Raw genomic sequence first — 71,254 nt, forward strand, 5'->3', positions numbered from 1 at the left:
TCCCTGCCAAAGCCAAGAAATCCAAACTCCTAAGACTTGTGGCCAACCAGTTTTCCCTCGAACCTGAATAGTTAGAGACAGGGTTGGAGTTAGACTCAGACAGGGTAACTGTAGCAAAAATACAATTCGAACAGAGGAAATTCAAATTGGAATTCCAGAGAGGAGAAGGAAAAAGAGAGAGAAAGAGAGAGAAGAGAAAGAAAGAGAAGAGAATGAAAAAGTGAGAGGAGAGAGAAAGAGAGACAGGAAAGAGAGTGAAATAACTTTCCAGGAGGAGCAGGAGGAAAGGACATTGCACAGGCTTGAGTTAGCTAGGGAGCGACAGAGCAACCCCAGTGAAAGCATGGCCAACATGGAGGCTACAATTAACTCAGGGCTGTGTGCTGAGATTTGAAAATTTTCCCAATTGATCCGTTCAATGAGGGAGACATGGAAACATTTTTTGTAACTTTTGAAAAGCTTGCAAAGCAGTTAAAATGGCCGGCCAAGAGCTGGACCCTCCTGCTACAAAGCAAGCTAACAGGAAAAGCCCATGAGGTTTATTCCCTGTTGCCAGATGAAAGTTCATCAAATTATGGGCAATATGAGCTAAAACCGGAAGCCTATAGCCAAAAATTCCGAACCCTCCGGAAACAAGCTGATCAAACCTGAAGTTTGAAAGAAGTAAGCAGGTGGCTTTTGACCAGTAGTTGAGGGCTCTTAAAGTGCAGTCCACGTATGAAAACCTCAGAGAGGTGATTCTTCTCGAGGAATTTAAAAACTCTCTCCCACTCTTGATAAAGACCCATGTAAAGGAAAAAAAAGTACATAGAGAGAGGCAAGCTGCAATTCTGGCTAATGAGTTCGCTCTCATTTACAAGTCGGTTCCCCAGGGGAAAACCTTACTAGTCACCCCCACAAATCCGAAAAGGATAAGAGGTGGGAGGGTGATGGGAACCTAAACAGTCCTGGGAGAGAGAGAAAAATCGGGCACACAGGGTGCCCTCCTCAAGCCAAAAGAGATAGTGCTGAAAGCAGGAGGGAGACCCAAAGACCTGTGAGCTTCCATTGTAATAAGGCAGGTGACCTCAGAGCTGACTGCTGGAAAATACGGGGAAAGCCTGTAGGGTTAATCTGGGCATGCCCGGCCAGTGCAGGAGAAGGGACCCTGATGGAAAGCACAGCAGCAGGTAATGATCTGGCGGTGGCGAAGGTGGTAGCCTCCCCAGTAGTGGTAGAGAGACTGAAGGAGGTCAGAGAGACAGGGCAGTGGCAGGAGACGGTCCCCTGTATTTCCCCTGAATGTGTAGTGACTCGGGCCATGGCCAAACCAGCTCCTTCAGACGAGGCTGAACTGACACTACAGATAGATGACCAGGCTGTTTGGTTGTCTGAAACTTTCTTTGGGAAGTTAGAGGATCCAGAGAATGGGTTAAATGAATCTTTCCTACTTGAGGCTCAGCGAGCCGACCCAGTATTGAGAGTTAGCACAGGCTGCCTAAACTGAAATTGAAGCAGATGGAGTCCCTGACTGCTCCTATGTAAAGGAAGAGGTGCTGATAAGGAAGTGGAGCTCTCCTCACAGACCTGAGAACAAAGAGTGGACAGTGATTCACCAATTAGTGGTGCCGCTGAGGTACCGAAAAATCAAAGCCGGCATAAGACAGCAGTTTGACTGGCCAAAACTCCACAAAGATGTGGCGGAGTTCTGTAGGAGTTGTCACATGTGCCAAGTGGGTGAGGCGGTGGTGTAGTGGTATTGTCACTGGACTAGTAACCCAGGGTATTGCTCTGGGACAGAAGGTGGAATTTGAATTCAATTAATAAATCTGGAATTTAAAAAAAAAGCTAGTCTAATGTTGGCCATGAAACCATTGTCGATTGTTTTAAAAACCCATCTGGTTCACTAATGTCCTTTAGGGAAGGAAATCTGCTGTCCTTACCTGGTCTGGCCTACATATGACTCCAGACCCACAGCAATGTGGTTGACTTTTACATGCCCTCTGAAATGGCCTAGCAAGTCACTCAGTTAGGGCATTTAGGGATGGGCAATAAATGCTGGCCTGGCCAGCGACGCCCACATCCGTGAATGAATAAAAAAAAAGTTGAAGCGAAGCCCCAACCTGCAGTAAAATCTGCACCCCTAATTCCTGTACCACCTTTTAGGGATCCCTCCAGCAGAGGGCTGGTGAATTGTGATGGACCCCTGCCGAGAACAAAAGGGGATAGACAAGCACAGGTCTGGTAGAGAGTTAGGGAGGTAAAGGATGAACAGGACAGTAGGGACAGATTAAAAGAGGTCCGGGAGGATTCCCAAATGAAAACCCTTACTGTCCGGTCAGCCAACTGGAAAATGTTGGAAAAGTTAGACACCACACCCTCCTACGTAAACGCAGACAAAAGGTGCACCCTACCAGGGCTGCTAGCAGCATTTACAAAAACCTGCAGAAATAAAGGAAGTCCCCAAAAGGGCAGAGAAACAGTGAGGGCAATGCCTCACCTAGTCGAATCTGGACAAATACCTGTGAGCAGAAATGCCTCAGAGGACATGGGGGAGATTAGCAAAGGGATCCTCCCCACAGTCAGGAGAAAAGGGGGAAATGCCCTAAAATGAGTAACCGTTGTATGACTCACCAGAGCACTGACAGTGAGGTCAGACTGGATCCACCCACTGCAGTCTCCCACGATCACAGTTCAAGCCCAGAGCTGATTAAATCCAACAATCTTACTTCAGACCCCAACCAGAACAAAGGTCCAGAGGAAACCTCAGGGACCTCACTCACAGGGGCTTAAAATCCACTCATCACCCAATTTCTCTAAGGAGAGAAATTAGCAAGGTACTGGAGCCCAAACAGTTAGAACCACATGTTGCAGAAACAGCAGCTATGGGGTTAAAGCTTGTGCACAAAGAAGAACTCACCCGAGACAATTTTGGAGATTTGCAGACACCAAGCTCCTCAGCAATCACATGTTTATTGAAATGCTCATCTCCAGGTTATTGCAAATTGATACTAAAGAAACTTTAAACCCATTGGACAACACCTAACCATCTCAGATCCACCTCCAGGGAAAAGAGCAGTTTAAATCAGCACTACTGCAGAGAAAAGACATGCTGTAACAATTTTTGTAAGATTTCTGAGTGGATGAGAATGAATGAAAAATGCATGTGTATTTTCCTGTGTTTTCTCTTTTTAACTTATAATGAAATGCTCTTCATTGTCGCATTTCATTCGGCATGGTACGGAGGTGTGACGGAAAATCCACACGCCAAATGGAAAAATATCAATTTTGTTGTATGAAATTTTGCCTGAGACCGTTTACTGGTCATTATTACGAATCACTTATTAAAAGCAGAACAGAACAGCTAAAGATGGTCATGCACAATTTGCATATCAGAAGCCAAAGGCTGGCTGGGAGACAGAGGTGATTGCCCAGTCTACCCAGAACAATGGGGGTGCTCTCTGATTTTTTTAATATTCACTCATGGGATGTGGGCGTCTCTGGCTAGGCTTGCATTTATTGCCCATTCCTAATTGCCCTTGAGAGGTTGGTGGTGAGCTGCCTTCTTGAACCGCTGCAGTCCATGTGAGGTAGGTATACCCACAGTGCTGTTAGGAAGGGAGTTCCAGGATTCTGACCCAGCGACAGTGAAGGAACGGCGATATAGTTCCAAGTCAGGATAGTGTGTGACTCGGAGGGGAACTTGCAGGTGGTGGTGTTCCCATGCATTTACTGCTCTTGTCCTTCTATTTGGCAGGGGTCACGGGTTTGGAAGGTGCTGACTAAGGAGCCTTGGTGTGTTGCTGCAGTGCATCTTGTAGATGGTACACACTGCTGCCACTTAACTAGAATGGTTTTGTCAATGTTGCTTGTTAAAAGCCAACAACACCTATTGACTTTGAAGGAGCCAAACCCTGCTTCTTCCCCCCCTCACCAAGTATGTTTACACAGCTTCAGAAAATAACTTTTTGAATTTCAAAAAACCTTCCAGAAATTTCTGTTTCAAAAATAGAGGTGGTCACCGCCTGTGTGACTATACTTACCTGAGCACTGGAGCGGCGGCAGGCGGGTCTGGGAGTAATCGCATCCTGAGCGGGACCTGAAAAGGAGAGAGCGGGACTCGAGGCCTCTACTTACCTGAGGACCAGAGCAGCGGCAGGCTCTGTCTCTCTCTCTCTCTCTCTGTGCCAGCACGTGCTGAGATTCAAAAGAGGAAAAAAAGACTTACAGTGACATCACGGGAAATCTGTCAGGTGATTGGTTGTGTAAGTAACAGCTGTTAGTGCCTGTAAATAGCTTTAAAAAAGGGGAAAGTTCTTTTTTTTTGAAAAAAACCTCAAACCCTACTGTATAAGTGATAAGGTTAGTACTACTAAAGTGTGTTTTTATTAAACTAGTGTAATTTATTAAGGACTTTAGGTTGTAGTGGGTAGTGTTTGGAGTAGAACAAGTCCCCTAGTGTAATTAGTATTTATTAAAGGGAGTAACTAAGTAATATAAAGGTTGGTCATGGCAGGAGAGCTTGCACCCGTGATACGCTCTTCCTACGCTTTGTAGGAAATCAGGGACTCTTCCAGTGTCCCTGACGATCATGTGTGCAGGAAGTGTGTCCACCTGCAGCTACTGGCTGCCCGCAATATGGAGCTGGAGCTGCAGGTGGCTTCACTGTGGCGCATCCACAATGCTGAGATCATCATGGATAGCACATTTGGCGAGGTAGTCAGACCGTAGGCAAATGCTGCAAAGACAGGAAGGGAATCGATGAACACCAGGTAGAGTAGAGGAAGGCAGGTAGTGCAGGAGTCCCCTGTAGCTGTCCCCCTCTCTAACAAATATACCGCTTTGGATATTGTTGTGGGAGATGGCTCAGGGGAAAGCAGCAAGAGCCAAGTTCATGGCACCAGGGGTGGCTCTGCTGCACAGGAGGGGATGAAGAGAGGCATGGCTATAGTGATAGGGGATTCAATCGTAAGGGGAACAGACAGGCATTTCTGCAGCTACAAACGTGACTCCAGGATGGTATGTTGCCTCCCTGGTGCTAGGGTCAAGGATGTCACGGAGTCTGAAGGGAGAGGGTGAACAGTCAGAGGTCGTGGTACACATTGGTACCAATGACATAAGCAGAAAGAGGGATGAGGTCCTGCAACAAGAATTTAGGGAGCTAGGTAGCAGATTAAAAAGAGGTCTTCAAAGGTCGTAATCTCTGGATTACTCCTGCTGCCACGTGCTAGTAAGTATAGGAATAGGAGGATAGAGCAAATGAATGCGTGGCTGAAGACATGGTGCATGAGGGAGGGCTTTAGTTTCATGGATCACTGGGTCTGTTTCTGGCGAAGGTGGGACCTGTACAAGTTTAACGGGTTGCACCTGAACCGGAACGGGACCAACATCCTTGCTGGGAGGTTTGCTAGTGCTGTTGGGGGGGTTTAAACTAATTTGGCAGGGGGATGGGTACAGAGTGGAGGTACAGTAGGGGGTGATGCACAGACAAATATAGAAGAGAAACTGAGTCAGTCTGGAAGGCAGAGCAAATGCAGACCTGTTAAGGCACAAGCGAATAATGCAAGGCTGATTGCATCTATTTTAACGCAAGGAGTCTTACAAGTAAGGCAGATAAATTGAGGGCGTTATTAACACATGGGAATATGATATTATTGCTATCACAGAGACATGGTTGAGGGAAGGGCAGGACTGGCAGCTCAATATTCCAGGGTATAGAATCTTTAGGCGTTATTGGGGAGAGTGTAAAAGAGGAGTGGCATTGCACTGTTTATTCAAGGATTCTAATACTGCAGGAAGGAGGGATGATATCTTAGAACGTTCCTCAATGAGGCTGTATGGGTAGAACTTAAAAACAAAAAGGGGGCAATCACTTGGCTGGGAGTGTACTACAGGCCTCCAAACAGTCAGGGAGAGATAGAGGAGCAGATATGTGACAAATCTCAGAGAGGTGTAAAAATAATAGGGTAATAATAGTAGGGGATTTCAACTTCCCCAATATCAACTGGGATAGTCTTAGTGCAAAAGGCTTAAAGGGGGCAGAATTCTTAAAATGCATAAAGGCGAGCTTTTTGAGCCAGCACGTAGAAAGTCCTACAACAGAAGGGGCAGTACTGGACCTAATCCTGGGGAATGAAGCTGGACAAGTGGCAGAAGTGTCAGTGGGGGAGCATTTCAGGGATAGTGACCATAACGCTGTAAGATTTAAGGTAGTTATAGAAAATGACAAAGAGGGACCGGAAATAAAAGTACTGAATTGGGGGAAGGCCAATCTCAATATGATAAAACAGGATCTGGCCAGAGTGGACTGGGAGCAGCTACCTGTAGGAAAGTCTACATCAGACCAATGGGAGTCATTCAAAAAGGAAACAGTGAGAGTTCAGGGCCAACATGTTCCCGTAAAGGTGAAGGGTAGGACCAACAAGTCCAGGGAACCCTGGATGTCAAGGGATATGAAGGACTGGATAAGCAAAAAAAGAGGCTTATGGCAGATACAAAGCACTGAAAACAGTGGAGGCCCTAAAGGAGTATAGAAAATGTAAGGGGGTATTAAAAAAGTAATTAGGAGAGTGAAGAGGGGACATGAAAAAACACTGGCGGGCAACATAAAGGAAAATCCCAAGGCGTTTTATAAGTATATTAAGGGCAAGAGGATAACCATGGAAAGAGGAGGGCCCATTAGGGACCAGAGAGGCAGTCTGTGTGTGGAGCTGGAGGACATAGGTGATGTTTTAAATTATTACTTTTCATCTGTGTTCACTATGGAGAAGGACGATGTAGATGTAGAGATCAGGGAGGGGGACTGTGATATACTTGAGCATATTAACATTGAAAGGGAGGAAGTATTAGCTGTCTTAGCGTGCTTAAAAGTGGATAAATCCCCAGACCCAGATGAGATGTATTCCAGGCTGTTATGTGAGGCAAGGCAGCAGATAGCAGGGGCTCTGACACAAATTTTCAAATCCTCTCTGGCCACAGGAGAGGTACCAGAGGACTGGAGGACAGCGAATGTAGTACCATTATTCAAGAAGAGTAGCAGGGATAAACCAGGCCAGTGAGTCTAACATCAGTAGTAGGGAAACTATTGGGAAAAATTCTGAGGGACAGGATTAATCTCCACTTGGAGAGGCAGGGATTAATCAGGGATAGTCAGCATGGCTTTGTCGGGGGAGATCATGTTTAACAAACTTGATTGAATTTTTTGAGGAGGTGACTAGATGTGTAGATGAGGGTAAGGCAGTTGATGTAGTCCACATGGACGTCAGTTAGGCTTTTGATAAGGTCCCGCATGGGAGATTGGTCAAGAATGTAAGAGCCCATGGGATCCAGGGCAATTTGGCAAATTGGATCCAAAATTGCTTAGTGGCAGGAGGCAGAGAGTGATGATCAAGGGTTGTTTTTGCGAGTGGAAGCCTGTGACCAGTGGTGTACCACAGGGATCGGTTCTGGCTGTGTGTACTGTACATCAATGATTTAGGAGAATATAGGAGGTCTGATCAGTAAGTTCGCAGATGACACGAAACTTGGTGGTGTCGTAAATAGTGAGGAGGAAAGCCTTAGATTACAGGACGATATAGATGGGCTGGTAAAATGGACGGAGCAGTGGCAAATGGAATTTAATCCTGAGAAGTGGGAGGTGATGCATTTTGGGAGGACTAACAGGCAAGGGAATATACAATGGATGGTAGGACGCTAGGAAGGACAAAGCGTCAGAGCAACCTTGGTGTACTTGTTCATAGATCACTGAAGGCAGCAGCACAGGTACATAAGGTGGTTAGGAAGGCATATGGGATACTTGCCTTTATAAGCCGAGGCATAGAATATAAGAGCAGGGAGGTTATGATGGAGCTGTATAAAATGCTAGTTAGGCCACAGCTGGAGTACTGTGTACAGTTCTGGTCACCACACTATAGGAAGGATGTGATTGCACTGGAGAGGGTGCAGAGGAGATTCACCAGGATGTTGCCTGGGCTGGAGCATTTCAGCTATGAAGAGAGACTGGATAGGCTAGGGTTGTTTTCCTTAGAGCAGAGAAGGCTGAGGGGGGACATGATTGTGGTATACAAAATTATGAGGGGCATTGATAGGATAGATAGGAAGAAACTTTTTTCCTTAGCAGAGGGATCAATAAGCAGGGGGCATAGATTTAAGGTAAGGGGTAGGAGGTTTAGAGGGGATTTGAGGAAAGTTTTTTTCACCCAGAGGGTGGTTGGAATCTGGAACACACTACCTGAAGGGATGGTAGAGGCAGGAACCCCCACAACATTTAAGAAGTATTTAGATGTGCACTTGAAATGCCATGGCATACAGGCTATGAGCCAAGTGCTGGAAAATGGGATTAGAATAGATAGGTGCTTGATGGCCAGCACAGACACGATGGGCCAAAGGGCCTGTTTCTGTGCTGTATAACTCTATGAGAGTTTGTGATTTGTGCCTCAGCAGAAAGACAGTAACTGTACTTCAAGGAAGAAAGCACCTCTCTCTCTCTCTCCAGCAAAGTCCCAGGGAAGCCTCAGCAGCAGCTAATAAGCCTCAAGACTACAGATCCTTACAGACAACAACCAGGGGACATTGATAAAGCCCCTCTCAGCCTTTCGGAACCAGAGAAGCAAGCCCAAATTGTGCACGTGGCTCAGCAAGGACTTCACAACTTCAATTTCACCTAAGGACACTGGGACTACACTTCCGTATTTAAATTCCACTTTTATTAAGGACTCTACTCAAACCTCCCAACTCTATTTTTCCCCTCTGTGTCTATTTGTGTGTGTATGCCTCTCATATGAATGTGAGCGTGGTTGCGTCGTGTATTTTAGTAATTTTAACCGGTTTAGAGTGATAAGGTTAATAAACTTACATCTTTCTTGTTTAAACTCAAGAAAACCTGTCTGATTGGTTCATTTACAATTATAATTAGAGGAGCAGGAGCAACTACTCACTGAGTTGGTAAGTTAAATCACTGTGTTAAAGAGAAGGGGTGAAAGGGGAGCCTGCGACCCCTTCCTCATCTGGTTGTAACACCAGTGACACCCACATCCCAAGAATGAATGAGCAATAAAAAAACAGATTAGTTGCAAGGAGATATTGAGTAATTTCAGGTTTGGGAGAAGGGAATATAATGAAAATTAAATTTTCCTCATCCCCAACCTCAGTGATTGCATCTATTCTATAACTTGCTATAACTTCCCAAGTGCTTGTGTCTTCAAAGTATTATTAGGGTTAGCTCTATTGGAATTAATAGAATGGCATCAGATTAATGTGATGGGACTATCACTACAGGGACAATAGGGAATGGCCAGATCAATGGGATTAAGGAGACCATCTCTTCCCAGATTAATGGACTGTGTTGACTGAACTATATAAAAAGACCAATCGAACAGGAAGAGTGGGACAGGGCTGCTTTGATTGGGATTATTGGGCATGGACAGCTCAGTAGAATTAATGAGATGAAGACATTTTTATTAGGATTAATGATAAAATAGCGGGACGTGTACGATAGTGAAATGAGTTATGGCATTGGAATAGACATGCAGAGTCATGAGTTCAAATCTCACCAGGGCAAGTTGTGAAACAAAATTTTAAAAGAACTAGTAATGTATGGGCTGGCACCAGGAATTATTACCAGGAAGACTGCTGGATTGTTGTAAAAATTTAACTGGTTCACTAATGTTCTCAGGGAAAGGAACCTTCCACCCCTACCTGGTCTGGCCTACACGTGACTCTAGCCTCACAATATGTGGTTGACTCTTAATGCCCTAGTGCAACTAAGAATGGACAATAAATAGTACCTTGCCAGCATCACATATCCAAAGAAAAAATATATTAAAAACATAATGAATGGGAAAGGGCTGGCTCTACCTTGTGTCAATTTTGGCTCAGTGGTAGCACTCTCACCTCTGAGTTAGAAGGTTCAAGTCCAATCCCAGCACTTGAGCACACATCTAGGCCGGCACGCCAATGTAGAAATGGGGAGCGCTGCACTCTCAGAGGTGCTGCACTTTTGGATCAGACATTAAAATGTGGCCCTCTCTGAATGTAAAAGATCCCACAGGTCTATTTGAAGCAGGGCAGGGGAGTTCTCCAAATGTCCTAGTCAAGTGTCCCTTAATCAACATCAATAAAAAATGACATATGGTCATAGGAACATAGGAGCATGAGTAGGCCATTCAGCCCATCGAGCCTGCTCCACCATTCAATACGATCATGGCTGATCATCCACTTCAGTGCCTTTTTCCCACACTATTATCATATCCCTTTATGTCATTGGTATTTAGAAATCTGTCAATCTCTATTTTAAACATACTCAATGACTGAGCTTCCACAGCCCTCTGGGGTAGAGAATTCCAAAGATTCACACCCCTCTGAGTAAAGAAATTTCTCCTCATCTCTGTCCTAAGTGGCCTCCCTCTTATTTTGAGATTGTATCCCCTGGTTCTAGATTCCCCAACCAGGGGAAACATCTTACCTGCATCTCCCCAGTCTATCCCTTTAGGTATTTTGTAGGTTTCAATGAGATCACCTCTCATTCTTCAAAATTCTAGAGAATACAGGCCGTTTCCCCAATCTCTCTTCATAGAACAGTCCTGCCATCCCGGGAACCAGTCTGGTGAACCTTTGTTGCACTTTCTCATTTATCTCACTACTTTGTTTAACCTTGTTGAGAGAATATTGGCTGCTGTGTCTCTACGTCAAATGCACATCATTGAATATAAAGCACTTTGGGACATCTGAAGTTGTGAAAGACGCTATATGAAAATACAAGTCTTTCTCCCCTGCCTCGAATTTATTGGACAGACCCAACTCAACAAGATTAACAGTTCTATGGGATGTTTTCAATGGGATTAATAGGGCCTGACTACATTAATGGCCTTAATGAGAAACAATGGTTCTGCCAAGATTATGGGAAAAAATCTGGTTTATGAGTGAAGACTGGATTAATGGGTCAGGAGATACTTACAGAGAATACACAGCAGATCAATGAAGATATGTAAAGAGAAAAATAAAGTTATGTTCCGAAGAAGGGTCACTGACCCGAAACGTTAACTCTGCTTCTCTTTCCACAGATGCTGCCAGACCTGCTGGGTGATTCCAGCATTTCTTGTTTTTGTTTCAAATTTCCAGCATCCACAGTATTTTGCTTTTATTTTAATAAAGTTATGATATTTTTCAGTGTGTACGCTTCCTTTCAAAAGTGTGAAGTGATAATATTGGGAATGAAATTCACATGATGAACATGGAGAATGACAGATTGCAAACCAAATTAAACTTGGAAACCACCATGACCTCTCATTCAGACTTGGACATACATTCCCACTCCTTCATGGCTGCTGGGCCATATAATGGAATTCCCTACCAACATTATTGTGGGAGCAACAACAGCAAGGGGATTATAATGGTTCAGGGAGGTTACCATCACTTTCTCAGGGTGAACAGGGATGCAGCCTTCATCAGGTCACCCAAATCCTGGGACGCAATTAAAAGACAGCAGTGACTAAGGGCAAAGGGCAGACCGACTTTATTTATTTATTTAGAGATACAGCACTGAAACAGGCCCTTCGGCCCACCGAGTCTGTGCCGACCAACAACCACCCATTTATACTAACCCTACAGTAATCCCATATTCCCTCTCACCTACCTACACTAGGGGCAGTTGACTCTTCCGCCGTTGACACTGTGCAATTTAAGGTTTGGACTTGCATTTATAATAGCGCCTTTCACGACCTCAGGATGTCCCAAAGCACTTTACAGCCAAAGAAATGCTTTTGCAAGTGTCCTCACGGTTGTGATGTAGAAAATCCAGCAGCCAATCTGTGCACAGCAAGATCCCACAAACAGCTATGACCTGATAATTTGCTTTTGTGAGATTAATTAATGGATATATATTGGAGAGAACTCCCCTACTGTTCAATATAGTGACATGGGATCTTTTACATCCAGTTGAGAGGGGCCTCGGTTTAATGTCTCATCCGACAGGTTAGAGTTTGATGTTTCTAATCACTATTCCCAGCGCCCCTGTCACTGGACGCGCCCATTTATAACAATATCGACGGGCACCGATCAAAACAGGAATTATTAAAATCTATTGAGTGGACCGGGCTGTGTCTGGTACCTGTTAACGAGCTCCGAAGAATAGCTGGGTAGGCCTGAGGCCGGCCTGCCTGCAGTCGCCATGGTTACAGTCACCTGGCCCAGCGGCGCGAGCCGGTCTGTCTGTTTAAATCGGAACGGAAAAGGCGCCCGGAGCCGGACGGTGGGGGGAGGAATGTAGTCGGAGCGGGCCGGGCCGGGCCGGCGGGGGGAGGAATGTAGTCGGAGCGGGCCGGGCCGGGCCGGGCCGGCGGGGGGAGGAATGTAGTCGGAGCGGGCCGGGCCGGCGGGGGGAGGAATGTAGTCGGAGCGGGCCGGGCCGGGCCGGCGGGGGGAGGAATGTAGTCGGAGCGGGCCGGGCCGGGCCGGGCCGGGCCGGCGGGGGGAGGAATGTAGTCGGAGCGGGCCGGGCCGGGCCGGGTCGGGCCGGGCCGGCGGGGGGAGGAATGTAGTCGGAGCGGGCCGGGCCGGGCCGGCGGGGGGAGGAATGTAGTCGGAGCGGGCCGGGCCGGGCCGGGCCGGCGGGGGGAGGAATGTAGTCGGAGCGGGCCGGGCCGGGCCGGCGGGGGGAGGAATGTAGTCGGAGCGGGCCGGGCCGGGCCGGGTCGGGCCGGGCCGGCGGGGGGAGGAATGTAGTCGGAGCGGGCCGGGCCGGGCCGGGCCGGCGGGGGGAGGAATGTAGTCGGAGCGGGCCGGCGTGGGGAGGCTGTCGGAGCGGGCCGGGCCGGGCCGGCGGGGGGAGGCTGTCGGAGCGGGCCGGGCCGGGCCGGGCCGGCGGGGGGAGGCTGCCGGAGCTGCTTCGGGTTTGCTGACACGAAGTTGTGCTTATGCCGGGCCTCTACTGTCTGGTTGTTGAGTGGTAGCTTTACTTTCAATTTTCATTAAGATCTGGATGCTCTCTTTCGGTGGAAGCCAGGTGGTGGGTTTGTTGAAATGGGGGTCGTGGAGTGTTTTTGGGGGGGGGGGGGTGAAATGGGGGTCGTGGAGTGTTTTGGGGGGGTGAAATGGGGGTCGTGGAGTGTTTGAGGGGGGGGTGGGGTGAAATGGGGGTCGTGGAGTGTTTTTGGGGGGGTGAAATGGGGGTCGTGGAGTGTTTTGGGGGGGTGAAATGGGGGTCGTGGAGTGTTTGAGGGGGGGTGGGGTGAAATGGGGGTCGTGGAGTGTTTTTGGGGGGGGTGAAATGGGGGTCGTGGAGTGTTTGAGGGGGGGTGGGGTGAAATGGGGGTCGTGGAGTGTTTTTGGGGGGGGGTGAAATGGGGGTCGTGGAGTGTTTTGGGGGGTGAAATGGGGGTCGTGGAGTGTTTTTGGGGGGGTGAAATGGGGGTCGTGGAGTGTTTTTGGGGGGGTGAAATGGGGTCGTGGAGTGTTTTGGGGGGGTGAAATGAGGGTCGTGGAGTGTTTTTGGGGGGGGTGAAATGGGGGTCGTGGAGTGTTTTGGGGGGGTGGGGTGGGGTGAAATGGGGTCGTGGAGTGTTTTGGGGGTTGGGGTGAAATGGGGGTCGTGGAGTGTTTTGGGGGGTGGGGTGAAATGGGGGTCGTGGAGTGTTGAGGGTGGGAGTATAGTTTGGGGAAGGTGTGAGATTTGAAAATATTGGGACTGAACGAGTAGGAGATAATGTGTTTGAGTCTTAGTCTTAACCTAATGACAAATGGAGCAGTGGATGGGAGGGAGAGTGTATGGGATGAGTTTCACTGGAATGCCAAGTAAAACAAAAAGACTTGCATTTATATAGTGCCTTTCAGGGCCTCGGGCTGTCCTAAAGTGCTTTGCAGCACTTGTAGTGTAATCACTGTTGAAATGTAGCAGCCAATTTGTGCACAAAAGCTCCCATAAACAGCAATGTGATAATTGCCAGATTATCTGTTTTTTGTGATATTGGCCGGTATACTAGGAAGAACTCCCCTGCTCTTCTCAGAAATAATGCCATCAGGAGAAATCTCTTTACTCAGTGGGTTGTGAATCTTTGGAATTCACTACCCAGAGGGTTGTGGAAGCTCAGTCATTGAGTATGTTTAATGCAGAGATTGACCGATTTCTAAATACATAAGGGGATATGAGGATAGCATAGGAAAAAGGCATTGAAGTGGAAGATCACCCATGATTGTGTTGAATGGTGTGGCAGGCTCAATGGGCTGAATGACCTACTCCTGCTGCTATGTTACTATGCCCACCTAAGAGGACTGATGGGGCTTTGGTTTAATATCTCATAAGAAATAGGAGCAAGAGGAGGCCATTTAGCCCCTCGAGTCTGCTCTGCCATTCAGTAGTATCATGGCTGATCTGAATGTTGCCTTGACACCACTTTGCTGCCTGTGTACCCCATCCCACCCCATCGGCCTTTTACTCCCTTGTCAATCAAAAGTCTTAACTCAGCCTTGAATATATTCAATGACTTGGCCTCCACTGATCTCTGGAGAAGAAGGCCACTTGAAGGAAATAAACTTTCAGGGCTACAGGGTTAGAGTGAAGGGGTGGGACTGACTGGATAGCTCTGTGCACAGTCGGTATGGACTTGATGGGCTGAATGGCCCCTTGTGCTGTAAATGACTTTGACTCTTATGACTGTTGGAGAATTCCAAAAATTAACAACCCTCAGAAGAAATTCCACCTTGTCTGTCTTAAAAGGGAGACCCCTTATTTTGAAACTGTGCCCCCTAGTTCTAGATTCCCCCCACAAAAGGCAACATCCTTTTAGCATCTACCCTGTCATGCTCCCTCAGAATCTCATATGTTTCAATAAGAGCACCTCTCGTCTAAAAATCCAGTGAGTATAGGCCCAACCTGTTTCATGCAGACGACGGCACCTCCAACAGTGCAACACCCCCTCAGTACTGTACTGGAGTGTCAGTCTTGATTTTTGTGCTCGAGTCCTGGAGTGGAACTTGAACCCACAACCTTCTGACTCTAGTGAGAGTGTTACCACACGAACCATGGCTGACACAGTGATGATAGAATAGTGTTGGAAAAGATTGTGACTGTTGCAGGCTGGGAGTAAGTGAAGAGTTTATTCTTGTATCCTTCCAGGAACCTAAGAAGAGCCTCACCAGATGTTGAATATTCAAGATATGAATGTTTGGGCTTAATATAGAGAGGATTTCACTAATGTTGCATTTATTTAGAACCAAATAAGTTTTCAGCACAGAGGGAGGCCATTTGGCCCAGTTTCCTTTCTTTCCTGGGGCTAATCCAGGCCTTGCTCTCTTCAAAGCTGTGTTTCTCCTACAACTTGAAATATTTACCTAATTAACCCTTAAAAGATCCAGTGGTCTCTACCTCAATCATTCCCTGTGACAAAGTATTCTGTGCTTTAATAGCCATCTTTTGAACAGTTTCCCTTAATCTCTCTCTTAGCTTTTAGTTCTAAATTGACTCTTTTTGTTACTAACTCTCCAACCAAAGGCAGTAACTTTCCTGATTCACTCTTGTACATATAAGATTCTGAGGGGTCTTGACAGGGTGGATATGGAAAGGATGTTTCCTCTTGTGGCAGAATCTAGAACTAGGGGTCACTATTTAAAAATAAGGGGTTGCCCACTTAAGACATGAGAATTTTTTTCTCTGAGGGTCATGAGTCTTTGGAACTTTCTTCCTCAAAAGTTAGTGGAAGTAACTACGAAGTAGATAGATTCTTGATAAGCAAGGGGATGAATAGTTATTGGGGGTAGGCGGGAATGTGGAAATTGAGGTTACAATCCGATCAGCCATGATCGTATTGAATGGCAGAGCAGGCTCGAGAGGCTGAGTGGCCTACTCCTGCTCTTAATTTGTTTATCAAAAACCCTTTATTATTCTATAAACCTCAATTTACATCTCTCCTAGCTTTTTTTAATATCTGAAATCTTGTTATGAATGTTCACCCCCTGCATCATCCTGGTAAATATATATTGTATGCTTTCCATGGCTTCACAGCCCTTTCTATAATGGGGTGACTAAAACCTTCTACAGTTCTCCAATTATGGCTGAACCACTTACCTTGTACTGTATACCCCTACACATAAAACCCCCCAAATGGTGGCTTTTAAATGGTTTTGTCTACCTGCACTTTCAGGAAATGGTATATTTGAACCCCTGGTTCTTTGCTAATCTGTCCATTCCTTGCTTTTCCTCCAAAAATGTATTACGTCATGCTTCTCCATATTAAATTATATTTGCCAATCCTTCAATTTCACTAACCTGTTGATGTCTTCCTGAAGTCTTGCATCCCTTCTTTCTAATTGCAAATCCCTCTATTTTTGTATTGTCAGCAAATTTTGGCAAGAGTTCCTTTTGCTCAACTTTTTATGTAAACAGAAGTGGACCCAGCACTGACCCTTGGATCATACCACTTCTAACACATCTCCAGTCTGAACAATACTTGTGAACCCCCAGCCCTTTGTTTCCCACCTATTTGCCAAATTGCTATATCTGTTTCAGCACCTTATTGCATTGAAATGTTTCCAAGTGTTTCACTGTTGACTATCATGCAGACAAAAGCAGCAGTCATTCTGTTGTAGCAGCAACACAGCACGATTATTTCCTCCAAGCATTGTGTTTGGCTATGATACCCTCTAAAATTGAACATTTGTGCACTCCCTGTCAGATTTACCAAGGTATCAACATGCTCAGCACCTGTGGAACAGTACCCCAACAAGACTTGGAGAGTAGGAAGAAGTAGACGAGGCTCTGAAAGGATCTGAACATGGATGAGAATGTTAGATTTGTGCCATTGGTGGACCTATATAGGCCTGCGAGCATGGGGTATGATGGAAATCACACCTGCCAAATGGAAACATATTCTTTTTTGTCATATAAGACACTACTTGAACCTTTTTTTACTGGACATTGCACAAAACTTGTTTTAAAAAAAACAGCTGAACAGCTGAAAACATGGTTGCATATTTGTATTCTGAGAGACTGTTGAATAGAGAGACAATGGGAGTGTACACTAATTCAATTAACAAGATTGGTCTGGGCAATAGTGATAATCAACTACCTTTGTGTAAGAGCCAGAAATCCAGTCCCCACCTAGTGTGTCTGGAAAGCTTTGAAATCAACAACCCTCCCCGAAGCTGCTGTTTCACCTACCTGCTGGTCACATTGGGGTCTTTGTGAATTGTACCACACGGAAAGGGCAGACTGCAATTTGAAGAGAAATGAGAGGAAGGTCTCCCTCCCGCAAAGTCCCAGGAAAGCCACAGTGGCAGATTCTAAGCTTCAAGACTAAGACAAAGCATCTTCAGCCTTCTGGTACCAAAGAAGCAAGCTTGATGAAATTGTGCACTGGGCCCCAGCAAGAACTCCATGATCTTAACTTCAATTGAGGATGTTGTCACCCAGTAACTGAATTCCATTTATTACAAACCCGCCCCTTCCCAATTCTTTCTCTGCCTCTGTATCTATTTGTGTGTGTCTTTTCTCGGATGCATGATAATGTGGTTGCGTCGCGTATTTTAGTAAATTTAACCGGGTTAGAGTAATACGGCTAATAAACTTGCATCTTTCTTTCTTAAACCTAAGAAAACCTGTCTGGTCCAATTGCAATTGCCATTAGAGTGCAGTGAGCAAAGGACTCACTGAGGCGGTAAGCTTAAATCACTGTTTTAAAAGATAAACCCTGTTACGGCTAAACCAGGAAAGGGGCAAGAGGGAAGCCTGAGATCCCTTCCTCACCCGGTTGTAACAGGGGTGATGGGTGAACAGGACTTGGGCTGAGCAACTTGGAGCCCTCTCCCATGTGCTGGACTCATGAATATTTGTACATTGAAAGAAAACCCATTTCTACATTGACTATTGTTATGACCAAGGCAGGAGGAGTGCACTGTTTATTCTAGTTCCACTTCTCCACGGGTTACAATGTACATTTAAATTTGTTCCCACTTACCGATACAGTTAATCATAGACTCTATTTTTATCCCAGAATAAAACACACCAACCAGGTTTCTTTAATAAACAAAATATCAGTTTATTATAAAGAAAGTCTTGACCAGTAATGAAGTGAAGCATAAACACATAGATTGAAATATTAAAGTTCCCTTTTTATCATAACCCCTCATGCTCGCATACATATGCCGGTTAACCACAAAAATAACGGGATTTGCTGTTTAGAGCTCTATTACAAAAAAAAGACCAAAAAACCACTTGGGTTAAATACTTGCTAATTCTTGAAGAAAGGGAAGACATGGGTAGATGCCCTTTGTTTTGGTTTGGTGTCCCAAATGGGTATACAGCTGTCACTGGGATCTTCTTAGAACAGTTCTTTTTAGGTGACGTTTAAGATCAGTTTGGGTTCCAGGAAATGCAGCAACAGAGGTTTCAGACCCAGGCCTTGCAGGAGGAATGCAGCCACAGTTTCAGTTGCAGCCGCAGTTTCAGCCTGCTGCTTACACTTGCATTGCAGCTCCTCGAGAGATGGAGCACTGGCAGGCTTTTTCCAAACTGCTGGAACAGACTGAGTTGGTGTGGTTTGTTCTTCTTGGCAAGTTTTCTCCAACTGTCTTTTTCAAACCTCTGTTCATATTCCAACTAACTGCCCAAAGCAAAACTGTAAATAATGTCACAAGAGACAAGCCTCCTGACCTCTATAAATCTTGACCTGCCACTTCTCTGTAAACATCTTCCCCAAATCAAAAACATCCCCTCCTGTGTAATTATCCACAGACAGGTGCCTTCCATTAATTGTTTGTTTTCAAGCTCAGTCCAAAAAACCTTCTGGTGACCTCCCTTAAAAAACACACACAAAGTTCCAGCATCTATGAAATCTTTTTAGTTTTGGAACACACATTTATTTTATTTATTTATTAAGAGATACAGCACTGAAACAGGCCCTTCGGCCCACTGAGTCTGTGCCGACCAGCAACCATCCATTTATACTAATCCTATATTAATCCCATATTCTCTACCACATCCCCACCATTCTCCTACCTACACTAGGGGCAATTTTTAATGGCCAATTTACCTATCAACCTGCAAGTCTTTGGAGGTGGGAGGAAACCGGAGCACCTGGTGGAAACCCACGCAGACACAGGGAGAACTTGCAAACTCCGCACAGACAGTACCCAGAACTGAACCCGGGTCGCTGGAGCTGTGAGGCTGCGGTGCTAACCACTGTGCCGCCCATAATCGAAGCACTCTTAACACTATCTACACTGGATTAAGTGTCCAAGTATTGTCCAGAAACAAAATTCTAACATGCAGGTATATACACACTGATTTTATTCTGTGGTGAACAAACTATGCTTATCGTTAAGGGCCTGTTTTCTACCGAATGACAAATGAACTTCAATAAAAGTAAGTGCAAGGTAGGAAGAGTAAGGAGGCTACATACATGTTGGAAAACAGCTGTCTGAATGGAGTTAGAGGAACGGAAGGATCTGGGGATACAGGGGCACAGATCACTAAAAGTAGTGTTGCAGGAAAAATAAGATGGTTATTAACAAATCCAAAAGGGAATTCGGGAGAAACTTTCTTTACCCAGAGTGGTGTGAATGTGGAACTCGCTATCACGGGGAGTAGTTGGGGCAACTAACATAGATGCATTTAAGGGAAAGCTAAATAAACACAAGGGAGAAAGTTGTGGCGGGTTATTGTAGTATATGGATCATTTTGAAATACTGCCCTCTCTGTTGGGAGGTTATATCGAAAAATGGGTGAGACAACACAGCCAATTAAGTAGAGACTGAGTTATTTCCAAACCAAACAACAGTAATGCTGATAGTTGAAGAGGGGTGAGAGGAGGCTCGTGTGGAACCTAAACACCAGCATGAATCAATTGGGCAGAATGGCCTGTTTCTGTTCTGTTAATACTATATAAACGTTTTTTGTTATTTGTTATGGCAGTGATTTCTTCCTGAGCTGCATTTAAACTGTTTGCTCTAGGAACTGCTGTCACAGTGAACCTGCAGATATTACTGCCAGCTGTTTGCTCTGCAATGGCAAGACACATGCTGTCGTCATGTGAAAAGTGATAACCAATTGGTGCCTTGTGGAAGATCTTTCAAACCCTCCGATCTACTTGTGTGGCAGCCTTGGGTATTTTGCACCTTGAATGTAAATAATGAACTGATTGCTGTTAAATAACGAAACTAAAATTGCTTTTTTTTATTTTACTGTTGGGACCTGCGGACAGAGAAGAATGCTACCACAGGCTGGAGAGTTTCACTTTTTATGGGAGATTTGTTCGGGTGGAATTGAGGAAGGAACTTCATTGCGAACATTTGGCAGGTACACACAGGTGCATGATTAGCATGGGGTCTATAACTGGGTAGTGGGACAGAGGTGACCTTTGGGTTACTGTTGCGAGGGTCAACTTCTTGGGACTGTTGTATCTTCTACTGATGTCAGAAGGCATACACTGTCTTTTATCTGCCTTTGTTTTTGGCGTTGCTGTTTCTCTCCCCACCCCCTCCCACACCCCTTCCTCTTGGGTTGGAGAAAATGTGGAAGGAAGCTACTATCTGGCATTTTTTGTGGTAGGTGCAGGATACTGGTGGGGTGAAAGAGATTTGGATTGGAGCACAGATGAAGGATTTTACTCTGCCATTTTCATCAATATGGCATAATTTTTATGTAAATACAGAAATCTCATTCTGCCCCTCTCCCGCTTTTCAAAAAAAAATCTTTCTCTGTCTCTGTCTGCCCAACCCTTAACATTTTTGTCTGTCTTTAATTTGTCAATGGCAGCTGTGGAACACTGGTCATGGTAGAGAACTGTCTATAATTAGAGAGTAGGGTTAAGATTGGATCTGTTGGTGGCTTTTGGTGGGCGGAGGGAGATGGCCAGCTGGTGGACAGATGCTGCCTTTGGTTACGGGTGGGGATATTGACCTGATTGTGCAGAGCACTGGGTGTGGGAATAAATGAAGCCGGGACTGTAGTCTGACACCATGGGGCAGATCTCTATCATACTGGTTTTGTTCCCTAGTAACAAAACGTCTTCGTGCAGCCACTTTGTGAATCGAAATTCCCAGGGTGCTCATTAGAGAAATAGAAAGATAGCTGCTCATTACTGCCTAATCCTTATAGGGGAGTGGATTTTAGCTCATTGCTAACTCCTTCAAGTGGTTTGAAAATGTGGATCTTTTCAGTAATTGTTGCTAATTCTAGTTAGGGATTCTACTTCTAATGTATCAAAACATTGGTGCCTGACTGGTTTCTGTTTATAGGGAAAGGCCAAGTGAAAGATCATAGGTGTAAATACAAATCATTTGGCTCATCTAGCTCATCCTTCCATTGGAACCTATAATGCTGCAGCCCTTCCACCACCACCCCCCAAGTCTCCTGTGTGTTGAATACTCCCATATTTTGACCTCCACTGCCCTACTATACTTAGTCATTGAGTATGTTCAAGACAGAGATCGATAGATTTGTCGATATGAAAGATATCAAGGGATCTGGGAGTAATGCGAGAAAATGGCATTGAGGTAGAAGATCAGCCATGATCTAGTTGAATGTCGGAGTCGGCTCGAGTGGCCAAATGCCCTACTCCTCCTATTTATGTTCCTCGACCATTCCATGTGTTAACCGGTCTGTAGAAAAAGCATTTCTTGACCTCGGTCCTGAAATGTTACTTGATTGCTTGTCTCCTTGTCCTGCAGTCATGTTACAGTCAGATTGCGAAATGTTAATCTGAAAATATTTCCATTAAGTATCTTGTACATCTGTATATTAATTTGCATTTAAGGGGAAGCTTGGTGCATACATAAGGGAAAAGAGAATGGAGGGATATGTGAGTAGGATGGAAGGAGGTAGTTAGGATGGGAGGAGGCTCAAGTGGGATATCAACATGAGCGTAGACCATTTGGGTTGTTTCTGTGCTGTAGATTCTATGTATTTTTGTGATGTTAAGTTTTCTTTCGGTATTTCTTTCTCTAATCTGTTTGGTGTAGCTGAGTTGCCTATTGGTCCCTTGGGAAATATGGCATTTCACAGTGTAGGAAAGATAAGCTGATAAGAGGTCCTGCTTTTTCCATGATAAACTGCTTTGCGAGACAAATGTGGAAACTGAAAACCTAGCGGGAGGAAACCTCTTAAAACTGGTAAATTCCTCAAACCGAGCACAGGATAACAGACCAGAATTTCAGACCTGCCTCCCTAGAATATCACACTGCTGCTCTGGACATTGCCACCTCCATTTAAAATGTTTTCTTTTATAGGTTAACTGCTTATGATGTCAGGATCTCCCAGGCAATTCTCTCTGTCCATCGCAAATCGATTGATTACCAATTTCGGGTCTGCACTTCGCTGGTGGAACCATTTGAAGCTCGCATTGGGTCAGAATATATGGTACTTGGAGAAATGGAAACCACATCAGGTAGAATGGAGAGGCTTTAAGAACAATAGATGATAGCACATGCCCCAACTCCATCTCTCATGCAGTTCCATGTTTGAATCCCTTCAGTCTGGTTTCCACACCTCCCATGGCATCAAAACTAGCACTTTTTAAGACACTTCTTAAAACCTACCTCTTCAACCAGCATTTCTGGTTACCTGTCCTCATATTTACTTAAGTGGCTCGGTGTCACATTTTGTTTGATAATCGCTCCTGCGAAGTACTTTAGTACAATTTATTCGAGGTGCTATGTAAATGTAAGTTGTTGACAGAAATTCAGGGAGCTAGGGTGGAAGCTTAGAGGGAGAACAAACAGAGTTGTTATCTCTGGGTTGTTGCCCATGCCACGTGATAGCGAAGCGAGGAATAGGGAGAGAGAGGAGTTGAACACGTGGCTGCAGGGATGGTGCAGGAGGGAGGGTTTTGGTTTCCTGGATAATTGGGGCTCTTTCTGGGGTAGGTGGGACCTCTACAAACAGGATGGTCTTCACCTGAACCAGAGGGGTACCAATATCCTGGGGGGGAGATTTGCTAGTGCTCTTCGGGGGGGTTTAAACTAATTCAGTAGGGGAATGGGAACCTAAAATGTAGTGCCAGTGTACAGGATGTTGAGAGTAGTGAGGTCAGGGATAAGGTTACAAGGACGCAAGAGGGCACTGGCAAGCAAGAACCTGGTTTAAAGTGTGTCTACTTCAACGCCAGGAGCATCCGGAATAAGGTGGGTGAGCTTGCAGCATGGGTTGGTACCTGGGATCTCGATGTAGTGGCCATTTCGGAGACATGGGTAGAGCAGGGGCAGGAATGGATGTTGCAGGTTCCGGGATTTAGATATTTCAGTAAGAACAGAGAAGATGGTAAAAGAGGGGGGGATGTGGCATTGTTAATCAAGGAGAGTATTACAGTGACAGAAAGGACGTTTGAGGACTCGTCTACGGAGGTAGTATGGGCCGAGGTTAGAAACAGGAGAGGTGAGGTCACCCTGTTGGGAGTCTTTTATAGACCTCCAAATAGTTCCAGAGATGTAGAGGAAAGGATAGCGAAGATGATTATCGACAGGGGCGAGAGTAACAGGGTAGTTGTTATGGGGGACTTTAACTTTCCAAATATCGACTGGAAATACTATAGTTCGAGTACTTTAGATGGGTCAGTTTTTGTCCAGTGTGTGCAGGAGGGTTTTCTGACACAGTATGTAGACAGGCCAACCAGGGGCGATGCCACATTGGATTTGGTACTGGGTAATGAACCCGGCCAGGTGCTAGATTTAGATGTAGGTGAGCACTTTGGTGATAGTGATCACAATTCGGTTAGGTTTACCTTAGCGATGGGCAGGGACAGGTATATACCGCAGGGCAAAAATTATAGCTGGGGGAAAGGAAATTATGATGCGATTAGGCAAGATTTAGGATGCGTAGGATGGGGAAGGAAACTGCAGGGGATGGGAACAATCGAAATGTGGAGCTTATTCAAGGAGCAGCTACTGCGTGTCCTTGATAAGTATGTACCTGTGAGGCAGGGAGGAAGTTGTCGAGCGAGGGAGCCGTGGTTTACTAAAGAAGTTGAAGCGCTTGTCAAGAGGAAGAAGAAGGCTTATGTTAGGATGAGACGTGAAGGCTCAGTTAGGGCACTTGAGAGTTACAAGCTAGCCAGGAAGGATCTAAAGGGAGAGCTAAGAAGAGCAAGGAGAGGACACGAGAAGTCATTGGCGGATAGGATCAGGGAAAACCCTAAGGCTTTCTATAGGTATATCAGGAATAAAAGAATGACTAGAGTTAGATTAAGGCCAATCAAGGATAGTAGTGGGAAGTTGTGTGCGGAATCAGAGGAGGTAGGAGAAGTGTTAAATGAATATTTTGCGTCAGTATTTACAGTAGAGAAAGAAAATGTTGTCGAGGAGAATACTGAGATTCAGGCTACTAGGCTAGATGGGATTGAGGTTCACAAGGAGGAGGTGTTATCAATTTTGGAAAGTGTGAAAATAGATAAGTCCCCTGGGCCAGATGGGATTTATCCTAGGATTCTCTGGGAAGCTAGGGAGGAGATTGCAGAGCCTTTGTCCTTGATCTTTATGTCGTCATTGTCGACAGGAATAGTGCCGGAAGACTGGAGGATAGCAAATGTTGTCCCCTTGTTCAAAAAGGGGAGTAGAGACAGCCCTGGTAATTATAGACCTGTGAGCCTTACTTCGGTTGTGGGTAAAATGTTGGAAAAGGTTATAAGAGACAGGATTTATAATCATCTTGAAAAGAATAAGTTAATTAGCGATAGTCAGCACGGTTTTGTGATGGGTAGGTCGTGCCTCACAAACCTTATTGAGTTTTTCGAAAAGGTGACCAAACAGGTGGATGAGGGTAAAGCAGTGGATGTGGTGTATATGGATTTCAGTAAGGCGTTTGATAAGGTTCCCCACAGTAGGCTATTGCAGAAAATACGGAAGTATGGGGTTGAAGGTGATTTAGAGCTTTGGATCAGAAATTGGCTAGCTGAAAGAAGACAGAGGGTGGTGGTTGATGGCAAATGTTCATCCTGGAGTTTAGTTACTAGTGGTGTACCGCAAGGATCTGTTTTGGGGCCACTGCTGTTTGTCATTTTTATAAATGACCTGGAAGAGGGTGTAGAAGGGTGGGTTAGTAAATTTGCGGATGACACTAAGGTCGGTGGAGTTGTGGATAGTGCCGAAGGATGTTGTAGGGTACAGAGGGACATAGATAGGCTGCAGAGCTGGGCTGAGAGATGGCAAATGGAGTTTAATGCGGAAAAGTGCGAGGTGATTCACTTTGGAAGGAGTAACAGGAACGCAGAGTACTGGGCTAACGGGAAGATTCTTGGTAGTGTAGATGAACAGAGAGGTCTTGGTGTCCAGGTGCATAAATCCCTGAAGGTTGCTACCCAGGTTAATAGGGCTGTTAAGAAGGCATATGGTGTGTTAGCTTTTATTAGTAGGGGGATCGAGTTTCGGAGCCACGAGGTCATGCTGCAGCTGTACAAAACTCTGGTGAGACCGCACCTGGAGTATTGCGTGCAGTTCTGGTCACCGCATTATAGGAAGGATGTGGAAGCTACGGAAAGGGTGCAGAGGAGATTTACTAGGATGTTGCCTGGTATGGAGGGAAGGTCTTACGAGGAAAGGCTGAGGGACTTGGGGTTGTTTTCGTTAGAGAGAAGGAGGAGGAGAGGTGACTTAATAGAGACATATAAGATAATCAGAGGGTTAGATAGGGTGGATAGTGAGAGTCTTTTTCCTCGGATGGTGATGGCAAGCACGAGGGGACATAGCTTTCAGTTGAGGGGTGATAGATATGGAACAGATGTCAGAGGTAGTTTCTTTACTCAGAGAGTAGTAGGGGCGTGGAACGCCCTGCCTGCAACAGTAGTAGACTCGCCAACTTTAAGGGCATTTAAGTGGTCATTGGATAGACATATGGATGAAAATGGAATAGTGTAGGTCAGATGGTTTCACAGGTCGGCGCAACATCGAGGGCCGAAGGGCCTGTACTGCGCTGTAATGTTCTAATTCTAATTCTAGTACCACCTTCCAAGTGTATGCCAATGCCAAAACCTCCACTATCACTCTCAACTTTTCCATGCTCTGGGTGGTTATCCGATATTCACTTGGATGTGTATTAACTTCCTCCAGCTAAACATTGACAAGACTGATGCCATCTCCTTGAGTTCCCACCACAGACTATTCTGTATTGTCCTCAATCCCAGCTCTCAACAGAAAGCAATCCAAATAATACCTCAGACAAGACTAAAAGTGGCTTGAATAAAAGTGTTGGAGCTAGTGGCGGAGGAAGAGAGGGGATGCCCTGGTTTGAGAAGATATTAAGCCAGTGGGATGGGTGCACAAAAGATCCACCAAGATGGAACCATGGATGGAACCATGGATGAAAGACTTTAGTTACAAGGAAAGGCTCGAGAAATGACCACTCTTTCACTAAGACAGAAGGTTAAAGGTGGTGTGATACTTGTGTTGACAATTATGAAGGATTTTAATGAGATAAGTAGGGGGAAAACTATTTTCCTCAGTTGTTGAGTCGATAACTGGATATCGATTTAAGATCACCAAAAGGGTGAAGGGAGAGGTTGGGGGACATTTATCTTTCAAATAAGATTGTTGGAACAGGTGGTGGAAGCAGAATACATATTGGCTTTTAAAGGGGAGTGAAAAAACAAAAGTTTGAAATGATATGAGGAAATAGGACAATGGGGATGGTTTCTTCAGAGAGCTGGCACAGACAGAGTGGGCTGTATGGCCTCCTGTGCTATAAAATTCAATGATTAAGTTGTGCTTCAGTCAAGAAGAAAGACAAACAAGATACCTGCACTGTAGGCTCAGGGCCAGCAGAGGTCAGCACTTGATCCAGTTTTTTATTCTGTGTATATAAATGATTTGGACTTGGGTAGAGAGCACAGTCTTAACATTTGTTGACAGTACAAGTTGCAGGTATGGAAGACAGTGAGGAGGACTAAAATTCTTCGGGAAGGCCTTGGCTGTTTAATGGGATGAGCAAAGTAGGGGTAGATATAATTTAGTGTGGAGCTGCACCCATCTGAGTGGAGAATATTTCAGCAGACTCCTGACTTCTACCTTGTAGATGGTAGAATGGGTTTGGGGAGTGGGGAGGTGAGCCACTCACTAGAGAATATCCAGCCTCTGACCTGCTCTCGCTAACACGGTATTTATATGGCAGATTTAGTTCAGTTTCTGGTCAAATGTGACACCAGCCCATGATTTTTGGTGGGGTTTCAATGCTGGTAATGTCAAGGAGAGGTGGTTATGCTCTGTTGGTGATGGTCATTGCCTGACAATACTGTGGCACAAATGTTGCTTGACATTTATCAGTCCAAGCCTGCATGTTGTCCAGGTCTTGGTGTATGTGGGCATGGACTGCTTCATTATCTGAGGAGTTGTGAATGGAGCTAACACGGCAATCATCAGCAAGAAGCAGCCCCACTTCTAACCTTTATGATGGAGGGAAGTTCATTAATGTAGCAGCTGAAGATAGTTGGGCCTCATCCCTGGTGCCATTCTAGTAAGTCTGTGCATGCTCTGCAAGGCTTTGATGATCTTGAAGTGTGATACTCAGAATTGGACGCACTACTACAGCTGAGGTCTAACCGCTGTTTTATAAAGGCTTGGGGTAAGTTCCTTGCTTTTGTACCCTCTCCCTCTATTTATAAAGCTAAGGATCCCATATATTTTTAACAGCCTTATCAACCTGTCCTGCCACTTTCAAAGTTTTGTGTATACAAACTCCCAGGTCCCACTGTTTCTGCACCCCCTTTAAATTGTACCATTTAGTTTATTTTGTGTCTCCTCATTCTTTCTTCCAAAGTGCATTACTTAACAGTTGTGTTGGATATCCTCTGCCATGTGTCTGCCCATTTCACCAGTCTGTCTATGCGCTCCTGATGTCTGCTATTATCCTCCACACTGTTTACTAAATTTCAGAGTTTTAAGTCATCTGCAAACTTTGAAATTGTGTCCTGCTTTTTGTGGACAGGACATACCTGAACAATTTTCCATGTTGTCAAGTAGATGCTAGTGTTCTAGCTGTACTGAAACAGCTTAGCTAAAGGTATGACTGTAAAAATTCCAGTCTTTTTCTTTATTTAGCTTTGATGTAATTTCATCAGATTTATGTAGTTTGTCTAATTTCAGTTACATGAAATGTTATCCTCTTTATTGCCACAAGGCTAGAATATCCATTCTCTCCATTATTGATGTGTAGTTACATTGGAAACACTATCAATCCCCATAAGTTTAAGAGTAAGGGGCGAAGAACATAAGATTTGCTTCTAATCAGATCACTGTTATCCTTCCTACTTCTGATGAGAATTCAGGATTATGGATAGATTTCTGGATGCAAAATTTAACAAGGAAAAGCTGGAGACCCTTCCATTAAAAGGGTTGGTGCTTGTACAAGTAAATCTGTGGAATATTCTTGGTCTACTTGGGCACAATCATTGTTCCAAATCTATATTACTAGAGATTAGCATGGCCAAGTTATTGTCTTGTATTATATAGGACGTTTTCATAGGGTCAGTAAATTGGGGAAGTTATGGCATGATGGGTTGGAGCAGCACTCCTGTTTTTGTTCCATTTTCCTTTCTGTTTCCACAATTTTGTTGGACTAATTTGGGGTGTAGTAGGGGCTCACTAAAATACGTGTGCTGCTTGTTCTTTGATTTTCCTTTTGGGCTGGGAGTCAACTTGTGTTGCTATCGTTGATTTTGGATTTTAAAAATGTTGTTATTGAGTCACTGGATGGGATCAGGAGTCAGCCACTTAACCCCTCAAGCCTGTTCCACAATTCAGTGAGATCATGGCTGATCTGTGTCCTAACTCCATGTACCAGCTTTTGCCCCATATGCCTTAATGCCTTCAGGTTAACAATCTATCAATCTCAGATTTAAAATTAACAGTTGATCAGTTGCCGTATGTGAAAGATAGTTCCAAATTTCTGCCACCCTTTATGAGAAGTGTTTCCTGACTTCACTCCTGAGAGTTTTTAAGCTTGTCCCCTAGTCCTAAACTCCCCAGTTCTGGCTGTTTTCTTCCCATTTTTCTCCCAGGGGCAGAGAGGCCACAACTGTAGCACCCTGAATGAGGTGAGCCAGCTCATCATGACTTCAAAATATTCACTCAATTTGCATCATTTGGTCTCCTGTACACATGCTGCACTTGTTCTGATTGACTAGATATTAACTCAGTTGTACTGTGCTGCATTTTCAGGCAACATTCCTGTGATTCAGGCCCGATTACTAATGGAAGCGGATGGGGTTAACTTGCCACTACTGGAGCGTGCTGTACAAGAGCAGAGAAAATATTTCCAACAAAGGGATGGAAGGGGTACCCTTGAAACTGAGGTGGCAAATAAAAGGGATGTGTAAACACACACTCAAACTCTCCATCTGACTTGCAGCTGCCTCTTGGGTGTGGCAGCTGTTTGCATTTACTGTGAAAACTGACCTGTCTGCCTGCTCTGTTCTGGGCTGATGCTGAACATCTAAATCTGATCCCTGTACACCATTGCCCACTTCGCATTGAAACTCCAACAATTTTGCTGTTTGAAGATGTTTGGTAAGTTCAGGTGAAAGTAACAGTTGCCTTTGTGTTTAATTAGAGTTGCAGTACTTCAATTTCTGGAATGCTTTTTAGAATAATTGTGTACTTTCAGGATACCTTGTAAACTTTCAATTATAACACTCAGTTCAGCAATGCACCCTGCATCAATGAAAGAAGGGAGCTTCAATTGCTGGCATAAATATCAATACTTTTTCAGTGTACTCATTTTCTGTTTATAGTGTGCAGGATTGAAGCCTGGAAGATTTTTTTTTATTGCTATCTTTATGGAATAAATCCTGAAAATGTAAAAGGTTGCGGGTTTAATTTAATCTGATGCAAGGGTTGTACTAAGCACCAAGTCATCCTGCTTTGAGAAAAATGGAATAGGTACTCTCGGGGATTGTGCTGAGACTGGGTCCCATTAATCTATACCCACCAGTTCACTAAAATGCCTTGTGATCGTAAGAACAACTCTGTGGGTTACCTATATACACCACTGCTGTATTGTGCTCCCTGTGAGTAACCTCTGTACAGCCCCTGCTATATGCTGTGGACAATTTCTATGATGAGTCCCCACAGTATCCTGTGGATAATGCCTTGCAATACTAGCTGTACACTAGATTAGGTGTGGGTAATACTGCTGTTCTAGAGCGTTACTAATCAATGCTTCTCTCCCGCCCTCTCGATGTAAATCTGTCTTGCTGATGTTAGATAGGTAACATTGTTATTGTATCCGAGGAACTCCAGATCTGGGGTGCTGTAGACTGCTTTTCAGCTACTGCGGTTTCTTTACAACAAAACATAATTTAACCAGAAATGAGGATTACATCACTCTTATACAGGCAGAAATTCTTCCTTGGCTTTTGGTGGGATTTGTTTCTGTACAGCTCCAGAGTTGCCCTTTAATCATTAGCCAACTGAGCTGCAATTTATTTTGTCATCCAGGCACACGTTCACTGTGTTTAAAGACTGTTCTTTATGGTGAATGATTCTGAGGACTTTCAGGACCGTAGGACTTGTATGTTCTGTTTGAACACGTCCCTGGGTTGTGTTAGGAACCAACTAAGGCATCTACCGTCTAATTGAGCAGCAAATGCCTAAATTCATGGTTGCAAGTTGGTGTGGGTGACGTGTGACGCAGAAGTCATTCCAGCACTCCTCATTCATGATACGGAATTGGAAATTCATGGTGCCCCTTGGGGTTATCTGTGGGGGTTTCTATGTTCAATTTTGAAGCATGCACAAAAGAGCTAGGAACCAGCAGCAACTTGTCCAGTTTTTTTAAATTTTAAATCGCTGCTAACTTCTGGACTGTTAGACAGAAATCAAGGTCGGGTGCAAATCTGCTTCTCTTATTATTGTTCAGTGCAGTAAAGCTTTAAAGAAATAAATAAGCCTTGAATTTCTAATAATGGAGGGAAAATGGGCTGACCCATTGCACTGGTTTGCTGAACTTGTATGGATTATTAGTATAGGAAAAGCTTGACCTATAGCACATAGCTGTGGATTGAGACTCCTGGAAAGGACAGTAGTCAGCTGTAGCCTTGGCCCTCCCTATCTAACATCCTCTAGCCCTACAAGCTATTGAGATCTCTGCATTCCTCCAATTCTGTTCTTTTGCTCATCCCCGATTTTAATTACTCCACCTTTGGCACCCATGCCTTCAGCTGCCTAGGCCCTAAGCTCTGGAATTCCCTCCCTAAACCCCTCCGACTCTTTAGATCCATCTCCCTTCCTTTAAGATGCTCTTTAACCCCCAACTCTTTGACTGAGCTTTTGGTCACCTGCCCCAATATCGCTTCACGTGGCTTGTTGTCAAATTTTGTGTGCCTTCACAGGAGCATAATCAATCATGTGGCTGAAACAGTGTGCTCACTTGGTCTCGCCTCTGAGGCAGAAGGTTGTGGGTTCAAATCCCACTCCAGAGATTTGAGCACAAAAATCTAGGCTGACAATCCATTGTAGTACTGGGAGTGCTGCACTGTTGGAGGTGCCTTCTTTTGGATGTGATGTTAAACTGAGACCTGGTCTGTGTGCTCAGGGTGGATCTAAAAGAATCCATTGTACTATTTTGAAGAAGAGCAGAGCAACTATACTTGGTGACCTGGCCAACATGTATCCTTTGGTCAGCATCGCAACAGGCCAATTAGCTTAACATCTGTCATAGGGAAAATGTTAGAAGCCATATTAAAGACATTATAGTAGGGCACTTAGAAAAATTCAAGGTAATCAGGCAGAGTCGACATGGTTTTGTGAAAGGGAAATCATGGTTAACCGATTTTATTGGAGTTCTTTGAAGAAGTAATATGTGCTGTGGATAAAGGGGAACCGGTGGATGTACTGTACTAGATTTCCAGAAGGCATTTGAAAAGGTGCTGCATCAAAGATTATTATGGAAAATAAAAGCTCATGGTGCAAGGGTAACATTTTGGCATGGATAGAAGATTGGCTAGCTAACAGGAAACAGAGTAGGCATAAATGGGTCATTTTCTGGTTGGCAAAATGTGACGAGTTGTGCCACAGGGATCAGTGCTGAGGCCTCAACTTTTTAAAGTTTATATAAATGACTTGGATGAAGGGACCAAAGATATGGTTGCTAAGCTTGCTGATGACACAAAGATAGGTAGGAAAGTAAGTTGTGGAGAGGACATAAGGAGGCTACAAAGGGATATAGAAAGGTTAAGTGAGTGGGCAAAGATTTGGCAAATGGAGTATAATGTGTGAAAATGTGAAATTGTCCATTTTGGCAAGAAGAATAAATAAAGCATATTATCTAAATGGTGAGAGGTTGCAGAGCTCTGAGATGCAGAGGGATCTGGGTGTCCTAGTGCATGAATGGCAACAGGTTAGTATTCAGGTACAGCAAGTAATTAGGAAAGCTAATAGAATGTTATTGTTTATTGCAAGGGGAATTGAATATAAAAGTAGGGAGGTTATGCTTCAGTTATACAGGGCATTGGTGAGACCACATCTGGAGTACTATGTACAGTATTGGTCTCCTTATTTAAGGAAGGATGTAAATGTGTTGGATGCAGTTCAGAGAAGCTTTACCAGACGAATACCTGGAATGGGCGGGTTGTCTTGTGAGAAAAGGTTGTACAGACTAGGCTTGTATCTGCTGGAGTTTAGAGTAAGAGGTGACTTGATTGAAACATATAAGATCCTGAGGGCTCTTGACAGGGTGGATGTGGAAAGGGTGTTTCCTCTTGTGGGAGATTCTAGAACTAGGGGTTACTATTTAAAAATAAGGGGGTCACCCATTTAAGACAGATGAGGAGAAATATTTTGAGTCTTTGGAATGCTCTTCCTCAAAGATGGTGGAAGCAGAGTCTTTGAATATTATTAAGGCAGAGGTAGATAGATTCTTGATAAGCAAGGGGGTGAAAGATTATTGGGGGTAGGCGGGAATGTGAAGTTGAGGTTACAATCAGATCAGCCATGATCTTGTTGAATGGCAGAGCAAGCTGGAGGGGCCGAGTGGCCTCCTGCAGTTACTAATTCGTATGTACGATCATTATCACACTGTTTGTGGGAGCTTACTGTGTGCAAATTGGCTGCTGCATTTCTTACAATACAACAATAACTGCACTTCAAAAGTGCTTCATTGGTTGTAAAGACCTTTGAGATGTCCTGAGGTGGTGAAGGGGCTACATAGATGCAAGTTGTTATAATAAAGGCGATGTGTTAATGGGGATATGAAATGGAGTAATCAATCACACTGGACAGTGAGGAGTTGGAGGCCCTGCACCAAAGCCAAGTGCCTGAACAAGGCAGATATTCAACAGGGTGCCATCTGCCTGGTGAAACAGATGAGTAAGGCTGGCTTCCTCACGTGCCCAGACACTTTGAGAGGGGAACTGTATGCGTACTTTCTGGTATAGTAATAAATGCAGGCTGGTCACTTAAGTGTTCATTCCCTCTTTCTGTACTAAAAAGTTCAATCGGCCCATCATGCCTGTACTGGCTCTTTGAGAGTCCAAATAGTCCTATTCCCCTTTTCTCCATATCCCTACAATTTTTTTCTGCTTCACTTATCCAATTCCCTTTTGAACATTATTATTGAATCTGCTTCCACTGCCCCCTCATTGTGCATTCTAAATCACAACAACTTGCTGCATTTTTTTAAAACTTGCATATATTCCCCCTAGCTTTTTTCCAATTATCTTTAAATCTGTATCCTCTGGTAACGAACCACCGGAAATTGTTTCTCCTTGTTTACTCGATCAAAACCCCTCATCATTTTGAACACATCTATCAAATCACTTCATCTTCTCAGTTCTAAGGAGAACAAGCCCACTAAAGTAACTGAAGTCCCTCATCCTTGGAACAATTCTTGTAATTTTCCTCTGCACCCTCTGTAAGGCCTTGACATCTTTCCTAAAGTGTGGTGCCCAAAATTGAACACAATACTCCAACTTTGGCTTAACCAGTGATTTATAATGGTTTAGCCTGATTGTTCTTGGCACTTGCTTTTGGTGACCCCCTCGTGAACCTTTGAATCTGAAGCTTTTTTTATTTGGATGTGGGCATCACTGGCAAGGCTGGCATTTATTTCCCATTCTTAGTTGCCCTGAGAAAGTGGTGGTGGGCCGCCTTCTTGAGCAGCTGCTGATGGTGTGATCAGTAGAGGATTTGAGAATAGTGTGACCTCTTGCATCTGTTTAGAGAAAAACATCAGTTTGCCAGATACATTAAGGACAAAAATCTCTCATCATCCTGAAGGTTAGCCTGGATCCTGCCCCTGCCCAATAATTTGTTGATTATGTTTTAATAAAATCCTGAGGCCATTATTTGAACACAAGTGCATTAAGGAACAGCTGCACCGTGATCCCACTGTGCATGAGCAGAGTGTGTGTGTGGCTAATTCAGTTTCTCTGAGTGCTTCTGAGGGGCTGAGTGTCAGGTTAATAAATGTGCTCTCTTCATAAATCAATTAAAATAGTTTCTTGTTTTTATAAGGCTCATTTATATTTATTGTCCCTAAGGCACATTAAACATTTCACTTTCAACTAGGTCTGTTTACTAGGTTCGGGGTGGGTAGGGAAAGGACAGGTTTTTTTTTACAGAATACATGGATTTTAAACTAGTTTTTCGGTCTAACATAAGGCAGGAGAAAGATGGAGTGCGTGTCATGTAGAGAAGAGAAATAAAGCAAAATTGGATCCTATTTTTCCTTTCCCGAAAAGCTTTGATTTTATACCTAGTGAAATGATTTGGAGTGCTGGATTTGAAATGTGAGTATTTTGAAAATTCATTTGTAGAAGTACACAACATTAGTTTCCACATGTACACTGACTCCATCCAGCTCTGCCTCACCACCAAAGCCCTCAAGTCCTCCATTGTCTCTCTAAATTATCAGACGGTTTGTATGACATCTTGCACTGGATGAGCAGTAATTTGCTCCCAATAGATATTGGGAAGTCTAAATCCATTGTTTTTTGGTCCCTGCTACAAACTGCTTCCCCAGCTACTGACACACTCGGGCAACTGAACTGTCTGGGGCTGAACCAGATTGTTCATAACCTTTATTTCATTACTGACCCCGAGATGAGTTTCCACCCACATATCCGCACCTTCACTAAGGCTGCATATTTCCACCTTCGTAACATTGCCCGACTCCGTCCCTGCTTCAGCTCATCTGCTGAAACCCTCATCCATGGATTTGTTATCTCTAGACTTGATTATTCCAACACACTCCTGCCAGCCTCCTACCCTCGGTAAACTTGAGGTCATCCAAAACTGCTGTCCGTGTCCTTACTCGCAACAAGTCCCATTTACCGTTTGTGGAAATGCTGGCACAGTGGTAATGTTACTAGACTAGTAATCCAGAGGCCGGCACTAATGCTTTGGAGATGAGTTCAAATCCCACCCACTGCAGCTGGTGGGATTTAAACACAATTAATTAATAAATGTGGAATAAAAAGCTAGTCTCGGTAATGGTGATCATGAAATTACCAGATTGTTGTTTAAAAACCCATCTGGTTCATTAATTTCCTTTAGGGGAAGGAAATCTGCCGTCCTTCCCTGTTCTAGCCGACATGTAACTCCAGACCCACAGAAATGTGGTTGACCCTCACTGCCCTCTAAAATGGCCCAGTAAGCCACTCGTTTGTAGTAGAGATGGGCAACAATTGCAGGCCTTGCCAGTGATGCTCATATCCCACGAATGAATGAAAAAAAAATTACTCCTGTGTTCGCTGACTTACATTGGCTTCTGGTTAAGCAGTGCTATGATTTTAAAATTCTCATGCTTGTTTTCAAATCTCTACGTGATCGTGCTCCTCCCCTATCTCCAATTTCCTCCAGCCCCGTAACGCTTCGAGATATCTGCGCTTATCTAATTCTGGTTTCTTGGGGCCATTAAAATCGAGAATGCTCATCATTGGTCATGTCTTCTGCTGCCTAGCTCCTACGCGCTATAAATCCCTCCTTAAACCTTTCTCTGTCTCTGTGGGTCTCTCTGTAAGATGCTCCTTAAAATCAACGTCTATGACCAAGCTTTTGGCCATCTGCTCTAATATTTCCTTATGTGGCTGGGTCTCAAATTTTATTTTGTAACGTTCATGTGAAGTGCCTTGGGAAGGTCTATTACGTTAAAAGTGCTATAATACAACGTGTTGTTGAAGTAAAGAAACAGTCACAGGATATACCTTCTGCGTTTTAACAATTTCAGATCATAACCACTGTCCTATTTTTTTCGGACAGCGGGTGCTGGTAATGGTTCTGTTGCCATTTAAACCTCCCCAAAACCAATCTTTTTGTTTCTTTACTTGTCCCCTTGCTACCTTTTCATGTCTTGCAACATTATCCCTTTTGTCATTTAATCATTCCTGTCTTCCACCATATCAGACTTTCTCCTTTGTTCCTTCCTCCTCTCCCTCCCCTTCCCCTGCAGCTGTACCTGTTTTTAATTTTTTTTTTAAAAAGTTAAATCTGACTTATTCCAGTTTTGACAAAACATCATTGACCTGAAATGTTTACTCTTGTTTCTCTCTCCACAGATGGTGCCTAACCTGTTGATTTGTTACTAGCATTTTCTCTCATTTCAGATTTCCAGCATCTGCAGTATTTGCTTGTGTATCCATATTCTTTCAAAGCTGCTTGTGCAGCTAACAACACACTTATCCAGTATAAGTTCAGGCCTTTGTTAATTCATATGCATCAATCAGTGAGGGTGGCAGGTCAGGTTGCGAGAGAGTTAAGGAGCACACAGCATCCTAGGCTTTATTATTAGGGGCATAGAGTAGGAACATAAGAGCAGGAGTGGGCCATTCAGCCATTCAATTAGATCATGGCTGATCATCTACCTCAACGCCACTTTCCTGCACTATCCCCATATTCCTTGATGTCATTAATATCCAGATATCTGTCGATTTCTGTCTTGAACATGCTCAATGATTGAGCTTCCACAGCCTTCTGGGGTAGAGAATTCCAAAGATTCACCAACTTCTGAGTAAAGAAATTCCTCCTCACCTCTGTCTTAAATGGGAGATGCCTTATTCTGAAACTTCCTTCTAGTTCTAGATTCCCCATAAGGGGAAACATCCTCTCAGCATCTACTCTGTCAAACCTCCTCAAACTCTCATATGTTTCAATAAGATCACATCTCATTCTTCTAAACTCCAATGAGTATGGGCCCAACCTGCGCAACCTTCCGTCATAAGACAACCCCTTCATCCCAGGAGTCAACCTAGTGAACCTTCTCTGAACTGCCTTCACAGCAAGTATATCCCTCCTTATGTAAGGAGACCAAAACTGTATGCAATACTCTGGGTGCCGTCTCACCAATGCCCTGTACAACTGTAGCAAGACGTCCCTACTTTCAGATTCCACCTCCCTTGCAATAAAGGCCAACATTTCATTTTTCTTCCTAGTTGCTTGCTGTACCTGTATGCTACCTTTTTGTATGAGGACACCTGGATCCGTCTGTACCACAGCATTCTGTAATATCTCGTGTAGGGCCCTACCAAATTTGCGAATGTACAAAATGCATCATGGACTCTGAAATCTCAGGTCCTCCATGAAATCAGCCATTTTGTGAACTTTGCGTATTTTATTCATTGACATAAAGCTCACCTCGCTGATTGCTGGGCATGTTGCAAACATTGCACGTTTTAGTGATTGATACAAGGTTGGCCTCGTTGGTAGATGAGGGAGGGCTCCTGGTGCAGTTTTGATAGAAACAGTCTCAAGTATTAGCAGGCAAGTGAGAATGCCAGAATGAGCAAATCAAAAACCACCACAAACATTACTGCAGCACAGAGTGAAAGAATTTGGAAGCCTAATTCTGCATGCTGATGGTGGAATACCGTTTTGGACAAGTGACAACGTTTGGTTGAATTAAGCAGGGCGGGCAATGGTTCAGTGCCACTTAGAGTCCAAAAGCAATCACAGCAGAAGGAGAGCATCAGACACCATACTGCTGGAAAATGAACGCACAAAAGTAAAGCAATGAATTCAGCTTTGTTTTTTAAGCAGTTGACAGAGAGCTTAGTTGTCATTTGGTTACAATGGAACTGTGGATGCTTTTGCAAGCGCCAACATACCATTGAAAAAATGCGATTACCAAAGCTGCGGGTAGTCAACATAATGTGCAAAATGCTGTTTGTTTGTCAATTGCAAATAAACTACGACAGGAGTACCTACCGAAGGTTTTCTGCTACACATTGAGATGAAATCTCAGATTAACGCGTGTGAGTCTTTTGCCATTTGTGATGAGTCCACCGATGAGCACAACAGCTATGTGCTGCATGTTTTGTTTGATTTAATGTCTGGTAAGGCCAAAGATGTACAGTCAGGAAAGCTAACAACAGTGCTCACAGACTGCGTCCACTTAAAAGCTGTTAATTACACCAGTTTCCCAAACGATAATCAAAACCATTTCAAAGTGGGCGGCACAGTGGCGCAGTGGTTAGCACCGCAGCCTCACAGCTCCAGCGACCCACGTTCAGTTCTGGGTACTGCCTGTGCGGAGTTTGCAAGTTCTCCCTGTGACCGCGTGGGTTTCCGCCGGGTGCTCCGGTTTCCTCCCACAGCCAAAGACTTGCAGGTTAATAGGTAAATTGGCCATTGTAAATTAACCCTAGTGTGGGTAGGTGGTAGGGAATATGGGGTTAATGTAGGATTAGTATAAAATGAGTGGTTGTTGGTCAGCACAGACTTGGTGGGCTGAAGGGCCTATTTCAGTTCTGTATCTCTAAATAAATAAAAATAAATTAAAAAAAATACAGTGCAGATTTCAACAAAGCATCTGCCTTCATTAGTGACAATGCAACTTAGATGACATAATCTTTCAAATCTGTGCTCCGATGTGTTAAGAAAACGCTAGATAACAAATGAGAAATATTAATTCATCATTTGGAAACTTGCATTAGACTTTTAATGGAGAGAGTCCTACATTTAACTTCAAAAAAGCAAACTGGCAGCCAAGATGGCAACTGCAATTTGCATCTGAAACACCTTTGCAACCGGAACCAGAAGTCTGAGAAGCCCTGGACCCAGAACAATGGCTTGCTGTAAGTAGTTAAATAACCTAAGATTGATACATTAGCTTGGCAGTCAAGGCAATCCTGACGCATTGACTTTGAAAGAGCAAACCTTTCCGGGTGTAAATACTGGCATCCTGGGGCCTGTGGAGCCAATTCTGAACCTTGTATCTCATTAGAAGGTTCCAGAGAATTCCCTGAAGCAACCATGTGACCATCTCCCCAGGCATTTGTAAAACTGGGAGTTTTGATGCACACAAAGAGATAAGCAATAACTGAGACTGCAGCAGCAGAGAAGGCTGTGTGCTGCCTTTTCTTTCTCTCTCTCGCTCCCCCTCTTCCCCCCCCCCCACCCCCCTTTGTGGTCAAATAAGAGGAAGGGCAAGAGGGGCAACTGTGACCCCCTCCTCACCTGGCCGTAGCAAAGGTGTAATGCCTAATGCTGTCCATATTACATTAATACACATATAATGTCTCTTGTCAGTGAGCTGTGGAAAAGCAAATTTGGTAAAGTCAACAAACTTGTCAGCTACATTTAAAAAGATCTTCAAACACTTCCCATAGCTGCAAGCTTTGAGACAGGCAACACATTGCAAATGCATTTGAAATAGCTGAAATTGGGGAACAAAATTTCTCCCTTCCTCCAGAGCCAGTAATCCCACATTGGAATTCTTGGTTTTGTCATGCAACGCATATGAAATACTGCTTGGACTTCGTCTCAGAAGAGCTCGCACTAACACCAAAAACACAGGTTTTAACAGACATTGTAACCATTCCAAACAATGCTCAAATTAATGAGGAGGTACACTTTGTTGCCAAGAGTGCTACATGACAGTTGGACTTAATCACTTGATTTGAATTTCGACACTTCACAATCCACAAAGCTTACAATAAAGTAATGGATGTACTGTTCTGGGCTGACACTGAATTAAATGTCTGTGCTCCACAGGTGTTTTCTTGCATAGCAAAAAAGCTGGGGTTAGATCTAGTGTATATTAAACACGTCAACCCTGTCTCAGGCAGGCTGCTAACAGTGTTTACAACTAGCCTCATTTTACATAAAAACACCTTTGAATGCAGCTTCTTGCTGCATTGATTTGCAAAATGAGTATTTGATTCTTGTCGCCAGCTGAGTCTGTTTGCACAAAGCTTGTGTTTGAGTTTTTATTGCTCAGAGAATGACAACCCATAATTTATTCCAAATGTATAAAGATGACACTGTATTTACAATGCTGAACAGGTAAAAATAATTTTTAAGTGGTCACTTTCTCATTTAATAATTAGCTGACTACAGCAATTTTACTGTTTAGTCTCAAAATACATCAGTTTCACTTTTACTGACCTAGACAAGCTCAGCATTAAAATAATTTTTTTAAAAATCCATGTTTTCTGTTTTATTGTCTGATTTTAAAGGACAGAATTTCTTTGAAATGAGAATGGTGGGACAGTGACTGCCACTACCTCATTTGATAATGACTGTGTGGAGGAGACAGACAAATCAAGATGCCTGCTCTCTGCTGATTTTTCTGATCTCTGTTAGGGTGTTGCCTGTGGTTCAATGGGTAGCACACTCTATCCTCTCGAATCCACTTGACATGTAATCTGTTGATATTAACACACTCGTGTCAGTACTAAAGGAGTTCTGCATTGTTGAAGGTGCTGTCTTTCAGATGGGATGTTAAACTGTGAGGCCCTGTCTGCCCACTCATGTAGACAGAAAAGATCCAATAGCACGATTTGAAGAGCAGGGGAATTCCCCCTGTAGGCCCAGGGCCAATATTTCTCCCTCAACCAACATCACTAAAATAAAAAGTTTATCTTGTTGCTCTTTGGGACCTTGCTGTGTGTAAATTGGCTGCCATGTTTCATACATTACAACAGGGACTACAGTTCAAAGATACTTCATTAAATGTAAAGCACTTTAGGAGGTACTGAGGACGTGATCGGTGCTATATAAGTGTAAGACTTACTTTTATAGAGGTGCTATACTGACCTCAGTGCCCTTGGGGGCAGGGAGAAATCAGTTGGGGTGCCTGCTGCTGACTGCTATTGACTGATTCCTGGAATGTGCATGTGTGTGGATGCTGACTGACGATGAAATTGAACTTGACTTTGAACACCTTGCATTTGAAACATAGCCAATTGAACGAGGCATCGGAAGCAGACTAACATCCAGGGAACTACCTAATAAGTGTGAGAACCTTCAGGACAGTGAGGAAGGGGAAAAATATAGGCTATCCTTCCAAATCTAAACATTGGGTCTATTCCTTGACTCATTGTTGGAAGCTACTAATTCAGTTCTTTTGCATGTTACTCCCATGCTGAGTGTGCAGTGGCCATGAACTTCCCAGCAGACTTTTAAAATATTTTTTATTTTTGAGCTTCTACCTAAAATAAGCCGGGAGCATGATAAGAGATGATGTATTTGGCAGTTTCTAGTGCACTGATGCACATTGCCAGGGAGGCTGTGAGTAGCATGCACAAGTTATCTCTGGTTTAAGCTTGAGTGTGTCAGCGACTTAGCATTAGGGGAAGGCGGGCATATGCCAATCATTTGCTTGGAGGATAGTTGGATGGCCCATGTGTATGGGGGCAGTGTCCACATCCCACTACATCTACCACTTCCAACCTGACGTACCACCATGTTTTCTCCTGAAATAAACTCTCCCCTATGTCACTTACAGTGGCTGTTTCAAACTCCCAATTCTTCAGCGGCCTTTTGCCCAACATTCGTTGTAATACTTCTTCCTGACTCCATTTCTAGTTTAGTTTTGGAAAGAGATACAGCACTGAAACAGGGAGGGGGTGCTGTGTGAATGTGTGTGAGGGGGTGCTGTGTGAATGTGTGTTTTGGGGGAGGGGGGCTGTGTGAATGTGTGTGTTGGGGGTGGGGTGCTGTGTGAATGTGTGTGTTGGGGGTGGGGGGCTGTGTGAATGTGTGTGTTGGGGGTGGGGGGCTGTGTGAATGTGTGTTTGGGGGGAGGGGTGCTGTGTGAATGTGTGTGTTGGGGGTGGGGGGCTGTGTGAATGTGTGTGTTGGGGGTGGGGTGCTGTGTGAATGTGTGTGTTGGGGGAGGGGGGCTGTGTGAATGTGTGTTTGGGGGGAGGGGGTGCTGTGTGAATGTGTGTGTTGGGGGTGGGGGGCTGTGTGAATGTGTGTGTTGGGGGTGGGGGGCTGTGTGAATGTGTGTGTTGGGGGTGGGGGGCTGTGTGAATGTGTGTGTTGGGGGTGGGGGGCTGTGTGAATGTGTGTGTTGGGGGTGGGGGGCTGTGTGAATGTGTGTGTTGGGGGTGGGGGGCTGAGTGAATGTGTGTGTTGGGGGTGGGGGGCTGTGTGAATGTGTGTGTTGGGGGTGGGGGGCTGTGTGAATGTGTGTGTTGGGGGTGGGGGGCTGTGTGAATGTGTGTTTGGGGGGAGGGGGTGCTGTGTGAATGTGTGTGTTGGGGGTGGGGGGCTGTGTGAATGTGTGTGTTGGGGGTGGGGGGCTGTGTGAATGTGTGTGTTGGGGGTGGGGGGCTGTGTGAATGTGTGTGTTGGGGGTGGGGGGCTGTGTGAATGTGTGTGTTGGGGGTGGGGGGCTGTGTGAATGTGTGGGCAGTGTGTGTATTATTAACACACACATTTTGAGATCGGCATTTCTTTGTTTCTAAATATATTGGCACTGATTGCTCAAATGTAAAAGCTGACTGTTTTTATGAGACTGCCTATAAAATCCATTTCTTACAGCAGAAATCCCACATTTATCACATTGCTTTACCTACAGTAAACGTGCTGAGGAGTGTGGCAATCATCATCGTCCTATTGGTGCAAAGCACATTCTATTAAAATAGCTCCCTTAATCCTGGGCTGCCTGCATTCAGTTAAAAATAGTAAGATGTAAATCTCCTGTTGTGTACCCATTTTCGGCTAAGAGCTGGGTTATGTAGCTCCAGTATGTGGACAGAATGGTGAGGGAATCATTAGTCGATGCGCTGCAAAGGCCCAAGGACATTTGTCATCAGAGAATTCTATTTTGTGTGGTGAAGCACAGAGTTATATTACACGCAGTCTCTCCTGCTTTTACCACTCATGATGAGGTTGCTGACTCGATGGTGTCAGACTTCATTTCTGCTGCCAACAATCTGGTTAAAGTGTTTTCTTAGACTTAGAACTCTGGGAGTTGAGGCATTCATTAATTGAATATGAAATGGAGGCTTGTTTGAGTCTTGCCTGAATCAGTTGACATATTCTAGATTAATGAAAGTGCCTCAATGCCAGGCCTTGACCGTTCATTCACTTTTCTGTGGAAACAGGTGGGCCAATTACTTTTCATGGCCCTTTGTTCAGATAGTTAACACATGGAAAAACAGAAAGAACAAGAGTTCCAGAAGGCATTCGATAAGATGCCACAAGAGATTATTGCACAAGATAGGAGCTCACGGTATTGGGGGTAATGTATTAGCGTGGATTGAGGATTGGTTAACTCACAGAAGACAGAGAGTCGGGATTAATGGGTCTTTTTCAGGTTGGAAAGACGTAACTAGTGGAGTGACACAAAGATCAGTCCTAGGGCCTCAATTATTTACTATCTATATTAATGACTTGGAAGAGGGGGCAGAGTGTAAAATATATCCAAATTTGCTGACGATACAAAAATAGGTGGGAGGGCATGTTGTGATGAGGACAGAAGGAATCTGCAATGGGATATTGGTTGAGTGAGTGGGCAAAAACTTGTCAGATGGAGTTTAATGTAGGAAAGTGTGAGGTCATGCACTTTGGTAGGAAGAATCAAAAGGCAGACTATTATTTAAATGGAGAGAGACTTCAAAAACGTGCAGCACAGAGGAATCTGGGTGTTCTTGTGCATGAAACACAAAAACTTAGCATGCAGGTGCAGCAAGTAATTAAGAAGGCGAATAGAATTTTGGCCTTTATTGCTAGGGGGTTGGAGTTTAAAAAGAGGGAAGTCTTGTTACAAATGTACAGGATGTTGGTGAGGTAGCACCTGGAGTACTCTGTACAGTTTTGGTCCCCATATTTAAGAAAGGATATATTGGCATTGGAGGCAGTTCAAAAGAAATTCACTAGGCTGAAGATGAAGGAGTTGACTTATCAAGAACGGCTAAACAGGTTAGGCCTTTATTCATCAGAGTTTAGAAGAATGAGGGGTGATCTATTGAAACGTACAAGATTCTGAGGGGAGTTGACGGTAGATGTTGAGAAGATGTTTCCACTAGTGGGGGGAATCTCGAACTGGGGACATAGTTACAGAATAAGGGGACACTCATTTAAAACTGCGATGTGTCGGAATTTCTTCTCTCAGAGGGTAATGAATGTCTGGAATTCACTACCCTAGAGAGTTGTGGAGGCTAGATCACTGAAAGTATTTAAAGAGGAGGTAGATAGATTTTTGAAATATTGGGGAGTTGAGGGCTATGAGGAGCTGGCACGAAAGAGAGTTGAGGTCTGGGGCAGATCAGCCATGATCTTACTGAATGGCGGGGCATGTTTGAGGGGCCGAATGGCCTACTCCTGTACCTATTTCTTATGTTCTTATGTGATGGAGACAAAGGCAGAGCTGGCTCATGATCTCGTGGGCGAATCTACTTTCTTAGTGTGTAGAGAATATAATCAACTGAGAAAGTCCCAGGTTTGCTTCATATATTCCTCTGAGCTATGGACGTCCAATCTCTCTACACCTCCATCCCCTACCAGGATGGTCTGAGGACTCTGCCCTCTTCCACCTGGCTGAACCTGCTCTTACATTGAACAACAATTCCTTCAACTCCACTTGCTTCCTTCAAATAAAAGGTGATGCTGTGGGTACTGTCATGGGTCCTAGTTATGCCTGTCTTTTTGTGGGATATGTCGAACATTCCTTGTTGCAGTCCCACTCAGGCCCCCTCCCTCACCTCTTTTTCCGGTACATTAATGACTGTATTGGTGCTGCTTTCTGGTCTTGCCCCGAACTGGAAAACTTCATCATCTTTACTTCCAATTTCCACTTTTCTCTCATTTTTACATGGCCTATCCCTTCCCTTCTGTGACTTTTCTGTCTCCATGTCTGGGGACAGGCTGCCTACTAATATTCATTATAAGCCCACGGACGACCATGGCTACCTTGACTACACTTCCTCACACCCTGCCTCCTGTAAGGACTCCATCCCATTCTCCCAGTTGCTCCATCTCCAACGCATCTGTTCTGATGATGCAACCTTCCACAACAGCGCTTCTGACATGTCTTCCTTTTTCTTCAACCGAGGAATTCCCTCCCACTGTGGTTGACGGGGCCCTCAACCATGTCTGACCTATTTCTTGCATTTCTGCCCTCATCCCTTCCCCTCCCTCCCAGGACCGTGACAGTGTTCCCCTTTCCTCACTTTCCACCCCACCAGCCTCCACATCCAAAGGATCATCCTCCGCCATTTCCACCACCTCCAGCGTGATGCCACCATCAAACACATCTTCCCTTCCCCCCCCCGACAGCATTCCGAAGGGATCATTCCCTCTGCGACATCCTGGTCCACTCCTCCATCACCCCTGACACCTCGTCCTCTTCCCATGGCACCTTCCCATGCAATCACAGGAGGTTTAATACCTGCCCTTTTACCCCCTCTCTCCTCACCATCCAAGACCCCAAACACTCCTTCCAGGTGAAGCAGCGATTTACTTGTACTTCCTTCAGTTTAGGATACTGTGTTTGCTGTTCTCAATGCGGTGGCCTCTACATTGGGGAGACCAAACGCAGATTGGGTAACCACTTTGCGGAATACCTCCGCTCAGTCCGGAAGTATAATCCTGAGCTTCCGGTTGCTTGCCATTTCAGCACATCCCGCCCTGCTCTCATGCCCACATTTCTGTCCTTGGCCTGCTGCAGTGTTCCAGTGAATATCAACGCCAGCTCGAGGAGCAGCAGCTGATCTTTCGATTAGGCACTCTGCAGCCTCGCGGACTCAACCTCGAGTTCAACAATTTCAGAGCATGACTGGGCTTTTTTAATATTTTATTTTATTGTTTAACCATGTGCCTGTTTTTTTCATGTCAACAGAGCTGCTCATTTTTCTGTCATTAATACTCTCTCTGGACTAATGCTTTGATTTTCACCACAAGTATTAATGTACTCTTTGCCTTTGTCCCATTACAGCTTCGTTATTTAATCTCTCCTGCCTCCTCGCACACACCTTCCCTTTTGTTCTCTTCCCCACCAGACCACACCCCTGTTACTTGCTTAAAACCTAACTCCTTTCTAACCTTTGCCAGTTCTGATGAAAGGACAGAGACCTGAAACGTTAACTGTGCTTCTCCCTCCACAGATGCTGCCTGACCTGCTGAGTATTGTCAGACCTTGGAATAGGCTAATGGCAGTCTCACACTGGGCTTACACAACAACTTGAATTTATATGCACCTTTAACACAGTAAAATGTCCCATGGCATTTTACAGGAGCAAAATATATTTCGGCAGCAATCCACATATGGAAATATTCAGACAAATGACCAAAAGCTTGGTCAAAGAGTGAAGTTTTTTTTAAGGAGCATCTTAAAGAAGGAGAGAGACATTTTGGTGGGGGGGGGGGGGGGGGGTGTGAGGGGTGAAATTCAAGCTTAGGGCCCAGGCAGCTGAAGGCATGGCCAACAATGGTGGAGCGATTAAAATCAGGGAGGCACGAGGGCCCAGAATTGGAGGAGGTTAAAGAGGTAGGGAGGGCCAAGGTCATAGTGGGATTTGAACATGAGAATGAGAATTTTAAAGCATCCTAAAGGAGGAGAGAATGGTTATATGAACGAATTTCAGTGTATAGGGCTCAGGCAACTGATGGCACAGTTACATGATCATTGGCTAATATAGCCTAAGAGCAATATGAAGCAATGTTTTTAAAACAAGTATAATAATTTAAGTTTAATTTACAATCTGAAGAAATGTTCAACTGCCTAGGCCCTAAGCTTTCCATATCCGTCTCAAATCCTCTTTGCCTCTCCAGTTCTCTCTTCTCCTTTAAGACCCTCCTTAAAACCTGTGTCTTTGACCAAGATTTTGTCCACCTACCCTAATATCTACTTACATGGCTGAAATTGAGGGAGAGTGCAGGAAGCTTGGGTAGATTATTAGAGTGGGGAGATAGGTGACAGATACAGTTCAGTGGATTGAAATCTGAAATAGTTGTCATGAAAACCCCACCTGCCAAGAATGATGCATATTAATTTCAGCATATGAAACATTAATTTTAAACTTTTGCCGGACTGAAAAAATGACTTGTTTGAAGAGAGAGCAGTGGCTGGAAACATTTGCACTCGAAGAGACAGTTGCCTGGGGAAGATAATGGAACTGCTCCCTGATCCAATTAACCCAAATGGATTTTGATTGTCAGACATTGAATGTGTAAAAAGCCAGCATTCCATTCCCCCGCACTGAGAGTGTCTGCTAAGATGGAGAATCCACAAAAATGCAGCACGGTTTGTTTTTTAAAAAAAAAGCTGTTAACATGGCTGACCTGCTGGTCCAAGTTTGGTTTTGAATTGTGTTCACAGAACAGTTTGAGTCAGACTGCAATTTGAAGACAACAGAGAAGGAAGGTCTCTCTCTTTCTCTCCCTCTCATGCAAAGACAGGGAACCACAGAAGGAAACTAAGCCTCAAGACAAAACCATTGAAACAAGTTTGAAAGTGCGCTGGGCCCCAACGAGACAAAAAGATTGAACTGCAATCAAAGATTTTACATCAAACTCAAAAGACAGTAAATGAACTCCAGCTATTGCTTCAAACCTTTCCCCTTGATTCTTTCTCCTTTTCTGTCTCTTTCTGCATGTGTGTTTATCGCATATGCATGCTAGATTGGTTGCGTCGTGTATTGTTAGTAGTTTTAACCGAATTAGAGTTTTAAGGTTAATAAACTTACGCCTTTCTTGGTTAAATCTGAGAAAACCTGTCAGGTTGATTTCTTTGCCATTACAATTGGAGAGCAGTGAACAAAGATTCACTGAGGGGAAGCTAAAAACATGATGTTTTAAAAATTAAAGCCTGTTACAGTCAAACCAGGAGAGGCTGCATTTGCTGACAACACAACCACCAGGTGGCGCTGCAATGGCACATGCGCAAATGCAGCCTGTGCCACTAAAATGTCACAGTCTGCGATGTCCAGGCAGCTGCCAGGATTAAAGATGGCGCTGCTCAAATAATCACAGAATGGCAAAGTAAACCTATGGCAGCACGCAATGGAAATCGAAAGTACAGCACCTCTGACAGTGATGCACAATTCTAATTATATTCAGTGCCATTCCGCTCTGGCCGTTCGCTCCCTGCCCCCTGCTTCCTTCCTGCACTACACCATCCGAAGAAGCAAGGCGATGTAGGAGCACGTGGCAGAGAGGAGGGAAGCGGCGCCGCCTCAAGCTAGCGTCTGGAGGGATGGGGGGAGAGAGCGGGGTGGCGGGGGGGGGGTGGGGAAGCGGCCGGAGAGAGCGGCGGCGGTGGGGGGGGGGAGCGGAGTGGAGTGGCCGGTGGGGGGGAACGGCCGGACAGAGCGGCCACATGCTCCTACATCGGGTGGGGGGGGGGGGAATGGGGAGGAGGAGAGCGACATCCTGCGCATGCACCATACACTTGCTACAGCAAGACGTACCGCTCTCCGGCCGGTCCCCGCACCCAGCGACACCAAGGTCTTCGGCCACTACCCGCTCCCGCCGCCCCCCTGCTCTCTACGGCCTCTCGCTTCCGGCCCCCACCATCCAGCCGCTCCCTCCAGCCCAAGATCCCCCATCCAACCGCTCTCTCCCCTACTTCTCAACTGTACAGCAGGCAATCCAGCTGTCTAGTCCCTGCCTTGTGCATCCCCCTCTTCAGGCAGTTCTGATTTTAACTCCCTCCCTCTACCCCCGCCCCCCTCCCCATAGATACATGAGTGTTGTGTCGCCAGCATTCCCGTGAAACAGATAGGCCGAGTCTCTGCTATGCAGAACTAAAGAGATTGTTCCGGTAGAGCATTGCGGTGAATGAACACTTGGCTCTCTAATCCACTACTGTATTGTCCATGTGAAGAAGGCAAAATCAAAAGAGTCTGGGCTCAGTCTATTCTTGATGAATGTTCCCCAAGCACATCCCAATGTGCATTCCCACTTCATCCATAAATGCAAGTTTCCTTTCCACATCGTGACAAGCTCCGCAGCATGATTCGGCTGCCTTCGTCGCTTGAATGCTGACCTTAAGTCTCAAGGATTGTTTTCTCGACGCCATGTTTTATATGAAAAGAAAGAAATAAAGAAAGAACATCAGTGTCAGAGCTTCCCTCCCTCCATCCACTGAAATTACTGTTGCGCTCACCTTTTTAAGTTCTGCAGTGAAGGCACCAATTGATAACATCGGCAGTGAAGGACTTATTACCCACCTCAGATGTAGGAGTTAGGATGATGTTACTGCCCCTATCTCATGATGGTTCAATGCTGCTCTCGGACAACATGAATGGTGTGAGGGTGCTGAAAAAGAAGCACATTTCTTTTGGACTATGAACATAAAGCAGGCCAATTAGCCCAGCTGTTCCCTGTTAGTGGTTATGCTACTCCTGCACCTTCCCATCTGCTTCCATCCGATCCTGCCTATTACTATAGAAATATTCTATTTCTTTTGCTTTTATCTACCTTTGCCTTAAAGCAACATTGGGGATGGAGAATGGTGTGGCTGCACTCCCACCTCACCAGTTGTGTATGCAGCAAGAGGATTAACATTCATGCTACCACTGGACACGGCATGCTTGTTTCTTTTAGTGCTCAGTCTCTTCTTGCTGAATGTTCCCCAAGCGCTTGACCCCTTTGGACGCCCCCTCTGCTTGACAGGCAGCAGCTGGCAATTGCGGAGCCTCACAAGGCTCTGCATGGTTGTTTCAAGGGCGGATGGGGAAACAAGTGGCTGTGTGTCCATGTGCACTGCTCTGATGGGTGCAGGAACAGGTGGCAGTGTGTCCATGTGCACTGCTCTGATGGGTGCAGCAACAGGTGGCTGTGTGTCCATGTGCACTGCTCTGATGGGTGCAGGAACAGGCGGCTGTGTGTCCATGTGCACTGCTCTGATGGGTGCAGGAACAGGTGGCAGTGTGTCCATGTGCACTGCTCGGATGGGTGCAGGAACAGGTGGCAGTGTGTCCATGTGCACTGCTCTGATGGGTGCAGGAACAGGTGGCAGTGTGTCCATGTGCACTGCTCGGATGGGTGCAGGAACAGGTGACTGTGTGTCCATGTGCACTGCTCTGATGGGTGCAGCAACAGGTGACTGTGTGTCCATGTGCACTGCCCTGATGGGTGCAGCAACAGGTGGCAGTGTGTCCATGTGCACTGCTCTGATGGGTGCAGGAACAGGCGGCTGTGTGTCCATGTGCACTGCTCTGATGGGTGCAGGAACAGGTGACTGAATATCAGTGTCCATCGGTACGGTGTTTGGCTTTGCCAGTGTGACTGAACAGCAAGGAGAGGGTCCCGCAGGTGGGGTAAGTGGAGCTGTGAACAGGCAGGCGTACGTATGGTCTATCAGCTCTTCAGGCCAGGGGGTGAAACGCTCAGGATCCATGGATTGTGGCACTCGACTGATGTCCAGCTCATGGCCACCTCCATCTGAAGGTGCCTCCGGGCAATTGTTGGGCAAATTAATTGGCTCCATCTCATCGGCCAGTCCTTGCTGCCAGCGGAGAGTGTGTTGCTGCAGCCAGTCCAGTTTCTGCATGAATGATGCCGTTCCACTCTGCAGAACGACTGTTGTAGCTGATACAATTGATCTGAAAGCAAGCGGTATTTTTCATTGTAGCTGAGGGGCCTTGGCTGTTCCTCTGTTATCACAATAGCAGCAGTCATGCCTGTCCTCGTGGGTGTCTGAGATGCACGCCAGCAGCAGTTGGGGGAGAGCCTCTCCAAAGACAGACCGGGATGCCTCTGCACAACAATAGCATGTTTGCAGGGCAACAAAGTCTGAATGGAGAAGATGCAGCTGCAGGTAGCCCGGCCATCATATATCTGCAGTGTGTACTGTTTGGCACCAGAAATCACAGTCACTGTGCCTTCATCCTGCTGCTTGACATTTACTCGATGAAGGTGGCTATGATCCTGATGCAGCAGCTTCACAGCGTGATTGGTGAATCCTGTGTAAAATGATTGTAAATCTGCTGGTGCCTCTGCGATGCGCTTGAAAGAGGCTCCCTGCAGGAATGTGGAATAGGAGCACTCCCGATCCAGGACATCATTGTGGAAGATCAGCGCTGAGATGCATTCCCTCATGGATGAGGAGGAGTGGAGCAGGTGCTTTATCTTGCCATTCTCTGACTCAATGCGATTGTTGGTGTTGTTCCCAAACGTTAGGACTTTACCACGTGAACATGATGCCCACATCTCCTTCGGTGGAATCCAGTTTGTAAACAGGTAGCCCTGCAGGGGTGGATAAAGGTGTCCAATCCTTTCTATGCAACCTGTGATCTTGTCCTCCAAAGCTGCATGAACCATTTCCTTGCAGATCATAAACAACTGATCCCTCAGTTCACCATTCAGTGGGTAGCTGCTGATCTTCCTCCTCATGCTCTGCATTACATGGAACTGACAGAGGAGAACAGTTGCAGCTGGGAGATGCTTCCTGATCGCATTGATCTCATTGATGTCCTTATCCACAATGGCCGACCTTACACGACAGGCGCTGGATCCCATGAAATCGACAAAAACACCCACAATCTCATCCAGCATCTGAGCCGTCTCATCCTTCACCATGGCATAAAATACAGCCCTGCCCCTACCAACATTGTCCTGCACCATCACCTGGTACAGAGGGTAGCTGCATTTGTTCACTTTGTGCGTTCCTAAAGACCTGCAGGTGGGCCTTCATGGCTGGTGTCATGAAGGCAATATAGAGGATGTTGATTCCCTGCAGGCCAACCCGCACCGTGGCCCCGTCCTGCTGAATCTTCTCCAGCGTATCACACAGTGCATCCATGTTGTCATCCCCTGTGTTGAGCCGGGACTTTACATTTCTAATGTCACTAAGGGTCACGGTCTTGTTGAATGAACGCTCGATATAATCCTTCAGCTGTTTGTTCCCAGCCTGCAGCTTGACCAACTCTTCTACCTTCTGCCTTTCATCCTGGTTCAGTTGTCGTCTCCTTGCATAGAAGTGTAAACATTCTGGATCCAAAACATGACCGGTATGTACAAGATGGTAGGAGCTGACACACAGTTTGTTCTTGCTCGTATTGAATTTCACCCTGATGAAGACCTCACAGCCCAGGGCGAAATACCTGAAATGTTACACAGACGTTCAATGACCACTCCCAGGTTCCTCGTGCGCTCACCAAAATGTCAGCCATCCCCGGATGTGTTGTTGGCAGCAGTTTACATGTGCACCATGACAAGGTTCCAAAAGCTGGTGCACACCTGTTTCGCAGTGCAGAGGAGGTTGCGCAGAGGTGGTTGACCAGCCATTGCTCCATCCAGGAGATCACAACGAAGGCAGTCCGTAGACACTTAAGAAACTAACCTTAGGAGAGGAGGAGGCCATACGCATGGTTTTGTGGGCAGAGGATCTCACTGACGAGATGTACTGATGCTGCAAATCTAATCTTGATTCAATGCGCATCAAGGAACAGCATTACAGGAATGACACGCTACACAAGTAGAAATGTAATGACCGCAGCACCTACCTCTGACTTGGTCTCACCCCACTAGAACGGATGCGTGGCTGCCCAGAGTGTACACAGCACAGCCTCACCGAGGCATACTTAAAGTGGCTGGGAATTTCGATTCACCATCTCTTGTTCTCCCTCTCAAGCGTATGGGTGCTCACTTTTTTAAACAGACTCCCCGTTGCCTGTAAGCACAACAGCAAAGCGCATTTAAACAGCATTGTTAACATAGTAAAACATAACAAGGCACATCACAGGATGTACCTGCAGACCATGCTACCTGTTGAAACATCTCCAGTTTACTGCTGAAGTCGTCATAACTCTGGAACCCCTCGGTTGTGAGGGTGGCAAGGAACTGCCCTGTGGAATCTACTGAAGTAGCCATCATCGACGTTTGCAGTTCAGGAAGGCTATTAAGGGACCACACGGGAAACATGAGATGAGATGAGAAATACAGAAGGCGCTCCATAGAAACTTTAAACTTTAAAGATGGAAAGCTGTTTGCTGGACTGGAGCACATGCAGTGCCTCAGACAATGGAAATGTTTTCAGAGCAACTTACAACAGGGACTGGAGCACATGTAGTGCCCCAGACAATGGAAATGTTTTCAGAGCAACTTACTACAGCAGAGCAACTTACCTTGGAGCAATCTCCTCTTTCTAATAAAAATGAAGCAGGCTGAAATCTCCAAAAGGACTAAATAATCGCTATAAAATGCCAGAAAATGCCTGATGAAATCTCTCCTCCTTCCAATTACAGAAACTCGCACCGAAGGTAGGCACATGCGTGAATATCCGAAGGTTGAAGCATGCATGAATACTTGTTGGCGTTGCATTGCAGTACGCGTAAAGTGCATGCGCAGAGGCCGACCAGGCACATTGCACAAAGATGCACACATTACGTGATGACGTTGTCGGTGCATGCGCTAACCAGTCATGGCAAGTCGGAACACTGCGCACGCGCAGAGAGCAGGAGCCCGTCTGCGCATGTGCGCATCTTGGCGCAGCCTGATGACGTCAGCGGCCGGCTGCGTTGTTAGGAATCACTTTGACTAGGAAAGGACTGAGAGGGAACCCCTAGACCCCTTTCTCACCTGGTCGTAACATAGTACAAGTTGGAAGAAAGTATAGCGAAAAGAGTATTAAATTGTAATACTGTGTCCATTCCGCGGGCCCGGGGATAATCCGCTGCCAGCATGAAGCTGGTCTGATTTTTGATGAAGTTGAGCCTTGAGACTGTGACCATTAAGCTGAAGAATGGAACTCAGGTGCATGGAACTATCACAGGTGTGGATGTCAGTATGAATACTCACCTGAAAGCAGTGAAGATGATGTTAAAGAACAGAGAACCTGTACAGCTCGAGACACTGAGTATCCGAGGAAACAACGTTCGTTACTTTGTTCTCCCAGATAGCTTACCGTTGGACACACTGTTAGTCGATGTTGAGCCCAAAGTCAAATCAAAAAAGAGGGAAGCAGTTGCTGGTCAAGGCCAGGGAAGAGGTCGAGGCCGGGGAAGAGGACGTGGGAGAGGGCGAGGAGGACCAAGGCGATAATGTTCTGTTCTGCTTTGTGGAGACAGTTGCCGTTGATGTTTGTATAAGTTTTGTTTACTCAAGAATTTTTGCGTTATTTTTGTTTTTAATAAACTTAATTCACATTTTTTTTTAAATTAAATTGTAATACTCTTGAGGAACAAGTAACCAGGATGCAGAAACAGAGGAAGCTAAAGGTGGGATTGCAGGCATTTTAAAAAAAGGCAGGTGTGTTTGAGAGTTTATATGTAGTAATATTGAAAGAAAAGAAAAGCTTTTCGATCATGCCTTTCATGGCCTCGGCATTCCAAAGTGCTTTTCAGTCAAAGCAGTATTCAGTTCAAATGTAGTAATTGTTGCAATGTAGGAAATTTGTATACAAGGTCCTAGAAACAGCAATGTGATAATGACAGATGATCTGTTTCAGTGGTGTTGGTTGATGGATAAATATTGGTCTGGACACTGGGGGAACTTCACTGCTCGTCTTCAAATAGTGACATGGGATCTTTCTCGTCCAACTGAGAGGAAAGAGGGGACCTTGGTTAAACATCTCATCTCGAAGACAGTCCCTCCAACAATGCAGCACTCCCTCTGTACTGCACTGAGAGTGTCAGCCTGGATTTTGTGCTGAAGTGGGACTTGAACCCATGATCTTCAGACTCAGAAGGGAGTGTGCTATCAACTGACACCTGTTGAATATAAAAAGTAAGGAAGTAATTAATTTGTAGAATGTCAGAGTTGGAGTATTGAGTGCTGTTCTGTGACCCCATTATAGGAAAGATAATAGAGCCAAGGTTCAGTAGGATTAGATCAGGAAAAAAATAAATAGAAAATTGCGGACTTGTTTTCCCCTTGAACAGAGAAGGTTAGGGTGATCTAATAGTAGAATGTAGTCCCATTTGAAGAGCTAGCACTGGCACAGTGAGCCAAATGGTTGCCTTGTGTGCTGTAATTTCTATGATTTTATATTCCTTTCCACTTCCAAAACCATTCCCCAAGTTATTTATAAAGATTACAATCAGCAGAGGCGCTCTGACTGTTCCTGGGGCCTCGAATGTGCACATCATTTTAATTAAAGTCATTGCATTGCTAATTAGTCTTTTTTTCCATTATTTACCCAATTCGTTATCCAATTTAAAAGCTTTCTACTTTAGCCCCAAGAGCTCTCACTTGAGCCAGAAAATCTCTTGTGTGCGATTTTATCCTATGCCTCTAAAAGTTAAAATACGGAACATCGACAATATTACCATCGTGCAGCAACTCTGTTATGTCCTCCAGGAAGTGCAGTGAATTCGTTAGATACGATCTGACTTCAATGAATCAGTATTTGTTTGGAATTACTGCCTTTCCCCTTGCTGGATACTGTTGAATTGCTTCCACTAATGTTTACAATGTTTCCCCATTAGGAATCACAGTAACGGGACCCATAATCGTCTGCATTTCTGGCCTTTTTCAGAGATCTGAAATGTTCAGTATTTTCACCTCATCTGGTATTACCCCTGTGTCCAATGAGGTGTGAATGGTTTAAACTGCCAATCCCTTACTTCAACCATCATTTCCTTAACTACTGTTAGATGCATTCCATCTGGTCTTAGTGCTTCATGAATATTTAAATATCACAGCTTTTTAATGACCATTTCACGACAGACATGAACTCAGATTCAGCAACAGGAAAGCTGTACCAGATTGATCCATTTTTGGCAGAATGGGCCAGATTTTGCTGGATTGAGGCATCTCATGGCATGCCCCGTTAGATGTTTTCCTGCACCCTTCATCTTGAAACATTTTTGCACCATAACTTGCTGGCAGTGTGAGCTCATAACGGGGTGGCAAGGACAATGGGGCCATTGAGACCTTGGTAAACTATAGGACCAACAGTCCTTAATCAAAGCTATTTAAAGATTGAGAAAGAAGCAGAGGAATGATCAAGATGGAAATAGGGTAGAGTCAAATAAGATACAGAAAGAAATAAGGTGGAAAGATTGGATCGAAAGAGAGAAAAAAAGAGACAGAAGTTTTTTTAAAATTTGACACTTAAAGATTTTAACAAGTTACGACATGCAGGAATGAGACACAGTAATTTAAATTGTTCCCTTTCTGGGCTGTGGAGGTTGATTGGCATCACCTTAACAATTATCACTTTGTTAAAAGGTACTTCATTATGTTGTTAATTATGGACCCTAACTTTCTGTGACAATTGTTCTTTGGCCTCCATATCTCGAGAGACAATGGGTAAGCGCCTGGAGGTGGTCAGTGGTGTGTGGAGCAGCGCCTGGAGTGGCTATAAAGGCCAATTCTAGAGTGACAGGCTCTTCCACAGGTGCTGCAGAAAAATTTGTTTGTCGGGGCTGTTACACAGTTGGCTCTCCCCTCGCGCTTTTGTCTTTTTTCCTGCCAACTGCTAGGTCTCTTCGACTCGCCACACTTTTACCCTGCCTTTATGGCTGCCCGCCAGCTCTGGCGAACGCTGGCAACTGACTCCCACGACTTGTGATCAATGTCACAGGACTTCATGTTGCATTTGCAGGCGTCTTTAAAGCGGAGACATGGACGGCCACTGATACCAGTGGCGAGCTCGCCGTACAATGTGTCTTTGGGGATCCTGCCATCTTCCATGCAGCTCACATGGCCAAGCCATCTCAAGCGCCTCTGACTCAGTAGTGTGTATAAGCTGGGGGTGTTGGCTGCCTCGAGGACTTCTGTGTTGGAGATACGGTCCTGCCACCTGATGCCAAGTATTCTCCGGAGGCAGCGAAGATGGAATGAATTGAGACGTCGCTCTTGGCTGGCATACGTTGTCCAGGCTTCGCTGCCATAGAGCAAGGTACTGAGGACACAGGCTTGATACACTCGGACTTTTGTGTTCCGTGTCAGTGCGCCATTTTCCCACACTCTCTTGGCCAGTCTGGACATAGCAGTGGAAGCCTTTCCCATGCGCTTGTTGATTTCTGCATCTAGAGACAAGTTACTGGTGATAGTTGAGCCTAGGTAGGTGAACTCTTGAACCACTTCCAGAGCATGGTCGCCAATATTGATGGATGGAGCATTTCTGACGTCCTGCCCCATGATGTTCGTTTTCTTGAGGCTGATGGTTAGGCCAAATTCATTGCAGGCAGCCGCAAACCTGTCGATGAGACTCTGCAGGCACTCTTCAGTGTGAGATGTTAAAGCAGCATCGTCAGCAAAGAGGAGTTCCCTGATGAGGACTTTCCGTACTTTGGACTTCGCTCTTAGATGGGCAAGGTTGAACAACCTGCCCCCTGATCTTGTATGGAGGAAAATTCCTTCTTCAGAAGACTTGAACGCATGTGAAAGCAGCAGGGAGAAGAAAATCCCAAAAAGTGTGGTTGCGAGAACACAGCCCTGTTTCACGCCACTCAGGATAGGAAAGGGGTCTGATGAGGTGCCGCCATGTTGAATTGTGCCTTTCATATTGTCATGGAATGAGGTGATGATACTTAGTAGCTTTGGTGGACATCCAATCTTTTCTAGTAGTCTGAAGAGACCACGTCTGCTGACGAGGTCAAAGGCTTTGGTGAGATCAATGAAAGCAATGTAGAGGGGCATCTGTTGTTCTCGGCATTTCTCCTGTATCTGCAGAAGGGAGAACAGCATGTCAACGGTCGATCTCTCTGCACGAAAGCCACACTGTGCCTCGGTACACGCGCTCGGCCAGCTTCTGGAGCCTGTTTAGAGCGACTCGAGAAAAGACTTTCCCCAATTTGCTGAGCAGGGAGATTCCACGGTAGTTGTTGCAGTCACCGTGGTCACCTTTGTTTTTATAGAGGGTGATGATATTGGCATCGCCCATGTCCTGAGGTACTGCTCCCTAGTCCCAGCACAGGCATAGCAGTTCATGTAGTGCTGAGAGCATAGCAGGCTTGGCACTCTTGATTATTTCAGGGGTAATGCTGTCCTTCCCAGGGGCTTTTCCGCTGGCTAGAGAATCAATGGCATCACTGAGTTCCGATTTTGTTGGCTGTATGTCCAGCTCATCCATGACTGGTAGAGGCAGGGCTGCATTGAGGGCAGTCTCAGTGACAACATTCTCCCTGAAATACAGTTCTAGGTAGTGCTCAACCCAGCGGTCCATTTGTTTGCGTTGGTCAGTGATTATGTCCCCGATTTAGATTTGAAGGGGGCGATCTTCTTGATGGTTGGCCCAAAAGCTCTCTTAATGCCATCATACATTCCTCTGATGTTTCCGGTGTCTGAGGCCAGCTGAATATGACAGCATAGGTGTTGCCAGTAGTCATTTGCGCAGCGCCTGGCTGTTCTTTGTGCAGTGCTTCTGGCTGCTTTAAGTGCTACGGATGTTAACTTGCTGGGGGCTTTCTTGTAGTTCAACAGTGCAATGCGCTTAGCGGCTATGACAGGTTCCAGCTCTTCATTATGAGATTGAAACCAGTCTGCATTTCTCTTCGCACGTTTGCCGTAGGTGGTCAAAGCTGACTCATAGATGGCATCTCTGATGTGGGCCCACTTGGTCTCTGCATCCCCTGTAGGAGTGTTTTGAAGGGCTGTTACAAGTGAATTTAGAAATTTTTGTAACAGCTGTGGGTGAGAAATTCTGCTAGTGTTGATGCACGGGCGGCCCTTCTGCTTGGAATGATGCAACTTCTTTGGTCTGAGTCTAACCTTGCTGCACATCAGGGAGTGGTCGGTGTCGCAGACCGCACTGTGGAAGCTGCGTGTGATTTGAACACTGTTTAAGGAGGCTCGCCTTGTGACGATGAGGTCTAGCTGGTGCCAACGACGCGATCTTGGGTGCCTCCATGAAACCTGGTGACAGGGTTTAGTGTGAAAGAACGAGTTGGTGATGCAGAGGTTATGATATAATGGACAATTAATGTGCAAGCTCTTAAAAATAACAGCAAAGCTTAGGGGAAGATGCTGTTTATGCAAAGCAAATGGTGGAGCTGCATAAATCGACTAGCAAGTTCTGGAGATTCTTGACTCAGGGAGAATATGTTCCCTGAACTTGCTGGCCGATTTGTGCATTACTAATGCCATGTGTTGTTAATAAGTTGTCATCTCTCCAGGAAGATTTGGCCCAATGGAACAGATTCTCGAGGAGCTCAATGAAGGTCATGATTTTTGAAATGGGGAATAAAGGAACTTGGGTGGAAATTTTACTAAGGTTTACTAAGGAAGGAAGGAAGCTGAATGGTTAAATAAAAGCTTATAAACAGTATGAAGCAAACTACAAATGTTTTGAAAGATTAAAAGGAGCAAGAAGATTAGAACTGAAAAATAAACTAAACCAGAAGCTGCCAATCAGATAACTTGGAATGGAAAAGAAGATTAGAAAATGAAATTTCCAAGGGACAAGGTAGAGAATAAAATTCGATTCTTTGGAACTTTCAAAGTATTAAATGATGGTTGGTGCTTTTATGGATGAGACGGAAGCTGCTCAGTTTGTCTCCCCCTCATGGTCCCTAAAGTCCTCAGGAGGATCCACTTAATGAATAAGAGCCAATAATGGATCAGTTTCTGGAAGGGCTAATTTTTTTTATTCATTTGTGGGATGTGGGCGTCGCTGGCTAGGCCAGCATTTATTGCCCATCCCTACTTGCCCTTGAGAAGGTGGTGGTGAGCTGCCTTCTTGAACCGCTGCAGTCCATGTGAGGTAGGTACACCCACAGTGCTGTTAGGAAGGGAGTTCCAGGATTTTGACCCAGTGACAGTGAAGGAACGGCGATATAGTTCCAAGTCAGGATGGTGCGTGACTTGGAGGGGAACTTGCAGGTGGTGATGTTCCCATGCATTTGCTGTTCTTGTCCTTCTAGGTGGTAGAGGTCACAGGTTTGGAAGGTGCTGTCTAAGGAGCCTTGGTGATTTGCTGCAGTGCATCTTGTAGATGGTACACATTGCTGCCAGTGTGCATCAGTGGTGGAGGGAGTGAATGTTTGTGGATGGGGTGCCAAACAAGCGGGCTGCTTTGTCCTGGATGGTGTCAGGCATCTTGAGTGTGGTTGGAGCTGCAGCTATTCAGGCAAGTGGAGAGTATTTCATCACACTCCTGACTTGTGCCTTGTAGATGGTGGCCTGGCTTTGGGGAGTTAGGAGGTAAGTTACTCGCCGCAGGATTCCTAGCCTCTGACTTGTTCGGTGTTTATATGGCTACTCCAGTTTAGTTTCTGGTCAATGGTAACCCCCAGGATGTTGATAGTGGGAGATTCAGCGATGGTAATGCCATTGAATGTCAAGGGGAGATGGTTAGATTCTCTCTTGTTTGAGATGGTCATTGCCTGGCACTTGTGTGGCACGAATATTACTTGCCACTTATCAGCCCAAGCCTGGATATTGTCCAGGTCTTGCTGCATTTCTATACATACTGCTTCAGTATCTGAGGAGTCGCGAATGAGGGTGAATTGAAGGCCAAGGTACTTGAAATGGGAAATAAATTGAGAAATAAATGTGAATAAGATTAGGGGAGACAGTGGAAGGCTGAAAATTCTCAAATTATTATTGGCTCATTAAGTGGGGCTTCCCATGCACCCAAGGAGCCAGGAGGGCCAGACAAATGGAACAGTCTGAGATGGAAGCACTTTGCATTGCAAGTAGTTCCTCATTTCAGTAGGTAAGTATCACCACATGGTTTGATACTGAGCCATGCACATCAGGCACATCTGTTCACTGTGTAAGCCAATGTTTTGGATATAGGACTAGAGGGAGTTTAGTGTTTTAATTTTTTACCCCGCGATTGTGTGTTTCTGTCACTTGGTTCCTTGGTACTAGTGCACTCTCTTTCATAGCTTCTGACAGAGTCTCTCTCTGTTTTCACTTTTACTTGATGTCAAGTGCTCCTGTTTATTTATAGAGCCAGCACACTATTTCTCTCGCTCTCTCCCTATCCTCACAGGAGCAGGTTCCTTGTTCATTCTGTCTCATTGTAGTTTTGTCCATTTGCTGCTTTCTGCTCTTTGGGACAATCACTTACTCTTCCTACAACAGAAAACATTCCTGCAATTCCTAATCAGGAGAGAGGCTATTAGTCAAACTGTGACATTAGGAGGTGCCAGACAGGGTCAGGATAGCTGATTCCTGTGGGACACTGACAATGAAAGACACTGAGACAAACATAAGTACCCTGTGTCCCAGTGCAGGTCTGTGAATAGGAGCCTACAGCATGGTGAGATTAAACAGCGCCCTGATAGAACATAGAACAGTCCAGCACAATACAGGCCCTTCGGCCCACGATGTTGTGCCAAACCTTTAACCTACTCTAAGATCAAACTAACTACCTACCCTTCATTCTACTATCATCCATGTACCTATCCAAGAGTCGTTTAAATGCCCCTAATGTATCTGCTTCTACTACCACCGCTGGCAGTGCATTCCACGCACCCACCACTCTCTGTGTAAAGAACCTACCTCTGACATCTCCCCGAAACCTTCCTCCAATCACCTTAAAATTATGCCCCCTGGTGATAACCCTTTCCACCCTGGGAAAAAGTCTCTGACTATCCACTCTATCTATGCCTCTCATCATCTTGTACACCTCTATCAAGTCACCTCTCATCCTTCTTCGCTCCAATGAGATTTAAGAGAAAATGCTAATTGATCTGTGCCTCCTTCTGGCAAGCCACAGTGTGACATTGCCATCAACTAGGAGCAGGGCACCTCCTGGCCTATCACTCGTGTACGAGTCATTGCAACATCTGATGGGGGTGGAGTGGGGGCAGTGGTTAGGTTGATGCTGACCTATACTTGGGGAGAGGGGCAGTGAGGTACTGGACTGGGGTAGGAGTTTGTGTAATGCATGGCTGTCCCTGATGGAGACAGAAAGAACAATGCAATGATTTGGCTGATGGAAAACCCATTGGAGGCATAAAGTGGAATTAGGATGGTGCATCGTTGTGTCCAGTGTCGGGGTTAGGATGGTGTATAGTTGTGTGCAGTGTCGGGGTTAGGATGGTGTATAGCTGTGTGCAGTGTCGGGGTGAGGATGGTGTATAGTTGTGTGCAGTGTCGGGGTTAGGATGGTGTATAGCTGTGTGCAGTGTCGGGGTGAGGATGGTGTATAGTTGTGTGCAGTGTCGGGGTTAGGATGGTGTATAGTTGTGTGCAGTGTCGGGGTTAGGATGGTGTATAGCTGTGTGCAGTTTCGGGGTTAGGATGGTGTATAGTTGTGTGCAGTGTCGGGGTTAGGATGGTGTATAGTTGTGTGCAGTGTCGGGGTTAGGATGGTGTATAGTTGTGTGCAGTGTCGGGGTTAGGATGGTGTATAGCTGTGTGCAGTGTCGGGGTGAGGATGGTGTATAGTTGTGTGCAGTGTCGGGGTTAGGATGGTGTATAGCTGTGTGCAGTGTCGGGGTGAGGATGGTGTATAGTTGTGTGCAGTGTCGGGGTTAGGATGGTGTATAGCTGTGTGCAGTGTCGGGGTGAGGATGGTGTATAGTTGTGTGCAGTGTCGGGGTGAGGATGGTGTATAGTTGTGTGCAGTGTCGGGGTTAGGATGGTGTATAGTTGTGTGCAGTGTCGGGGTTAGGATGGTGTATAGCTGTGTGCAGTGTCGGGGTTAGGATGGTGTATAGTTGTGTGCAGTGTCGGGGTTAGGATGGTGTATAGTTGTGTGCAGTGTCGGGGTTAGGATGGTGTATAGTTGTGTGCAGTGTCGGGGTTAGGATGGTGTATAGTTGTGTGCAGTGTCGGGGTTAGGATGGTGTATAGCTGTGTGCAGTGTCGGGGTTAGGATGGTGTATAGTTGTGTGCAGTGTCGGGGTTAGGATGGTGTATAGTTGTGTGCAGTGTCGGGGTTAGGATGGTGTATAGTTGTGTGCAGTGTCGGGGTTAGGAAGATGTATAGCTGTGTGCAGTGTCGGGGTTAGGATGGTGTATAGTTGTGTGCAGTGTCGGGGTTAGGATGGTGTATAGTTGTGTGCAGTGTCGGGGTTAGGATGGTGTATAGCTGTGTGCAGTGTCGGGGTGAGGATGGTGTATAGTTGTGTGCAGTGTCGGGGTTAGGATGGTGTATAGCTGTGTGCAGTGTCGGGGTGAGGATGGTGTATAGTTGTGTGCAGTGTCGGGGTTAGGATGGTGTATAGCTGTGTGCAGTGTCGGGGTTAGGATGGTGTATAGCTGTGTGCAGTGTCGGGGTGAGGATGGTGTATAGTTGTGTGCAGTGTCGGGGTGAGGATGGTGTATAGTTGTGTGCAGTGTCGGGGTTAGGATGGTGTATAGTTGTGTGCAGTGTCGGGGTTAGGATGGTGTATAGCTGTGTGCAGTGTCGGGGTTAGGATGGTGTATAGTTGTGTGCAGTGTCGGGGTTAGGATGGTGTATAGTTGTGTGCAGTGTCGGGGTTAGGATGGTGTATAGTTGTGTGCAGTGTCGGGGTTAGGATGGTGTATAGTTGTGTGCAGTGTCGGGGTTAGGATGGTGTATAGCTGTGTGCAGTGTCGGGGTTAGGATGGTGTATAGTTGTGTGCAGTGTCGGGGTTAGGATGGTGTATAGTTGTGTGCAGTGTCGGGGTTAGGATGGTGTATAGTTGTGTGCAGTGTCGGGGTTAGGAAGATGTATAGCTGTGTGCAGTGTCGGGGTTAGGATGGTGTATAGTTGTGTGCAGTGTCGGGGTTAGGATGGTGTATAGTTGTGTGCAGTGTCGGGGTTAGGATGGTGTATAGCTGTGTGCAGTGTCGGGGTGAGGATGGTGTATAGTTGTGTGCAGTGTCGGGGTTAGGATGGTGTATAGCTGTGTGCAGTGTCGGGGTGAGGATGGTGTATAGTTGTGTGCAGTGTCGGGGTTAGGATGGTGTATAGCTGTGTGCAGTGTCGGGGTTAGGATGGTGTATAGTTGTGTGCAGTGTCGGGGTTAGGATGGTGTATAGCTGTGTGCAGTGTCGGGGTGAGGATGGTGTATAGTTGTGTGCAGTGTCGGGGTTAGGATGGTGTATAGCTGTGTGCAGTGTCGGGGTGAGGATGGTGTATAGTTGTGTGCAGTGTCGGGGTTAGGATGGTGTATAGTTGTGTGCAGTGTCGGGGTTAGGATGGTGTATAGCTGTGTGCAGTGTCGGGGTGAGGATGGTGTATAGTTGTGTGCAGTGTCGGGGTGAGGATGGTGTATAGTTGTGTGCAGTGTCGGGGTTAGGATGGTGTATAGTTGTGTGCAGTGTCGGGGTTAGGATGGTGTATAGCTGTGTGCAGTGTCGGGGTTAGGATGGTGTATAGTTGTGTGCAGTGTCGGGGTTAGGATGGTGTATAGTTGTGTGCAGTGTCGGGGTTAGGATGGTGTATAGTTGTGTGCAGTGTCGGGGTTAGGATGGTGTATAGTTGTGTGCAGTGTCGGGGTTAGGATGGTGTATAGCTGTGTGCAGTGTCGGGGTTAGGATGGTGTATAGTTGTGTGCAGTGTCGGGGTTAGGATGGTGTATAGTTGTGTGCAGTGTCGGGGTTAGGATGGTGTATAGTTGTGTGCAGTGTCGGGCTTGGGACCATGTATAGCTGTGTGCAGTGTCGGGGTTAGGATGGTGTATAGTTGTGTGCAGTGTCGGGGATAGGATGGTGTATAGTTGTGTGCAGTGTCGGGGTTAGGATGGTGTATAGTTGTGTGCAGTGTCGGGGTTAGGATGGTGTATAGTTGTGTGCAGTGTCGGGCTTGGGACCATGTATAGCTGTGTGCAGTGTCGGGGTTAGGATGGTGTATAGTTGTGTGCAGTGTCGGGGTTAGGATGGTGTATAGTTGTGTGCAGTGTCGGGGTTAGGATGGTGTATAGTTGTGTGCAGTGTCGGGGTTAGGATGGTGTATAGTTGTGTGCAGTGTCGGGCTTGGGACCATGTATAGCTGTGTGCAGTGTCGGGGTTAGGATGGTGTATAGTTGTGTGCAGTGTCGGGGTTAGGATGGTGTATAGTTGTGTGCAGTGTCGGGGTTAGGATGGTGTATAGCTGTGTGCAGTGTCGGGTTTAGGATGGTGTATAGTTGTGTGCAGTGTCGGGGTTAGGATGGTGTATAGTTGTGTGCAGTGTCGGGGTTAGGATGGTGTATAGTTGTGTGCAGTGTCGGGGTTAGGATGGTGTATAGTTGTGTGCAGTGTCGGGGTTAGGATGGTGTATAGCTGTGTGCAGTGTCGGGGTTAGGATGGTGTATAGTTGTGTGCAGTGTCGGGGTTAGGATGGTGTATAGTTGTGTGCAGTGTCGGGGTTAGGATGGTGTATAGTTGTGTGCAGTGTCGGGCTTGGGACCATGTAGAGCTGTTTGCAGTGTCGGGGTTAGGATGGTGTATAGTTGTGTGCAGTGTCGGGGTTAGGATGGTGTATAGTTGTGTGCAGTGTCGGGGTTAGGATGGTGTATAGTTGTGTGCAGTGACGGGGTTAAGATGGTGTATAGTTGTGTGCAGTGTCGGGGTTAGGATGGTGTATAGTTGTGTGCAGTGTCGGGCTTGGGACCATGTATAGCTGTGTGCAGTGTCGGGGTTAGGATGGTGTATAGTTGTGTGCAGTGTCGGGGTTAGGATGGTGTATAGTTGTGTGCAGTGTCGGGGTTAGGATGGTGTATAGCTGTGTGCAGTGTCGGGGTTAGGATGGTGTATAGTTGTGTGCAGTGTCGGGGTTAGGATGGTGTATAGTTGTGTGCAGTGTTGGGGTTAGGATGGTGTATAGTTGTGTGCAGTGTCGGGGTTAGGATGGTGTATAGTTGTGTGCAGTGTCGGGGTTAGGATGGTGTATAGTTGTGTGCAGTGTCGGGGTTAGGATGGTGTATAGTTGTGTGCAGTGTCGGGGTTAGGATGGTGTATAGCTGTGTGCAGTGTCGGGGTTAGGATGGTGTATAGTTGTGTGCAGTGTCGGGGTTAGGATGGTGTATAGTTGTGTGCAGTGTTGGGGTTAGGATGGTGTATAGTTGTGTGCAGTGTTGGGGTTAGGATGGTGTATAGTTGTGTGCAGTGTCGGGGTTAGGATGGTGTATAGTTGTGTGCAGTGTCGGGGTTAGGATGGTGTATAGCTGTGTGCAGTGTCGGGGTGAGGATGGTGTATAGTTGTGTGCAGTGTCGGGGTTAGGATGGTGTATAGCTGTGTGCAGTGTCGGGGTGAGGATGGTGTATAGTTGTGTGCAGTGTCGGGGTGAGGATGGTGTATAGTTGTGTGCAGTGTCGGGGTTAGGATGGTGTATAGTTGTGTGCAGTGTCGGGGTTAGGATGGTGTATAGCTGTGTGCAGTGTCGGGGTTAGGATGGTGTATAGTTGTGTGCAGTGTCGGGGTTAGGATGGTGTATAGTTGTGTGCAGTGTCGGGGTTAGGATGGTGTATAGTTGTGTGCAGTGTCGGGGTTAGGATGGTGTATAGTTGTGTGCAGTGTCGGGGTTAGGATGGTGTATAGCTGTGTGCAGTGTCGGGGTTAGGATGGTGTATAGTTGTGTGCAGTGTCGGGGTTAGGATGGTGTATAGTTGTGTGCAGTGTCGGGGTTAGGATGGTGTATAGTTGTGTGCAGTGTCGGGGTTAGGATGGTGTATAGTTGTGTGCAGTGTCGGGCTTGGGACCATGTATAGCTGTGTGCAGTGTCGGGGTTAGGATGGTGTATAGTTGTGTGCAGTGTCGGGGTTAGGATGGTGTATAGTTGTGTGCAGTGTCGGGGTTAGGATGGTGTATAGCTGTGTGCAGTGTCGGGGTGAGGATGGTGTATAGTTGTGTGCAGTGTCGGGGTTAGGATGGTGTATAGCTGTGTGCAGTGTCGGGGTGAGGATGGTGTATAGTTGTGTGCAGTGTCGGGGTTAGGATGGTGTATAGCTGTGTGCAGTGTCGGGGTTAGGATGGTGTATAGTTGTGTGCAGTGTCGGGGTTAGGATGGTGTATAGCTGTGTGCAGTGTCGGGGTGAGGATGATGTATAGTTGTGTGCAGTGTCGGGGTTAGGATGGTGTATAGCTGTGTGCAGTGTCGGGGTGAGGATGGTGTATAGTTGTGTGCAGTGTCGGGGTTAGGATGGTGTATAGTTGTGTGCAGTGTCGGGGTTAGGATGGTGTATAGCTGTGTGCAGTGTCGGGGTGAGGATGGTGTATAGTTGTGTGCAGTGTCGGGGTGAGGATGGTGTATAGTTGTGTGCAGTGTCGGGGTTAGGATGGTGTATAGTTGTGTGCAGTGTCGGGGTTAGGATGGTGTATAGCTGTGTGCAGTGTCGGGGTTAGGATGGTGTATAGTTGTGTGCAGTGTCGGGGTTAGGATGGTGTATAGTTGTGTGCAGTGTCGGGGTTAGGATGGTGTATAGTTGTGTGCAGTGTCGGGGTTAGGATGGTGTATAGTTGTGTGCAGTGTCGGGGTTAGGATGGTGTATAGCTGTGTGCAGTGTCGGGGTTAGGATGGTGTATAGTTGTGTGCAGTGTCGGGGTTAGGATGGTGTATAGTTGTGTGCAGTGTCGGGGTTAGGATGGTGTATAGTTGTGTGCAGTGTCGGGGTTAGGATGGTGTATAGTTGTGTGCAGTGTCGGGGTTAGGATGGTGTATAGCTGTGTGCAGTGTCGGGGTTAGGATGGTGTATAGTTGTGTGCAGTGTCGGGGTTAGGATGGTGTATAGTTGTGTGCAGTGTCGGGGTTAGGATGGTGTATAGTTGTGTGCAGTGTCGGGGTTAGGATGGTGTATAGTTGTGTGCAGTGTCGGGCTTGGGACCATGTATAGCTGTGTGCAGTGTCGGGGTTAGGATGGTGTATAGTTGTGTGCAGTGTCGGGGTTAGGATGGTGTATAGTTGTGTGCAGTGTCGGGGTTAGGATGGTGTATAGTTGTGTGCAGTGTCGGGGTTAGGATGGTGTATAGTTGTGTGCAGTGTCGGGGTTGGGACCATGTATAGCTGTGTGCAGTGTCGGGGTTAGGATGGTGTATAGTTGTGTGCAGTGTCGGGGTTAGGATGATGTATAGTTGTGTGCAGTGTCGGGGTTAGGATGGTGTATAGCTGTGTGCAGTGTCGGGTTTAGGATGGTGTATAGTTGTGTGCAGTGTCGGGGTTAGGATGGTGTATAGTTGTGTGCAGTGTCGGGGTTAGGATGGTGTATAGTTGTGTGCAGTGTCGGGGTTAGGATGGTGTATAGTTGTGTGCAGTGTCGGGGTTAGGATGGTGTATAGCTGTGTGCAGTGTCGGGGTGAGGATGGTGTATAGTTGTGTGCAGTGTCGGGGTGAGGATGGTGTATAGTTGTGTGCAGTGTCGGGGTTAGGATGGTGTATAGTTGTGTGCAGTGTCGGGGTTAGGATGGTGTATAGCTGTGTGCAGTGTCGGGGTTAGGATGGTGTATAGTTGTGTGCAGTGTCGGGGTTAGGATGGTGTATAGTTGTGTGCAGTGTCGGGGTTAGGATGGTGTATAGTTGTGTGCAGTGTCGGGGTTAGGATGGTGTATAGTTGTGTGCAGTGTCGGGGTTAGGATGGTGTATAGTTGTGTGCAGTGACGGGGTTAAGATGGTGTATAGTTGTGTGCAGTGTCGGGGTTAGGATGGTGTATAGTTGTGTGCAGTGTCGGGCTTGGGACCATGTATAGCTGTGTGCAGTGTCGGGGTTAGGATGGTGTATAGTTGTGTGCAGTGTCGGGGTTAGGATGGTGTATAGTTGTGTGCAGTGTCGGGGTTAGGATGGTGTATAGCTGTGTGCAGTGTCGGGGTTAGGATGGTGTATAGTTGTGTGCAGTGTCGGGGTTAGGATGGTGTATAGTTGTGTGCAGTGTTGGGGTTAGGATGGTGTATAGTTGTGTGCAGTGTCGGGGTTAGGATGGTGTATAGTTGTGTGCAGTGTCGGGGTTAGGATGGTGTATAGTTGTGTGCAGTGTCGGGGTTAGGATGGTGTATAGCTGTGTGCAGTGTCGGGGTTAGGATGGTGTATAGCTGTGTGCAGTGTCGGGGTTAGGATGGTGTATAGTTGTGTGCAGTGTCGGGGTTAGGATGGTGTATAGCTGTGTGCAGTGTCGGGGTTAGGATGGTGTATAGTTGTGTGCAGTGTCGGGGTTAGGATGGTGTATAGTTGTGTGCAGTGTCGGGGTTAGGATGGTGTATAGCTGTGTGCAGTGTCGGGGTGAGGATGGTGTATAGTTGTGTGCAGTGTCGGGGTTAGGATGGTGTATAGCTGTGTGCAGTGTCGGGGTGAGGATGGTGTATAGTTGTGTGCAGTGTCGGGGTTAGGATGGTGTATAGTTGTGTGCAGTGTCGGGGTGAGGATGGTGTATAGTTGTGTGCAGTGTCGGGGTGAGGATGGTGTATAGTTGTGTGCAGTGTCGGGGTTAGGATGGTGTATAGTTGTGTGCAGTGTCGGGGTTAGGATGGTGTATAGCTGTGTGCAGTGTCGGGGTTAGGATGGTGTATAGTTGTGTGCAGTGTCGGGGTTAGGATGGTGTATAGTTGTGTGCAGTGTCGGGGTTAGGATGGTGTATAGTTGTGTGCAGTGTCGGGGTTAGGATGGTGTATAGTTGTGTGCAGTGTCGGGGTTAGGATGGTGTATAGCTGTGTGCAGTGTCGGGGTTAGGATGGTGTATAGTTGTGTGCAGTGTCGGGGTTAGGATGGTGTATAGTTGTGTGCAGTGTCGGGGTTAGGATGGTGTATAGTTGTGTGCAGTGTCGGGGTTAGGATGGTGTATAGTTGTGTGCAGTGTCGGGCTTGGGACCATGTATAGCTGTGTGCAGTGTCGGGGTTAGGATGGTGTATAGTTGTGTGCAGTGTCGGGGTTAGGATGGTGTATAGTTGTGTGCAGTGTCGGGGTTAGGATGGTGTATAGCTGTGTGCAGTGTCGGGGTGAGGATGGTGTATAGTTGTGTGCAGTGTCGGGGTTAGGATGGTGTATAGCTGTGTGCAGTGTCGGGGTGAGGATGGTGTATAGTTGTGTGCAGTGTCGGGGTTAGGATGGTGTATAGCTGTGTGCAGTGTCGGGGTTAGGATGGTGTATAGTTGTGTGCAGTGTCGGGGTTAGGATGGTGTATAGCTGTGTGCAGTGTCGGGGTGAGGATGGTGTATAGTTGTGTGCAGTGTCGGGGTTAGGATGGTGTATAGCTGTGTGCAGTGTCGGGGTGAGGATGGTGTATAGTTGTGTGCAGTGTCGGGGTTAGGATGGTGTATAGTTGTGTGCAGTGTCGGGGTTAGGATGGTGTATAGCTGTGTGCAGTGTCGGGGTGAGGATGGTGTATAGTTGTGTGCAGTGTCGGGGTGAGGATGGTGTATAGTTGTGTGCAGTGTCGGGGTTAGGATGGTGTATAGTTGTGTGCAGTGTCGGGGTTAGGATGGTGTATAGCTGTGTGCAGTGTCGGGGTTAGGATGGTGTATAGTTGTGTGCAGTGTCGGGGTTAGGATGGTGTATAGTTGTGTGCAGTGTCGGGGTTAGGATGGTGTATAGTTGTGTGCAGTGTCGGGGTTAGGATGGTGTATAGTTGTGTGCAGTGTCGGGGTTAGGATGGTGTATAGCTGTGTGCAGTGTCGGGGTTAGGATGGTGTATAGTTGTGTGCAGTGTCGGGGTTAGGATGGTGTATAGTTGTGTGCAGTGTCGGGGTTAGGATGGTGTATAGTTGTGTGCAGTGTCGGGGTTAGGATGGTGTATAGTTGTGTGCAGTATCGGGCTTGGGACCATGTATAGCTGTGTGCAGTGTCGGGGTTAGGATGGTGTATAGTTGTGTGCAGTGTCGGGGTTAGGATGGTGTATAGTTGTGTGCAGTGTCGGGGTTAGGATGGTGTATAGTTGTGTGCAGTGTCGGGGTTAGGATGGTGTATAGTTGTGTGCAGTGTCGGGCTTGGGACCATGTATAGCTGTGTGCAGTGTCGGGGTTAGGATGGTGTATAGTTGTGTGCAGTGTCGGGGTTAGGATGGTGTATAGTTGTGTGCAGTGTCGGGGTTAGGATGGTGTATAGCTGTGTGCAGTGTCGGGGTTAGGATGGTGTATAGTTGTGTGCAGTGTCGGGGTTAGGATGGTGTATAGTTGTGTGCAGTGTCGGGGTTAGGATGGTGTATAGTTGTGTGCAGTGTCGGGGTTAGGATGGTGTATAGTTGTGTGCAGTGTCGGGCTTGGGACCATGTATAGCTGTGTGCAGTGTCGGGGTTAGGATGGTGTATAGTTGTGTGCAGTGTCGGGGTTAGGATGGTGTATAGTTGTGTGCAGTGTCGGGGTTAGGATGGTGTATAGTTGTGTGCAGTGTCGGGGTTAGGATGGTGTATAGTTGTGTGCAGTGTCGGGGTTGGGACCATGTATAGCTGTGTGCAGTGTCGGGGTTAGGATGGTGTATAG

At 45.9% G+C, this 71,254-nt stretch overlaps 1 protein-coding gene and 1 pseudogene across 12 annotated transcripts; both read left to right on the top strand.

Annotated features, from left to right (window-relative positions):
* The first annotated feature begins 11,735 nt into the window (after positions 1 to 11,735).
* On the top strand, positions 11,736 to 29,773 carry ten1 (TEN1 subunit of CST complex). 12 transcript variants are annotated; one of them, XM_068054363.1, is made up of 4 exons: positions 11,736 to 11,949; positions 20,174 to 20,273; positions 22,195 to 22,352; positions 29,107 to 29,773. In XM_068054363.1, exons 1-4 carry the CDS (start codon positions 11,934 to 11,936, stop codon positions 29,262 to 29,264), a joined length of 432 nt encoding a protein of 143 aa, XP_067910464.1. In that variant the 5' UTR covers positions 11,736 to 11,933; the 3' UTR covers positions 29,265 to 29,773. The 12 variants fall into 12 exon arrangements, with proteins under 12 accessions (XP_067910464.1, XP_067910465.1, XP_067910471.1 ...); XM_068054364.1 differs by having other exon boundaries at positions 11,746 to 11,949; positions 20,169 to 20,263; positions 29,107 to 29,763; XM_068054370.1 differs by having other exon boundaries at positions 11,926 to 11,949; positions 20,174 to 20,263; positions 29,107 to 29,764.
* A 23,966-nt stretch (positions 29,774 to 53,739) lies between these two features.
* On the top strand, positions 53,740 to 54,164 carry LOC137381652 (small nuclear ribonucleoprotein Sm D1 pseudogene; annotated as a pseudogene).
* The last annotated feature ends 17,090 nt before the right edge of the window (positions 54,165 to 71,254 follow it).

The sequence above is a fragment of the Heterodontus francisci genome, chromosome 22, assembly GCF_036365525.1.
Source record: "Heterodontus francisci isolate sHetFra1 chromosome 22, sHetFra1.hap1, whole genome shotgun sequence".
Taxonomy (NCBI): Eukaryota; Metazoa; Chordata; class Chondrichthyes; order Heterodontiformes; family Heterodontidae; genus Heterodontus; species Heterodontus francisci.

Coding starts and splice junctions, on each gene's coding strand:
- ten1 (XM_068054360.1), top strand. CDS start 12,146: ATGGTTACAGTCACCTGGCCCAGCGGCGCGAGCCG. Junction 12,181..20,168: donor TGGCCCAGCGGCGCGAGCCG/GTCTGTCTGTTT, acceptor ACCTGCGGACAG/AGAAGAATGCTACCACAGGC. Junction 22,353..29,106: donor AGAAATGGAAACCACATCAG/GTAGAATGGAGA, acceptor CTGCATTTTCAG/GCAACATTCCTGTGATTCAG.